Here is a 60705-nt window from a genome sequence, read left to right as displayed (position 1 = left end):
AGAAAATACAACAGGTCCGTGAGTAGAAATTTGCATAGCTCTGGAATATTAAAAATAGGTCATAAAAGAGTGATTTTGCATACGGCCCTCTCACTGCCTGGGACCAAATCACTGTGAAGCACTTTATGGAAAAATTGTCAGGGGATTGCACGTCAAAATGCCAGTGAAGTCATACAAAGTAGTCCTGGAAGAGGCCTGGGTGGGTTATGGAGTATATCCTGCTGCCCAAGATAGGACCAAGCAACTTAAACTCAGCTGAGGCATCTCCAGTTTCTTCTCACAGTCAGTAAACTCCAGAAGCAGCTCCTTCTAACAGTAGGAAGATTTTTCCTAGTATCCAGATTAAACATTCCCCCATCCAGTTTGCCCTATTACTTTTAGTCCTGTCCAATAAAGACAAAAGAAATTAAGTTATTCCCTTTGTCTTTATAGCAAATTTTGTATGTAACAAGATGAGCTGCCTCATTTTTTTCTGTAGGCTGTTCATCCATAGTTCACTCAATTTTTCTTCACATTATCCTTTTCCTAAGCCTCCAATTGTTTTTGCTGCTGTCCTGCTGACTTTTTCAGCCTGTGAAAAATCAAAGAAGGAAATGTTTCACACAGCCTAGATAGGAATTTTGACCTTTTTGAAATTGAATTATTATTGACTTATTTTCAGTTTGTAACCTCTTATCTGTAGTGCCTCTATGATCCTTTCAAATGCCAATTTTATCTCATTCTTCAGAAGACATTCTGAAAATTTTCTTCTTTGTTTTGAAAGGGGTTGCAATAGATACACTAATTAAATTTCAGCCACATAATTTGCTTCTAACACACTAATCCATCTTCTTTAATATAGGAGATGGAAACCACAAAAAAATCTGATATTTTGCAGGAGGCTCAGCTTGGGCAGGGTTCTGTCATAGGCCACAGCTTTTGTACCTACATGTACAAATATATATATAAACAGCTAATTATCTTAAAGTTTGATAAATTGAAGCCCTCCAGGGTTAGATAAGGGAACTTTATATCTTTTGAAAGAGGGAATTTCCCAGCATCGCAGTGAAACACACAATTGTTGCTTCTAGCCATGTGAGAGCCCAAAATAAAACTAATTAAACACGAAGACCAGTGTAAGTAAAATTCTTCTAAAAAATATCCCAAAATAGCCTAGTCTGGAAGATCTGTGCTATTTTATTCTGCTTTTGGGTTTCACATGTATTTACAATAGACAGGATAATATATGCTCAAAACAGAAGGAAAAAAGATACCTCAAATCTTTCTGAAAATTAATTTTTGTAATTTGTGCACATTTACAATTATTTTTGATTACTCAGCTGAGTTTCTCTCCACATTTACTATTGCTTATTCTCGCTGATCCAACCTTAGATTTACCCATGTACTTGATCACCACATACATGCAAATATTTTACATATTCATACACACAATTGATGCACGGGGAATTGATGTGCTATGGGTGAACATTTCTAAAGTGTTTACCATGAAATTTTGAGTGTTTTGAAAACATAATCCAATAATTTTCAACGTGTTCAAACTCAAGTAGCATTTCTCTGTGATTCTTCTGGAAGAACAACAACTAAATGTCTCAGCTTTTTAACCTGTCTCGTGCCAGATTAGGTATGAAGTGTTTCCTGTTTTTGTGACATGCCGTCTTCACAACTGCCTTTAGTGTGGGCTGGGTCACTTCTGCATGGGTGCTTCTTATTCATCCAGGTCCAAAAGTAATTAACAATTAACAATGAAGCATTCCTGTTTCATGCTGATCTGATATTTTCCTCTGTGACATTTTAGGTCTTTACTTTCTGCCTCTCTTTCCTCCCGAGGTAACATTAACAATTTATGCAGTAGAACTAACAATTTCCAGAGGCACTGAATTAGTTTGAGATACTAAATTATACTGAAAAGCTCTTTAAACAGCAAAGGATTTGTTTAGAACAGTGCATGTCCAGCTTTTCGAAGCACAGACTAAATCAAAGTATCTGTGTAGTAACTTCTCTAAGGTCTGAGTTCTCCACTTCCTCAGTCTGAGCAGCAGCACTAAAGTCTTTCTCTTCAGTACACTCTTACAAAGATGAGAAAAACCCTTAGTCTGGCTCTTTTCTTTTGGGATTACTTTCAGAGAAAGGTGAAAATAGAAAGACACAAACAACTATGAGGGTAATTTATCTGAACCTTGTTGGATACCAGAGATGCAAATCAGCTCTTTTGTCTTTAACAGTGTTTTAAAACACTGCTACTGAATGAGTTCTGTAACAGTTTGCTCTTTCCAGTAAAAAGGACACTTAGGGTCAGTAAAAGAAAGAATTCATTGCAGTATATCAAGTGTAACCAACAGTGTCTCAAAGGCATCTCCAGAAACCTCTCAGATGGAAAGAAATGTGCTACCTTACTTCTGTCTATCCTGGCACACAATGAGTTTGAGATTTACCTTCAATTACTCCCAGAGAAGTGACCTGACCTCAGAAGATTATTTAAAAGGTGAGAGAAATGGGAACTGATGAAATTTACTTGCACAGAGACCTGTCACACATGTTATGACTCCAAGTTTAAACCCTTACAGAGAGATACTTGCTTAGAAAGCAAGTAGTGTAGGAAACATCTAATATGTCCTGAATAGCAACCAACTTTCCTCCTTTCTTCTCTCCTTTGCTTCATTTCTTCTTCCAGGTTTCAACAGGATAGGGCTAGGAGCTGCTCCAATATGTTTCAAGAACTGCTTTGCTCAGCAACTCTAACTTTCACACGGAGACTGCAAGGTTCTGGAGCAGATCCCTGCTTTGCCTACTTCGGATCAATCCCTTGAGCCTGCATCATTTGTCTCTGGTAGGAGCCATGTGGGCCAAGGCTTCCCATTCTTTCAGTCCCTTTTTCTATTATTCTTTCAGTTTCTGAGAATTTGTTCCTGGTTCTTATTTCTTCACAACCAATGTCGTTCTGCAGAAAGATTCACTTGAGCTGCTCAGCCTTATCCACAAAAAATGAAATAACTGATGTCAGGTAATTCTCCACTAGCTCTGTGTTTCTCCTGATATCTCTTTTTGGAGAAAAGATACTATCCCTGTGACTCCTGGGAGGGAAGATTTGTGTTTAGTTCATACAATTAGTTGGAACATGGGAGCAGAATTTGGCCCGAGCAGCTGAGTGAAAAGGAAGTCTGCAGTGAAGTACTTGCTTCTCTCGAATAATATGAACCACAGCTTAGAATAAACAGTGTCTCCATTAACCAACAGCCACGCTTGTTCCTTCTCCTCAACCTTAAACAATGCCACAAGGAAACATCCCTTCTTTTCTTCTTCCTGCAAATGCTGTGCAGAAAGGGGAAGTAGCAACAAATGATGAACATACAGGTGAAGAAAAGTGGGTTTGTTTGGGTTTTTTTGATGGACAAGCTGGCAAGAGGCAGTGACAGTGTCAGAGGAAGAAGAATAGAAGGAAATCTGGGAAGGACACCAAATCCTTGGGATTATATTCATCCAGTTCCGAGCAGGATTTACCTAATAGTACCGGAAATGTATTACCATTTCTTACACGTACCCAAATTGACGTTGAGTCAGTTATGAGATTTCCCATACCACTGTCCTGTACTCACTCAGAACAGCAATGACTTCAGCCATTTCTTGAGAAATAGCCATCATGATGTTTTAAACACTGGCAAGAGGTTCTTGAAAACTACTCTCACTGTGGCAAATTTAAAGGGAAACAGGATTACCTCAAAACTTGCTACGCCTTCAGCCTGTATGGCAACCACTTGAGCACTGGACAAACTGGAAAATAAAACCTGTTTCCAAGCCTTAATTTTTCAAATAAAATCCCTCATGCTTGGCCACAGTTTTAGTTGTGTTTTCCTGGTTATCAGTTCCTAGGAAATGTCCATACACTGGTTTCTCAGTTCTGTATCTCAGTTATTTTTCTTGCTAATTCCTGTACTACAGGGGGACAAGAAAAAAGAGGTGCTCTAAGTTTTTTGGTTTCTGCAGTTGGTTTCTCCCTGATACTGCACAGAGTTGTTCTTAATGAAACATTGTGTGAAGCGTAGGTTCATGTCCTTTTATTCATTCAAGGAAATGGCATCTCCATCTGCCCTGACTGAGATGAAGTGAAACAGTGAGAGCAAACCCATATTGCAAGTCTATATTTTATATGGAGGGAAATAGAACACATAAAATACAAAAAGGATAATAAACCTGCGATAAACCAGGACAGTAATGAACTCTGCCTCTTATAAATATCCATTAATCCTTTTTTTTATTATTCCTTGCAGTCTTTTGAACTCAGCATGTATCAGCTTGATGAAGTCTGAATGCTTATTATTACTTTTAAAAAGGGGAAAAATAAAAAAATATAGGGGCCATGAAACAGAAATAAGTTTTCTACTTTGTACCACACAGTACAGTCAGGATACTTCTTTTGTTTTAAGTAATTAAAAGATTAAGCAATGTATTTAATGTGTAAGGAAATAACTTATTTGGTTGAGCTCCCTTGAAATATGATAGATGGCAATTAGGTGAATTTTAGCCTACAGGATGATACAATTTATTCATTCACTACCAAACAAACTCAAGAGTTGAAAAGATCTGAAAGAATACATTTCGCAAAGCCAGCACAATCCTATGTGAAGCTAATCTCTGCTAACAACCTGACAATGTTATCCAAATTGCCTAAGGTGAAGAATGAATATAAAGGGAGAATGCACATTATGTTTCACTAAAGAGAATAGATGTTAATTTAATTAAATAAAAAGGCTTCACAGTTCTTTCAGAGCAACCACAAACGTAAACACATTTAATCCCTGGGAAAGTGTCTATTGTAGTAGACAGTTGAGCTCAGCCAGTGAAACTGCAATGGAAGCGTGACTGGAGCCTTCACATGGAAGCAGCACGGACCCAAATCCCTCTTTGCAAAGTAACACTTGTTTTGACACCGACTTCAGGAGTTCAAAAGGACCACGCTCATGTCACTGCCACGACCACAGCTCGCTGCTGTTGGAATGCTTGATAACAGCAGAACTCAGTCGTGAAACAAAAACGACACTTTGAAAGTTATTATTAATTAGCCCTTACGTGTCTGAGATCCAAATCTGGCCATACATCTGTAAAAGTAATGGTTTTCCTATGTCACAGGGACAAACTAATACCCACTGGCTCTAGAAATCTGGTAAATGTCCTTCAAGTTATACTCCAGTTTAGCAAAAACAATCCAAAAATGTTTGGGTCAAATGTGTGCCTGTGCAATGCACCAACACGATGCATCTAAGCTCCATTAAATATTCAAATTCAGCATGAACAGAAAAGATACCTTTACTTAATGAGCCCTCTATATACGGGTTGAAACAGGGATTACTAAGACAAACCACTAGAGGACACATAAATGTGGCTGAGACAAGCAGATGGGGTTTTTGCTCAGGTGTCCCCGTGCCCTTCTTTCTCCAAAACATTTTTAGTGTGATCAGCAAGGATTTCATTATCTTTATTACTGCCATCTCCAATTTGGTTGATCCTATTGGTTCTTTGAGCTGCAGAAAATAAATATTTCACAAGGTCTTCTGTACCACTGTAGGGTGACAAAGGGAACACCATGCCTGCTTATACCCTTCCAGAAATACTTAATAGAGGAGAGAAAAAGTGCACGTGGACTTGCCTACACATAGGTCCTGTACATACATCTGAGGGAATTGTCCTTGTTCCCATTGTCATAGCAGGATATAAGAAAAAGAGTTATTTTTCTGTCACATCTTTAAGTTAAATCAGTGAAGTCACGTGTGTCTGTGGAATCTTATAAAGAAAAACATGGGAGGTGAAGAAAAAAACATTACTTTGGAATGTTTGAGAATTAAATTAATAAAACTGGTTCAGTGACAACTCATAAAGCTCTTTAAGAATGGAAAAATATCCATTAAGAGTTCACTACAGTTACTAGTCACCACCATATTGAAATTTCTAGGGCCTTTTGAAGTAAAAAATTGAAAGGCAGTTGTAGGTGATCTCCAGCACTTTTGCTCACATGCATTTCACTAGTGTCTCTTAATTACCATTAAAAGTAATTTTTTTTAAATGAATGCAAACCTTATCTGGTTGACAGCTCAATGTCATTCCTAATTTCTGCACTGTATCATCCACCACAGGCATGTCGTGCATAAGGATGTTAGAGGGTGGTGGACAGCTCCCTTCGATATCCAACAGGTCCTGGGCCTATCAAATGCTCATCCTTTCTAATATTCTATTAGAATATTCTATTTCTAATGGAATAGAATCATTTGGGTTGGAAAAGACCCTTAAGATCATCAGAGTCCAACCAGGATCCAGATCATGGATGAAGACATTAAACAGAAAGGGCCCTGGGGAACACCCCCAGTTACTGGGCACCAGCTGGATCCAACCCCATTTCCCACCCTCTGGGCCTGACCATCCAGCCAGTTTTTCACCAGTGACCTGTCCACCCATCCCAGCCATGAGCAGCCAGGAGGATTTTGTGGGAGATATTTTCAAAGGCTTTACCAAAGTCCAGGTAAGCAACACCCACAATCTTTCCCTCATCCACTCAGTGGGACCTCTTGTCATAGAATGGGATCAGGACAGTCTTTTATAACCCCAGGCCAGCTGGGGCTGATCCCCTGGTTGTCATGTGTGTGTTGTGTGGTGGCTCTCAGGAGGATCTGCTCCATAATGTGGTGTATTGGACTCTCTGATGAGTTGGGCCACACGTACTTAGGCACTTTTTCAGCACTAGAGACAACTGGTGATGAAAACTGAGAAGTGTCCCTTTTCCAACGCTCAGTTTTGTATCTGAACATGCTCTGAACTAACACAACTGCTCCACCCTTCCCCGGAGGCAGGCAGTTAAATGCTTCCTTTTGCCAAGTTTGCCAATATGTCCATATAAATCAGAGTGGGTGCCATCACCTTAGGAATGTATTCACTGTCCTTTTCCTTTGAATTCTGACATTCTGTGCTCTGCAGTAAATGCAGTACAGCATTATTAGTGGAAGGGGAGACTGGGCACAGTTTCCTAAGGACTTGAGAGACCCAAACTGGTTTGCAGTCATGCTCAATTAAAAAAAAAATATGTGAAAAGGGAAATAAAAAAGTTTTTTTTTAATAAAGGAAAATAATAAGGGCAAGGGAGAATAGTGAGGAAAGGGATGAAGGGGGAGAGAAATGGCAAAAATAGGAGAAAAGGAAAAGGGGAAAAGAAAAGGGAGGGAAGCAAGAAAGAGGGAAAAGGAAGAAAAGTGGAAGTGGAACAGAAAGGGAGAGGTGGGAAAAGGAGGGAGAAAGACTGGGGAAGTGAGTATGCAAACAGAATTCCAGTCGAGACACTGTGAATCTGTACAGTTTCAGGTCTCACCTATTACAGTGTTTATGTTTACCTATTTGGAGATCCTGACTGCTCTTTTATGTAGTGCACCAGTCTCTTCTCCTTTCAAAATGAGTAAATACACTAAGTAAGGCACTGCACTGCATGGGCATCAAAGTGAAACACAAAGTCCTTATCAGTCACCAAGACAAGGGATTCTTCCTGCAGCAAATACAAGATGTCATTCTGAGAGCAGAGCTTCTGCAGTATAACCTCCCAGAGATTTTAGAATCCTTCTAACTAGCCCAGTGCAACTAATTGCAAGGGAGGAAATCTGTCTTCATTTTTATTATACATTTATATTGCTAAATCTCAGGAATTCTACCTTAAGATTTTTTTTGAGCCCTGGGTGTTGCATGAGCCCCACTTTGACTTCCAGCACAAATATGAATTCCTTTCTCAGTGCTAGCAATTCCATTCACTGCAATTCAAATATATTGTTTATAAAATGGTTTCCTTCATATATTTGTCTTCATAGACACAGCCAAATACACATACATTTATAGCTTTAGCAAATGCCAAGCATTAAAGGAAATACTCATTGATTAATTCTTAAGTATGGCCACAAAGCAGAGTTTCAAGAGCAATTAGTTGATGCAAAGATTAAGACTTGGGAAGACAAAAACATAGTTCAGAAGAGGTGCGGCAAAAAATAAATTAATAAAACAATTCTCCCAGACTTTCACGTTGGTGGACCATGGCCAGAGGCACCCCATTTTCACCTCCTCCTCCTCAAAAATCCCAAAACCACAAAACCTCTTCTGAAATAAAAAAAATACCTTAAAAGAAACCAAGACTCAGCATGTATTCATTAGCATGGTTTAACAAGACTGTCAGGTGCTGCTTTTCTTTTCCTGTTAATAAAGTTTGATAGATTTTATTTAAATTGTGTAAATGTTAAAAGAGGTTGTAATTGGCATTTCAAGGGGATTCTTCACAAATTAACCATATAAAGACATAAGATGAGGGGAAGGAGGCAGGGAAGTGAGAACTGTACAACTGAATCCAGGATTTACTTTCTCCAACTCCCACTAATTTTCTTTTTTTCAAAGTGTGGGTACCAATGATCATACCAAAAATAAAGAAAAATAGCAACAGGCATGTACTTGTGTGATGAAATGGCCATGGCAGCATTCACTGGAATCTTTTAATTCCACATTGTATTGAGGAGGTGTAAAATAATAGTGCAGACCTGGCATAATTATGACAATTGCTACTTCAGTCAAGTATTAATTCTGAGGCTTCTTATGAGGCTTTTCTTTTTTTTTTTAGCAGTGAGTAATGTCTCAGAGCATACAACTCTTCTGTCTCCATCACCTCTTTAAATCAAAACTGCTGTTAGGACACAGTTTATATTTAGCAATAATAATGTATATAGTCACAGGAATCCATGAATGAACATGGGCAGACGGAGTTTTCCCTACAATCATGCTTGCCTGGGCAAAGTACCTTAATGCAATAGAGCTACGTGAAATTCTTGTGCTACGTGTTGCTTGAAAGTCTTATTTGTTTTTCAGCATAGGAAAGATGGCATGTGTAGATAGTTATTTTTCAAACATACCCTCATTAAGACACCAAGAGGTAGTTGAAATGGTTTCCCTCCCCTTACTCACCATCTGTTATCTAAGCTTTTCACCTAAACCCCACGAGACTGATGGGTAGTGCTGGAAAACTCGCCTCTGCTTGAAGGGGTAGATTTCACCCTCTGCCAAATAAAATTTTAAAAATAATAATTTTTTAAAAAGCAGCTTCACCCTGTACATCTGGATTGAGGATCTTGGCAGAAACTTCACCAGGATGCAGAGTTCCAGTAGCCTGCTATTACATTCACAGCAGCTGGAATTGCAGACCCTAATTTGGAGTTATAATGTAATACCATAAAGGCAAATGCTTATTTGGGTTTGGTTACAGCCCTTTAGCTTTCACAACATCTGTCCCCACCCACACAGGGCCAGTTTCATCTTACAAAAGTGGAGATAAGCCCTGTTACCTGTATCCTTGTGTCAGGAGACATTTGCAGGACCTACATTTCCAGATTATGTTCTGGCAGTGGCCCTTTTAGATGAATTCCTGTCCCCTTCAAGGCTTAACTGTAACTTCAGCAACTTGCTTGTCAGCTCTCAGACAGTTCCCCTTCTACCCAGCCCTGATCATTGGCATCACTGCTCCTCGGTGGCCTCAAGGTCCTTTGAACACCCCACCCCTCCAGCACTAACTCGGTGCTCAGCAAGAGCAGAGAGCAGAGTCCTGCAGCATGGGGACCATGTTTAATATGGCACAGCAAACCCTTCTGATCTCACCAGCACTTTCTTAACAAGGGGCCCTTTAGCACTCAAAAAGAAAAAAAAAAGCCCAAACATTAAAAGCAAACAAACAAACAACTTCCTTGAAATTTTAATAGCTCACTTAGTAGTGGTGACAGAGGTCAGATTGACACTGCTGGAGAAGACAGCTTTCAGTGGTGCATACATAGGTTCTGCTGGGGCACTGATGGTCCTTTTTGCCTCCTGTGCCACCCCCAGACCTCCCCTCATGAATGCAATGTGGTGCTGAAGCCATCACCTGGAGAGACCACCTTGAAGGACAGTGTAATCCCCATGCCAAATTAATGCTTAGGTTCCTGGTTGACTCTGCCAAGAGAGGTGCCACTCTTGATGGTCTTTTTAATGTAGATACCTGCCACCCACTGAGAGCCAGACTGAGAGACCATCAATTCATAAATTTATTCTATTTATTTTATGACATCACATCAATTAAACTTCTATTCCAAAACCTCGGGTTGTAGCTGAAAATACCTCCAGGCAATACCTTCACATATAAATTAAAAAAATATCTCACTTCATCTGGCTTCTTCTGTTCCTCCTTCCCCCTCATTGTAGCTCAGAAATGACATGCAACAGATGAAGGAGTATGGAAACAAACTGAAAATCACCATTTTAGACATTATCCCAGCAGGTGTGCACGTTTTTCTTGGAATTTATGAGAAGTAGTAAATATTGCTAACTCACCTCTGCCCATCTTGCTGCAAACTGTGGCCAGCTTAGAAACACCATCCCATTGCCACTGGTGGCAGTGGACGTGGCCATCAGAACCCACTGTGGGAGGCTCTAAAGAGCTAACATTTTCTAGTATTGCCTCCCACTAATGCTTGAAAATTGTCATAAAAGGGTTTTTTTTTAATTTTTTCTGTTTGAATTAGCCATCAGCAGAGCAAATCTCATGGTAAAGTAATGGTTTGGACCCCTTTCAGTTCAGATGCAAATTACTTGGCCTAAATAAGCAGCCTGTCACTGCTGAATTTCGTTACTCATTTCCTGTCATTAAATTAGATGAGATTAATAAATAGAAAATGAAAGACAGTTGGCCAAATTCAGGTCTCCAGTGAAACTCATCCCCAAACAAAGCTATGAAGGGAACCCAGTCATTCACTGCATGTGCTGTGGGGTGTTTCTTGTGCCTTGTAGAGATGCTCAAGTAGAGTGGGATTGCTTTTCCTAATCTCTTAACCCCATTTGTCCCAGATAGGCATCCCAGCCAGACAGAAAGCACTGCTAAGACACCAGACAGGTTTTGAAATAAATGAGAAGAGAATCCAGCCCCACAGCAGAAGTGAGACTGATTCATGACATTTCAATGAGGCCCTAATGAGCCAGAGAGGAGAAAACATCCACGAAGAGAAGCCCCGAGCAGCCTACACAGCCTTTGAGACTGTTTTCTCTGCAAGAGGATCCTATTCCCCATGCCCCATTAGTGCCCACCCCTCCAAGGTGCTGACCTGAAGCTGTCCCCCACACCCACACTCTCCTTTGTGAGATTAGAACCATTTGGTTAAGCAAATGGACTGAGCTGGAGAAGCTGAAAGAGAAATCAAAATCAGGCTGCAGTTGACACTTTGCCCCAAATCTGATCCTGTAGTGCCTGGGCATGGTGAGACAGACAAGACTGTTTTTGTAGTGGGAGGTGGCACCAGCCCCTGTATGGAAGTTGCCTAATGCTTTCCATCCTAAGATTCTTTCAATCAATTTTTGGATAATGTTAACACCTCCATTGTTTGTCTTTGAAATCTGGCAGAAGTGGGGATTGCCTGAGGGCCAGTGTCATGCCTTTCGCTGGTACTGTTAATAAATTCAAACTTGGAAAAGTAACAGAGGTGTTGAAAATCATCATTTTTTTCTCCGTATTTTCCAGAACCCCAAGTTATTTTGGCAAGTAGCAAACACCCCCAGAGATTTGATGTGTCTGCCTTTATACTGCACCCTGAACATCTCCATGAATGGCAATGCCTTGGGCTGGTACAGGCAAAACCCCTCTGCCAGTCCACCAAGGGGACTCAGTGTAATAGGCACAGGATTACAGCATCCAGTGTGGGGTCATGAAGTGGTGGCAGGAACAAGGAAGGAAGAACAAGTCATTGGGATGAGGTATCTGGAGTGTGGGAGCTGTTGACAAAGAAAAGAAAATTGAATGAAAGGAAGAGGGAGGGTTACGAGCAAATATGTAATGAAGACATCACTTAAAAGTAAAATTAACTCTAAGAGCTAGAACTCACAGTACATCTTCCTCAAATGTCCAGTTCACACAGGGAATGACTTTTTGCACTGAATTGAATAACCTCTTTCTGTCTGATGACACTCAGTTGAAAATTGCTTGCATTGTCAGGCATAGAGGTCAATTGGTATCGATGGGGAGCAATAACTGACTGTCTAGAGTAGAGCTTTTTTGGTAACATTTATTAATTAACTGCCTGTAACTAGTGTGAAATTGCATACATATCACTAATGAGAAAAGGCTGCTGTTTCAGTTTCCATTTTAAGTCTTCCAAAGCTGGAGAACCAACAAATTCACAATTGCCCTCTGTAAGCCTATATATTGCAGACCCTAATGAGAGGAAAACATTCCTATTTTGTCACAGGAACCCTGTGTCAATCTGGAAGATGAGGCAGCTCCTGGTCCCCCAGAAGATGTGACAACTTGAACGAAATACACCAAAATAACCTAATATGCCAAATGTTGAAAAAGAAAAAGGGGGGGAGAAGAAGGGAAAACCAGCACACCTCCTAAGGTCAGGCACGGTAGTCATAGCTGGCTTCATTGGTTTACATTTTTGTACTTGAAGCAGACCCTCAGAGCAGCAACAGACAGTGATGGGAAGCAAGTGAGCAGCACGAGGTGACCAGAAAGCAGTGAATTGAGAAGTGGCCCCATTGCTGCTGGAAGGTGGAGGCAATGGCAAACCCACAAGGCAGCATGAAAAAGGAAAAGCCTGTGCTTAAGGAAATAGGAAGCAGAGTTGCAATCTGCTCTGCTCTGGATTAGGCAGAACTGCTGAGCATCCCAGCACAGCCCTAGGTATTCACATCCACCTCCAGCCTACGAGCAGTTCTGTATCCTTTGTCTTCCCAGCATCCCAACAAGTGCTGTGGTTGGGCTGGGAGGGCTCCCAGAACTCTGGCATGTAGTGCTTGTCTGCTACTGTCTTCAAAACTCGGCAGCTGCCGGCCTCAGCTGCGTTTCTGCCGGCAGAGTTGATATAACAGAAGTCGCAGTAATGGAGTGCTACCTCCGGCCGGGCCGGGGCTGCTATGTATGGTTACAGCAAGGTTTTGCAGTTGTTCAGCTGAAGCTGAGCACAAAACATTCCAACAAGGCAGAACTAACAGTGGCCTGCTTTGGCAGGCAAAAGGAAAACACAATTCCCATGGTTTCCATGTCATCTGGAGACCCATTTGTATAAAAATTCTCAAACTCCACACGTTAGAGAAGCCGATATTCAAAGGCCATGTTGTGAGGATTTCTGAACTTCCATGATCCATCTGACAAAAGGGAAGAATTCTACAAAGGAAGGGCTGGAAATTAACAATTCCCATTCTGGCTGAGACTATTAGGATTACCTCTGGGATTACTGTTCACTCATGTTGCAGCAATGCTTATGGATTAATTATTTCAAGGCAATGTTCCAAACATTTTTCCCAAGAGGCCCTGTTAATGTAACCTTCCTGAACTACTCTTTTGGTCAGTATATGCCAAAAAAAGGCTACACAAAGACTTGAGGAGGTAGAGGAAAGCTCTTTGATACCTAAAATTCCACAGTTCCTGTAAGTAGACTAGGCAAAGATAATGTTCATGTACCGCTCAAACTTCTCTTGAGGTACTGCATTTTAGTTTTGCTGCAGCTTTTGAAGGATGTTATTTTAGTTTTGCTGCAGCTTTTGAAGGGTGTTATGTTCTCTTCCTGTGTGCATTTTCATGAAATATTATTGAGTACTGACATGCAGTGTTGAAACACTTCTTGATACCATCCCATTTTATTAATGAATATATAGTATCTAGAGGGTATGTAGAGCCATCTTTCCATCCTAAGATTCTTTCAATCAATTTTTGAATAACGTTAACACCTCTATGGAATTCATTCCTTGGGCTTTAAAGCAAACTCATGCTGAGATCTCCAAGTTATGTTTTAAGTCTGTATGGTATTTGGGAAGGCCCTAGAAGGATGGTGTTCCATAAAGAGGAAAAATCATTGTAAGGTGTAGGTGTTCCTACAGGTTCCTACAGGTGTTCCTACAAAATTATTCTTCAAGAATAGAATATATAATATAATTCTTATAGAATTGTGTACAACAAAATTTTTTAAAACCTGCACACACTTCGTTAGAACACCCATTAATCACAGTTGCACAACCTAACAAGACAGTAATTTTTATGATTTAAATTAATAGTTTCCTACTTTCCATTTAGCAGTCAGAGCATAGAGGGAGAACTGAGTCAGTAATGACATGGAAATAATGCTCAAATAAATACATTTAACTTTAAGGAAAAGGCTTGTTCATGTCTGCATTAAAAGGAGAATGATTAATACTTCAGCTATTGTTTGAATACCTAAAGGGCATCAACTACTATTTTCCCATTAAAGCTAGCACTGACTCAGCGTGTGGTTGCATGAGGTGTTTCTTTTTGGATGTGTCAACTGAAAAGGAGCTTGCTGCAACTGCAGCCCAGCTCTGAAGTCAGAGCAAATGGAAAGAGGCACGTAGTCAGGGCCTGATGGTGCTGAGAAAAATATGGTAAAAATAGATTTATTTTCCCATCAGTCTGCTTTGCCATTAAATGCCAGTTTGGTTTTAAGATTTTATTATTTAATCCTACATTACAGTCACACCTGTTAATCTTCTCACTCACCAGTGCTGTGCACTGCTAGGTGTGTGGTACCCTGGGAGAAACCAGGAAAACCTCACAGTGGATGCTTTCTAGGTGCAGACGTGCAGTTTACACAAGTACAGTTTAGCATTTCGGATCATAAAAGTTCATTTCAAGTGAATTGACTGAGAGAAAGGACTTTCAACTCCCTCCAGTACACATTGGTTGCTGTGGTAAATGCTTCCCTACCACAAGATGCAGTCCCAGACATGAGGTTTCATAACCCTTTGCCAGCCCTTTCTCACTACCCAGATCAGTCCTGGGCCCTTTCCTTCTCTACACATTTTTAATCTTTGATTTTCAGTTGCTTAAAACTTTCCCAAACCAATCCACTTCAGGAAGAAACACCCTGTGCTCACTTTCTACCACTAGAGGATTTCCTCCCTAGCTGAGTTTCAATCTGAGCAAATCTCATTTATGTATATCTGCGCTCTCAACTCTTATGCCTCCCATCTATTCCAAGGAAGGTCTTGCACTCACACAGCTAAAAATCACAACCAAAACTGTACCTTTTGCACGTGGACGCATGGAAAGGTTCCTGAGTCTCCTGCTATGTGAATAATGGCATCAAATAATAGCATTGTAGCTGCAGCTATAGCTACAGATTTCAAAGGGCATCTCACAGAGGTGGTGGAACTGATTTTCACCCTATGGAGACAGAAACTGGGAATAAAAGCATAACATAAATTGAGCAATATGTGAAATTCTGTCAGGTTCTCGAAAGTGGAGTGAGCATAAACACCATGCCTTGGTTGTTTACCTCCAAGAGGGCCCTCCTAGATGGAAGGGTTTCCTGTTACTCCCCAGACTTACTATTGTTTGCAAATAGATAGAGCTATATATAAATATATATATAATGTATGTATCAAGAATAAGCATATGTACACATATTCCTATATATATTATACACATGCAAAATACATAATGAACATCTTTTTTTCTATTACATATAAAGCACAGCCCATCTAGACCCATGTATATATGACAAATCACATTTCCTTTGCCTATGTAACAGTCCCATAAATGCAGAGGATTAGGACTCAGCACCCTTAAGCACAGCACCCCATTCCAGGCCCAGATCTCTCTGGGAGAAGTGGGCTTCTCAAGAAAGTTGAGCTTTCCCTCAGCAAAACACAACTTAAAATGCTGAACATGGCTTTTTTTTTTCCTCTAGACAGACCACAAAACCCTTTCTCAAGGAAGAATGACCTCATATCTTATTAACCCCAGCACAAAGCGAATGAGCTCACACACACACACACACACACACACACACACACTAACACACACATATACATGCAACCACACAACCAAGCAAAAGCTGAAAGACAGGCTTTTAAAAACAGGACTTCCAAGGAAAAGTGAGTAAACATAGATTTTGGAATCTAAGTTCCTTTCTGAAGGTAATGCCTGACAGCCGTCCGCCTAGAGCTTTGAAAATTGCATGAGGAATTTGCAGACATTTTACACATTTCCTTTTCCTTCCCTTATTTGGATCTAACAGGCAAAAAAGAAAAAATCCATATTTGTCTTCTCTTTGGATTGCTTGGAGGGCAAAAGCAATTCGAGATTTTATTTATAAATACTGCCATGGGACAGAATATGCAGAAACCATTCAGGACCAGAAGCACTAAAGCTGCACACAAAACCTGCAGAACAGCAGCGAGTAGCTGGACATTGCCACGGAAATTAAATCCTATGAAAGTGTGAGGAAAAGCAAGCTGAGTTCTGTGTATTCTTGCATGGTGTGTTTGCACTCTTTTGAATAATTTCCTAATTCTGATCTTCCTTTGTCAATAATGGCACAGTAGACATGGAAAAGATCCAGGGCATAACTATGCTGAGAAAAACAGCTTAAGTTGAAGAAAGGCTTGCACAGGAAGAGAAAGGAAATGGACTACAACTTCCCTGCTGGAAAAAGAGATGACAGAAGAGAAATATAAGGAAAGTGCCCACAAAATTCTGAATGGCAAAGAGAAGATGAGCAGAAAATTACTATTCCCTTTTTCTCATGACATAAAAAATGAGGGAGAATTCAGTTCCCTCTATATGAAAAACAAACAAAAGGAAGTACTTTTTCGCACTACATAGTAATTAAACTGTGGAAGTCAACCACAGGATGTTGTGGAGGCCAGCACTTTAACCAAGCCTAGAAAAGGTTTGAGTAAACTCAGGAAGAATAAGTTTTATTGGTGGTGCAATGCCTCTACCAGTCCCTCTCTAAATCAGCAATTATTGAAAGACAGAAGAATTTAACTGGGAGATGATTCACTTTATATAAATGTCTGTGTCTGCTGCTGGCCCCTGCCACAGGCAATCCAAAGGGTTAGCTGCCCCTTGATTCTGATTTAATATGGTGATTTTTAGGCTCTTGGAAGCCTTTAGATGTCAAGGCCTGTGTGTAGATGTAGGTCCTACCTACGAAATAATGCACATACACAGAGAACTACCACATGTGCCTTTTATTTTCATGGAAATATAACACTCACCAGTCAGTGCAGAGATGAAGGGAGCATACATGTTAACATGAAACCAGTGCAATACATTTCAGACAGGGTCATTTTTCCCCTTAATCTCTACCCAGTCTCACAGTTCACTTGCTTTTGGGTCGTGCTCCTGTTTTAGCTTGTGAATGCTCATTTTAAAAGGAGTACTGGCAGGCCTAGGCTTGGTGTAGTTCCTAGCATTGATTTCATCACCATAACGTAATCAAAGAGTCGTGTCTTTATAAAATTGAGGAATATATGGCACAGACTGGTGCAGGGATTGTGTGATTTCCATGTTCACTGAAGAAGCTAACACTGGCTGAGGGCAGGCGAGCATCAGAATTTTTCCATGGAGTCCTGCAATGCCTTTCAATCCTTACACATGTCCAGACCTTTTAATATTTTGGCCCCTGCTGTGCCTGGTTCTGAACCAGAACAGCTCAGCAGCCTTTCCTTGCCTTGAGCACATGAGTCTCCCTCTCCTGGCCTATTTGTGCTCCCAATGTGCTTTGTTTTTTTGTGGGTCCCGTGCACAAATCTGGCTTCCAGCACACTTTTTGTTCCTCTTCTCCCCTTTCCTTCAAAGTATGGATTTTGTAGCAGCTGTATCTTTGTTGTTCATTAGGTATCAAGGTGAAGAAACTGAATTAATGTAATCTTACACAGGATGTTAGCCTGAGTCTCGTGAGACGAAACGCCGGTCAGGCCATAACTGAAAGGGCACTGTCCCAAACTCATAGTACATTCCTAACAAATCCTACTGCAGTTTTCTTAGGATTGCCATAGATTTTCAAGGATCAGCATTACTTCCGGGGTGCAGACTACCTAAGCAAGGATTCTATATGAAAACTGGGAGTGATAAGTGCTAATTTTTAAATTGGTTTCCTTTGAATTTCTGGAAGCAGACCTTGTTTATGATCTTCCCATTTACATTGTTGTTTGAAATGTTGGGAAGTTTTCTGCCAGCCTGTAATCTATAGTAGCTGCTCATATTTAAAACATGTCACACTCCTGACATGTTGGGAAGTATCTCAGCCCAGTATAATATTTGGCTTTCAAATTTTTATTTTGCAACAAGAGGACCAACAGTCTCGATCGGCAAAAGCGACTTTGGTTATTAGAGTTCGGACACGAACTTGGCTTGCTAATGCCAGAGAAATACAAGAGCCTCCTTTCATGCTCTTAATGAAATCATTAATTATGTCAGCAGCTCAAACGATACATCTCCAAACACTTTACATTACTTTGCAAAAGGGTAGTCACATAGAAATCGTAGAAAAAATATATTCTTCACTTCTAAATTCATAAATTCTAATAATGAATTGATTTCTGGTTGCAGGCATTTGTACAGTCATTTTCTCTCATCCTCCCTCTTATTCTGTCATACTGTGACTGAGGATTCTGTTATTGCTTGTGGAAAAAAAAAATTAAACGGAACAATATATCCATATACTGTTGCCTTGTTGTAACCTAAATGAACTTCCTGAGCCTGAACATTTGCCATGCTTCTGATTAGCAAAGAAACCAACTCAATAGACTTCTTTCTTTATAGCTAAGAATTTGCTGTACCTTACTGTGACCCTGGCTATATTGCCTATGATTACTAAATAGCTGTTTTGATTAAATAATCAACTTGTTGACAATGTTATAAGTAATAATTAAATTATTTATCTTTCAGGACTTAAGTAGACACAGCTTCATGCTTTAAAACAGCCCCCATTACAGAAATGAGCTTTTATAGATGATAAATAAAACCAGATTTCAACTGCTAAAATAAAAAAAAAGTCTTGGGAAAAACTGTTTCCAATCACAGAGCTATGATAATGCTGTCTGTGCTGTAGCACACTTGGGGAGACAGAGAACTTTAGAAGTAAAGCAGAGACTGAAGTTCAGATTGGTTTTGTTAATCTTCCACATAAAATACATAATTTAATTTTTTATTCCAGTAAGGCCAACTCCACTGTTACTGCTCATTTCAGTAAACAGTCATTCATTGTCTTTCTCACATCATGGAAAATAGAGCTTATCTGTTCTGTGGTGGTATAAATAGAACAAAAAACCTAGTAGCATGGAAAATAGAGCAAAATTAACAAGAAAACATAAATACATCAAAATTGTGGGTTTTTTATGACCAAGCACACATGTGTTCACATGACTTGATGGAAGATCATGAAACCTATAGTGAAACTTCTGTGACAGAGGCTGGGGAAAAATCCCAGTATTCCTTCACAGAGCACTGATTTCACGGAACTTTGTACACGGAAATTTTTGGTCTTAAAGGTGTGATTACATTATTTATAATGTGCTTCCAGCAAGGCCCTGGAAGCAATGATAGAAATGCAGAAAAACTTCATCTATGTCCCCATGCCAATATTCTTAGGGAACCTTCCTGTACTGAGGGTGGGTTAAGCAATCACCTTTAACTGGGATTTGAGGGAATGGTTTCAGGTCAGTGAACTGGCTGACGTGGTTTGGTTCTTTGGAGAAACTTGAAAGACTTGGTACCTTCTGTGTGAGTTACTTAAGCAGGTTATGTAAAACTTGAGATGTTTCTAAAATAGCTCTGATAACAGAGAGGTGTGATTGAACTGTACACAAAAATAAAAGAGCCAGCGCAGAAAATCTCGGGAATCAGGGTATAAACCAAGTGTGGGAGGTAAACTTACTACAAAAGAGAGACATCCAAAAAGGGCAATGACAGACTTGAGAGATTAAAAAAAAAAAGAGAAAATACCTATTTTTCATACTAAGGTGAAAGTTCATGAACAGGAAGACTCAAATATGCTGTGTTGTAACCCAGCTGAAGTTACTGAGGTTCATATAAGAGTTACGGTTCCAGCAGAATGACTTACCTGTGAACTCTGCACTTGGCAAAATATTTCTGTCCTACACCAATGGGATGAAATAAGACAGAGAAAGTCACAACGTTGTTTTAAACATGTTGTAGTTCTTCCTGTCTTTGAGCAACCCACATTTGACAACATTCCCATTCTCTTTCCCCCCTCAAAGAAGGTTGTGTGATTTTTGCAACACCAAAGGAAAAAAAAACCAAGCCTTAGAATTCTTCTCACTAATATTATTCACAGCTGTCTCTGGTTTGACTTCTAGCCTCTTCTTTTGGCTAATGCAGCTCTCAGATAAGTTTCCAACCTCTTTCTCTTGGCTAAGTCCCAAATCTCCTCCTCCATCCACATCCTCATAAAGTGCTCATTTCTTCTATTCAGCAACACCCTGTTTAAATTTCACTTTGCACTGGGCACAGAGTTTCATTACATTCCTATACTTGACCATTTAGAACCATATCCAGATGATCTTTCCTCCTTTCCCCCTTTCCTTTCTTTGGGCTTTACACTGTGCTGTCGTTAACCCTTCCTTTGTGATTGTTGTGTGTTTGCATTGTGATAAGAGATAAAACTTCACAGTGGACTGAGACCCACAGTACAAGGCACAGAACACAGAACCTTAATTCACTCTCAAACTGCCCTTAGAATGATGATACATGAAACTGCCTCCATCCAGTTCCATCCTTCATTCCATCTCTCACTTGTATGGTATTGAACTTTAGCTTAACATGGTTAAGATCTCAGCTGAGCTCCAAATCCACACACTATTTTTATTCTTTCTCCCTGTTGATAAGAGTCTTATCAAACATGCAGTCTCTTGGGTCATGGTTCTGGACTTTCATTTTGATGGTGGGGAAAGGCAGGGTTGAAACATTTTTTTTCTTCCAGCACTTTTTCTGCACTCAAGTATTTTCGTCTTTCAACATCTTCAGAAGATTTCTTGAATACAAAAGCTTTCACCAGGGTGCTTCACATATGAATCTTAATCCTCAGCCACTGCAAATTATTTATCACGTGGTCTGTTAAAGGAATTGTCCAAATCATCCTCTTTCCTTGTAGTTTCAGTCCTGCAACTTATATCATTCACAGCCTTCTGCTTCCTCCCCCTTCTTTCCTAAAATGGCAAACAAACAAATAAACCACCCCCAAACAAACAACAAATAAACAAACCCAAATAAAAAACAAACTACCTTTTATCCCTCTTTTTAGGTCCTTTCACAACTGAACTTGTCCTTTCCTGGCTGTTCAGCTCTTTCTATATTCCCGTGTTCACACTAGTAGTACTTCCCACTTTCCCTGTCTGGTCATCCACATCAATCCTTGTATCCCTTATACTAGTAAACCATTTCCTTGCACACCTTTAAATTTCACCTGAAGCTTTACCTGCCTTGACTTACAAGCAGCAGGCTGGGCTGATACAAAGCTAACTGAAATGGATTTGGGATTATTGTTACCCCTTTTTGCTTGTTTTGTTGCCCTGTTGCAACTTGTCCTTAAAGTGGGTTGTTAAGGTTGTTAAGGTATTTTTGTAGCACAGGAATCCACACAGCACCGAGTGCAGCAGAGTCCTTTGGCTCACTGGCAGCCTGGAGATGTTTTCTATTGTGCAAAACTCCATGGAATATACAGGGGATCTCAGAGGCTTGGCAAAACTTAACAAGACTGTTTTAGTTCAGCTTTTGTGTGTTTATGGGAAAAGGCCCTAAAATTTAACAAAGGTTTTGTGCATTCTTACCCGCACTTTTTTTCTTTTTTGTCAGTAAATGTATTTTGAGGCATAACAAGTAAACAGCTTACACAAGCCTGAGCCTGAAGCTGAGCACCTGCAGCTCAAATAAGATCATCATTGTTTGAGTAAGGTTTAAATAATTTAGTACAAATTGGCTTTCCTATAGGTGTTGACAAGCACATCATCACTAGTTACTAATGAGTACAGGATTCCAGAGGTCTGCAAAGATACCACCCTCCTCCTCAGACTGCGCATGTGTCCCTCGAAACAAAGCATTTCACAAACAAGCACCTGGAGACCTTGATTAAAAACCACCTGCTCTGAAGCTCTTGGGAAGACAGATTGTACAGCATGCAGGTGGCCTTCACAGCGTGGCTTGCTGATATTTCTGACTGGAGTCACTGAAATAAAGCTTGCTTCCCTTCCTCCCACACACAGACCCAGCCCTTTATTCTGGTTGGCTTCATGAAAGGAGTTTATGAGTGTGCCCTCAAAGAGCCTGACTGCAATGACAGAAGTGATGAGTCTAACAAACCCTGCCTTTGTGACAGGACAGGCCTTTCTTATCACTGATTACCTTTCAGCCTGGTACTGCAAAAATAGTGATATTTGATGAAAAGAGGACAAAGGCATCCCAGGGATAGTCAGTGATAAACAACCATTTGAGAAGCTTCACCACCTGTGGCACAATTTTTCCCTATTCATTCCTGTGACTCCACGGATGGTTAATGAAAAACCATACAGATGTAATGAGATCTGGCATCCTTCTCCCTGAGTCCTGCAAGCTCTTTACACAAACGGGATCCCTCAAATTTAATGTCATTTTTTTCTGGTCCACTGCTCTTGGCACAAGGTTCACGTAGGAGTTTCAGTGCTGTGCTTTCAAAGATAGAACGCAAGAAAGTGAGAGGGAGCTCTGCTGGGTCTGAGCACATGTGAGGAATTTCTGCAATTAAGATTCTCTGAAAAGGACTGGAATAAGCACACACCCTGAATGAATTAACTCTTTGTGGAAAGAAGAGCCTTTTCTGTCTGTGTGTACACACCATTTCAAAACTGATACATCCCTCAGAGCTGAAGCAAGGAGCTCATCACATTTCCATGCCCAGCTACAGCCCTTTGCCAAAAGCATCGTGAAGCAGAGACCTCTCATTCCTTTAGGCCTCCTTGCTCTGCTGCAGAGACAGGGCTTATTCAGGAGAGCAATCCAAGTTAGTCAGACAGCAAGTGCAACACTTCCACAGGACAAAGATGGGAAAACCACTTGAAGATGGGGTTTCTAACCTGGTAGCCTACAAAGCAATTGAGAAACCCAAATATTTCCAATACAATAGAAGCCAAGCCCTTGCTGTTACCCTGATCCGCAGGTTGGAGCGATGACTACGGCCTGCTTATGTCAAGGTGCGTATTACAACCTTGGATCTCAGTTCCTGCCAGCACAGCCACCTCCAGCTCCCTGCTGAAGCTGTCCTCGGGCTGCACTAAGTATAGCTTGCTTTGTTCCCACATGTGTTGAGTGGAGCCCTGAGTCATCCGGGCTGCTCTCGGAAAACTCCCAGGTGTCACTCCCTCACCTGCCAGCTCCAGAACTCGGGGTAGACTCAAGGTACCTCAAGGGCTTGGAAAATCAATAAGAGCAGCACAACCCAGGAAGTCTACCTGTAAATGTCCAGTCCTGCCCAGAGCCAAAACTCTTTTGGGCACCTTTACACTTCCATCTCCTGCAGCCACTGAAATTGCTTCAAGCATCTGGCAAAAATAAAGTAGTCTAAATTCCTAACAAACAGAAAACAGATTTTAGAGAGGACCATTTCTAGGTCAGACCAAACACACAGAGTAATATTTCTGGTTATAAGTGAGATGAAATCTGGAGGTGAAGGAGCAATTAACTTAATCTCAGTGTAAGGCAAGTTGTTATAAGAAACATTTTCCCTACTTTGGGATAAAGAAATAATAGCAAATAACTTTTATAGTTTATCCTTATTTATTTCTTCAGGTTAATTGCATTTCAAATTTGATAATCTAGTAAATTTAGAACCCTAACCTTCAAGGGGTAATTGAAACTCCTAAAAAATGTGCTTGCTCACATCTCCTGCTGTCCAAGTTGATTATGTATTGTGTCACGGGCAACTCTCCAGGCTACATTTCACTATGCAAGGCCTGATTAAAGCAAGTGAGGTGGTCATTCCACTTTGCTTATTGCAGCCTAGGGTTCACAACCTATGGGACATCATGTCTGGAAAAGAAACCACACGGCGAGATTCAAGGACATTCCATATTTAGAGAAGGGGTGACCATATAAGATGCTGACCACCATCCAAATGAAGTGAACGAAGAGAAGCAGTCTGGCTTCAGTGAGAGCTGGACCGGATCCCACCTCTTCTGGGAAGAGTTTAAAGATGCAGTTTGTTCACTGGGAGTTGGGAATGTGAAAGTGGATAATTAATGTGGTATGAAAGAAGAGAATACAGGATCATTTTACTCACATAGGAATAAAGGAAGGAACAAAGCACATCTGAGTCAAAGCAGAGGATGCACGTAACAGTTCCAGTCATCCCTACTTTTTAAAACAAACAGCAAGAAGCAGCAAAGTTCCTGGAAGGCAGACTGGAGATTACCAAAAATAATTAGATTAACAAAATCAAAATGCATAAAACAAAGATATGTACTTCAGGAATGTTGGCTAATAAAGGCTATGCTCAAGGTAGAGCTTGTTACGGTGCCTTTGTGCTCAAAATCACAGGCTTCAGGCTTCACACGAACTTGTTCTTTCCATCAGTGTGGAAAGGCATCCTGTCTTCTTAGATGGGAAGTCAAATGAGACTGGATGATCCAAACTACAACATTCTCTTGTGTTCCATAAGCTAAAGGAATAGAAGAGATCAAGCAAAACCATATCCAAGGAAAGCACACCCCAAGTGTACTAGCCCTGTGTGGCTATGGGGAAGGACAGAGTCTTTTTGTCCAAATAATTTGCAAAGATGAAGATAAAGAAAGTATCTTCACCACACCAGCCCTGTGTGCCACCAGAGAAGGAGACTTGTTCCTTTTTCCTAGCTCACCCCTTCTTTTCTCAGCTTTCAATTCCCTTCCATTGTTGCATGAAGCAAAAATACAGCATGTTGCCTGGACTTCTTGTTTAACCAAAAAATCCCAGAACAACTGCTCAGAATAACTGTTAGATGGGATTTTTTCCTTTACTAAACATTTGGTTTTCACCCATTGAAAAATATCAATTCATCACAAATGTAATCGGAAAGGTTTTAAGGTCTGGGATGGGAGGGAACTGAAAGGAACTGAGAGTCCAGGGACTGGGACTCTGAATCAGAGAAGGAAAGGACTTGACCTCTGGTGTCCCACATCCCAGATGAGTACATCAACCACTAAGCTATTTCAAGGCAGGAGGTGAGTCTGTCTCATCTCAGAAAAGTGTCTAAAGGGATGGATTTTGTTCCAACATAGCACAAAAACAAATTGCAAATCTTCCTCCCCCCTTCTTTAAATTGAATTCTTGTTCTCCAGCCAGCCCGGCTTGGTATTAGTTTTGTGTAAGTTAAATAGACCAGACATGTTTCTTCCTGTTGGTATTTGATAGATATTCGGTAAAAGAAAAAAAAAGGAGAAAAAAAAAGTTCAATCTATGCTAAGAGCTATTTCAAACTGAACGTAGTTATTATTTGTAGTTATTTCTACAGACGTAGACAGAGAGGCAACATAAGAGCTCAAGGTTTCAGAGCACTAAACGAAATACACGTGCCATCGAAAGCGTGGTGGCTGCCAGCATTTCCAGTGCCATGAGCACTTGGAGGGGGTCTGTCTGCGAGCGTCCCTTCAGCGGGGGCTAAACCAGCTGCCTGCTCCCTTCGAGTTTCTCCCCTACAGGCTGGGAGTCAGGCGGCGGCTCGGTGTCAGAGCGGCCCAGGGGGGCTGGCTCGCTGCGCCGGTGGCGAGCGCAGGGGCAGGGAGCCCGTGCCGGTGCCGGTGCCGGGTCGGGTGTCCGGCGGCAGCGGAGCGGCGGCGCTCGGCCGGGGCCGCACCACCATGGACAGCGCCCTGGGGCTGGAGCCCGGCCACGCTCCGCCGGCCGCGGCAGCGGCACCGCCGGGCGCAGCCCCGGGGATTCATCACCGGCTCCTCGCCCTCAAATCTGAAAATTACTCCGTTCGCTGTCTGCTGGATTCTAGGAACCAGACAGAAGATTTGGCAAAGCTCTCCGCAGCTCCGCGCAGCTTTCTGTATTTTTGCTTCACCCCCTCCCCGCCCCGCCCGCCCATTCTCGAGTGCATTAAATTAAATGCATATTGTCTAAATAAACGGCGCGTTGTGTCAATAGCTGAGCTGGGGGAACTCCGGCCGCCCCTCGGGTGCGAGAGGCGGCTCAGCTACTCTATCACTGTTTTAATAAAGGAGATTAGTGTGCTCGCATGGAGCGCCACGGAACGTCTGGGGCTTGCTGATGGGGAGGGGAAGAGCGGGTTTATCTTTCTCCCCGAGCAATCTTTTCACTCAATGAGAAGATGACACCGCGTCAGACGTGGAAGAAGGAGTTTCTCATCCCCGACGGCGCCCGGGGAGTCAGAGGAGAGGAAAGCACCCTTCATGAGAACTGGGCACTGCAGAGCACAGCAGGGCCAGGTAGCGGGCAAGAATGAGTGCGAGCTAGAAAGTCTGCCTCAATGTGCGAGCAGTCGTGTCTTCTACCAACTCCACAGCAGCCTTGTCCTCAAGCCCACCCTGGGAGCCTTGGAAAAATATTCTGGGGCTTCGCACCTCGCCTGCAGAGAGCTGCCCTCTCTGGCTTTTAACCTTGCTGGATCAGAGAGGTTGAGCTAGTCAGGGGATTTCTGGTCCTCGCAGGAGGAGTCCAGCAATCACTGTTGTGCCGCTCCCTTCCCTTCCCCGCCAGACTCTCCCGCAGTCAGCACGCCTGTGTTTTTTTGCTGAACACCATTTTTTCCACCCTGGGAAGACTGGGGAGGTTAAACTCCCCGTCTGAACCGAAGCCCTGGACGAGTGCAACTGAGGTTATAGAAATCCGGGAGGGGAAATGACGAAAATGCTTTATTGTGAATAAAACAAGAGGGAGGAGGGAGAGGCGGAACCTCACAGAGGTGAAGGATGGGAAGTTTGCGGAGCTGAGGACTTAGCCCGTCGCCGAGCACCGGGCGGGGGTTTAGTCATTATTTCCCTCTGCCTCCCTGAGGCTGCAAGGGCATCTCCTCCCCAAAGAGCTGAACCTGTCCCACTTGCTGGCTTTTGTTTCGCTCCTGAGCGGCTTCTGGGGGGAGCCCGGTCACACACCCGCCCGCAGCCCCTGGCCCTATTCCCCGCTCGGGAATTACGTGCCAAACCTGGAACAGGGACTTATCTCTCTAGCCAAGCTCCCAGGTCAACTTCCTCGTAGGAAAGCTGATTTATGCGTGTTTATACGTATGGAAAAAGGAGGCAGAAGCCAAGCGCGGCATCCCTCCAAAATCTCATTGTCTTTGAGGCGGGAAGACGGGAGAAAGTGGAGTCAGAAAACCTAAAATGATAAGGTTTGCCTTGTCGCGGCAGAGAGGGCTTGGCCAGAAAGGCAAACACGGGGTTTTGCCTCACCTCTCCGCAGCTGAAGCCTTTCCCAGGTCCGACAAAAGGACCGGTTCCCTCCGTGCATCCCGGCTCGAGAAACAACCGGCGGCAGAGCTGCTCGCCTTGGCGGGGAGCCCTGCCGTAACCGAGGCCCCGGCAGGTAAAAGCCCCGCAAAAGTGTAGAGTTTTCCTCTCTCCCAGACACCGGGCCAGCCGTGCCCGTGGGCGCTCCGTGAGCGGAGCGATGTTTGGCGCAGGTGTAGGGATTGGAATCGCGCCTAAAGCTCCGCCGGTCCATCCTCTAGTCCAGCCTCATCCCTTCTCACCCGTCCGAGGCCAGGGGACACCGGGAGCTGCCAGTGTGGAGCAGCCGGGCCGTGGCTGGTGGGGGGAAATGCTGCAGGTGGCGGCGGGTGCCTCCCGGGAGAGCATCTCCCGCGGCATCCTGCAGGGCAGGGAAGGTTTAAACCCCAAACGAGGGCACTTTTTTCCCCCTCCTGCCACGGAGCTCAGGCTTACGGTGAGGCTGGGGACCAGGAGTTTGCTCACGGCTACGTGAGTTCGCTCATTTGTGTACGTGGCAGGTGACAAAGCGCTGCGCCGGTCCTTGCAGATGAGAGCCCTCGGGGGGGCGGGGGACAGGGGGGGCATGGGAGCACGGGGTGATAGTGAGTCTCCTAAACGCCTTCGGCACTGCTCAGTTCCTGCCGTATTAGCACAGCCATAGTTGGGTTGTTTTATTTTTTTTCTTCCCTCTCTTTTTTTTTTTTTTTTTTCTCCCAAGCCCACTGAGGCAGAGAAGAGGCAAACTCAGCCATAGGAAGGTGGTTAGTGATGTCACAAGTTTGGTCTTTTCAATAAAAGCAATGGAGAAGGGTCTCCCCCACTATATATATTAGGGGAAGCTTCTGTTCTTCATAATAAAAAGAGCAGCAAGGGAGAAAACCACCTGCTTTTAACACCCTTTATTTCGCCCTAATCTGTTACAGGCAGAATCAAAGCTCTGTAGGCTGGATTTTTGAAAGTATTGCCTTTTTAAAAAATTCATTTAACTTCTTCTTCTTCTTCTTTTTTTTTTTTTTTTCCTTTTCTTCTTAAGCATAGAACAAAGTTTTGGAAGCGATTGCTGAGAAGAGCAACCACTGTTGGCCAGGGTGATCTCTGAGAAGCACAGACAGCTGTAACTCAAGGAAAAGGTGAAGTAATAAATTGTGAAGGAACCTCAGGATTCTGAGTTTATAGAAGCTATTTATTTTTCCTGAGTCTGTAAGGGATGGTGTGTGTTGGTTTTTCGTGTATTTTTTTTAAAAAAATTAATTTCTGGAGGAGAGGAAATTCTAAAAATATTTGATGGACGTTTCACTTTTAACATGAGCAATGCACCTATGAGTGTGTGGGGGCTATTTTCAGGGGATCTCACAATTATTTTTAATTAGTCGAAAGGGCAGTGTAAATCAAAGACGCCTATTAGCTATACATTTTAATTTATAGCCTACCAGGTCTTCAGGGAATTTATTTAGAGCATAAACGGTTTAATGTTTTCAGCATGATTTCTATTTCAGCTCTTATGTTGTCGGTTTTATTTGCCTGTGTGGTGTGGAATCTGGCTGAGGAGCTGGGCTTTTAAGTTGTGGCAGCAAGCGTCGTTTAACTTAAAATAACCTGCACCTAGAAAAACGCTTTGCTTTGCACCCAAACCTTCTCCAGACAGCCTCCTTTAATTCGGGGGCAGGATGAGAAGGAGCAACCAGCCGGCACGCCTCAGTGTTTTGTTGCGGCTTGTGAGGGTGTTGGGAAAGCATTCCCTGTAAATCAGGCTGTCAGCGGCACAACCAGCGCCCCCAGTGCCCCGGGGGCAGCGAGGTGCCCGCCGCGGTCTCTGGCGGGGTTCGGGGGAGCCCCGCGGAGGGGCGAGGGCTCCCGGGATGCTGCCGGGACGGAGCCATCCTCCCTAGGTGTGCGCTGGCACGGCCCGGCCTGCGCCGTCGAACATGAGGAGATCGGAGTGCAGGGCATTCCCTCTGGGAGAGCCGCCGGGGGTGGGGGCAAGGGGGGCAAGGGCTCCCCGGCTGTGTCCCTGTGTCCCCTTGCAGCAGCCGGGGCAGCTCCTTGCGCGAACAGCCTGACAGACGGGCGGGCTGGGTTACCGTCGGGTTTTACAGAAGTGTTATCCCGGCGTGGAAAAGTTCGGTGCCTCCGTCGCGGGGTGCGGGGCTGCCGGCCCTCGGTGCCCGGCGGGCTGCGGGGGTGACCGGCGGTGACCGGGGGTGATCGGGGGTGACCGGCCGCCTCCGGCTGCTCCGGCCACCGCTGTCCCCGCAGCCCCGCGGCGCTGTCCGCCTCGCACGGGAGCGCAACCTGACGCCGCGGTTTGCAGCGCCCTGGCCAGGCTGAAGGAGGGCGAAGTGGAAGGCGAAAAAGGGAGAGGAGGAGAAAACTTTCCACTAGTTTACTTTTTTGGCCAGGAGCGCCAGCGTTCATAGACCGCGAGTCCTCCCCCCAGCCCTCCCCCTTAGCTCCCCCCCTCCCTTCACTAGCGTACAATTAGCATCATTAGGATCCGACCCTCCGGCTAATAGGGGAACGGCGACCAACAACGGTAGGTGCGTGCAAGGAAAGGCGGCAGCAGTCCCGGGCAGGGCTTTGGGGCTTGAGCTAAAAGGTGCCCCCACCGATGGGAGGAATTCCCGCGGCAGGGGAGGCGCGGACCCGGGGGTAAACACAAAAAGGGAGAGCTGGAAGGTGAGCGAGAGAGGAGTCCGGCTGCAGAAGATGCGGAGAGCTTGGCCGGAATCCTTGGGGTCCGCTGAGTGCATGTGCTGCGGGGTGTTTCCCTTTCTTCGCTCCTTTTTGATTGCGGGCCCGGGAAGCGCCGATTCCCAGTCTCCGTTTTGGCTGTGGGTATCCCGCCCGGGCTCTCGCTCTCTCCGCACATGTTCCTAGGGCGCCATCTCTTTGCAAAACCCTCCGTCCTCCCGCAGGTCTCCCAAAGGCTGCTCCGGAGCGCGTGAACATCGCAGGCTGCAGACCAGTCCAACCTGCCGAGCCAAGCATGCTTCCCAGCCCCTGAGCCTCCCGGGGTTACCGCTCCTCCCAGACCTCTCGGGCTCCCCAGACAGGCAGCGACCTTTGCTTGTCTCTCCTTGTCACTGCTTCTCTCTCTCCTTGTCAATGTTGGGGACCAAAACTTTCCGGCAGCTGGAGAAGTGAACCTGACCCTTTTTTTTGCGGAGGTATACTGAAAGACAGATGTGGAGATGCGTCCCCCCTCCCGCCTCAGTCTGTGTGTGTGTTTGTGTGTCCGCGCGTGTGTTTACAGAGAAGTGAGCAGCTGAGCTGACTTTTGGGAATCTTTCCGTATCTGCAGAGAGGCTTCTGCTGTAACATAAAGCCCTGAGACAGTGGCTTAGCGGACTGGAACTGAACAGGGCTCAGGGAACTCCCTGGACCCCGCTCTAACCCCGTTCAAATGAGAGCTGGATGCTTTTTGAACTAATATCGAGAGAGAACTTGCCTGCGGGCAGCGAGAGACAGAGAGAGGGAGGGAGGGAAAGAGGGAGGGAGGGAGAGGCAGACAGCAAGGAAGGGAGAGAGACAGAGCGAAGTTTGGAAGGAGTGAGCCGAGAGCTCAGAAAGTTTGTTTTTCCTTCAGAGCCTCGGAGCTGCTAGAGCCGCAGCGGGGACTCCTTGAGAACGGCGCTGGCGCATCTGTCCCTCGGGACTGACCTCCCTTTCCTTGCAGGTTTTAAGCCCCGGAGGATACAATGTTCGCTAAACTCTTCCAGCAGTGGAGTTTCGCAGTGTTCCTGCTGAGTTATTCCGTGCCTTCCTACGGGAGATCAGTAGAAGGGATCAGCCGCCGACTGTGAGTTTCTCTTTTTCTTTTTTTCTTTCCCTTTATTGTCCCTCGCTGCGGCGGCGGGGCGGGTGGGGAGGGAGGCAGCCCGGGACGCTCCGGCTCTGCGCGGGGCCGCTCCGGGTTACCTGCCCCAGGTGCTCACCGGCGGTGCCTGAGAGCCGGGAAGAGGCATTTGGGACAGGGAAAGGGCGCTTTGCAGCTGTCTGACCTTAAAAAGTTTTGGGGGAGGAGATGAGAAACATGAGGGGCTTCTCTTCCGACGCAGCTGGGTGATTGTTGTGCTGCTGCCCGGGACCCCCGTAGGGAGCATCCTGGTTTGTCCGAATGCTGTGTGTTACATTAAATAGCATACACTTCCTCGGCTCTGGCGTGGAGCCAATATTGATAAGGGTAGGGGAAACATGCAGAAGCGAGGGCCATCATGACACTGAAGTACTGAACAATTTCTTTGGATTTCTACCACTTCAAGGAAAAAAAATCCAAAGGGAGTCCAGTATATTACTTAGAGGCAGAGGCATATTTTTTGATAAATGATAGTGTAACTTAAGACAGTCTGTTCAGGAAATGACCTTTTTGCTCCTTCCAAAATAATCAGCCTGGTTTATACTAATACCCGTACGCAAAGTGCAGGAGAAGCCTCTGAGCTGATGCAGGAGCAGCTGCCTCACACATCTAACTTGTTGGCTTTCTCTGGACTTGCATCAGATTTTCTAAGGAAGAAACACCTCAGTCATACTGGGGAGGGCTGTATTGTTATTCAGTTCCAAAGGAAGTTGGAGAAAAAGTGCTGGAAAATCCGATCACGACTTACAGGGAAACATGACACAGCAAACAATTTCAGATGGGTTTCCTTGTAAATGTTTTATTACATGCATAAGGACAAGATCTCCAAATAGCACTTCCTCTGCCATTTAAGCAACACACAGAATAATAACAGTAACAATAATAAGAATAAGAATAAGAATAATAAGAAGAAGAATAAAAAACCCCAAACACCCAAAAGAAAAAAAACCATACCCCAGGTAAAGTGACTTCAGACACACCTGAAGTTTGGCACCAGGCAGAGAGCTATTACAAATCTCCTACAGCAAATTGTGTAGAACATGTTATTGCTGATAATGTTACAGTGTATTCTTCTCAGTCCATTAACGTTTAACTGTTTTGTACTCCTGCAAGCTGTTCTTGGGCTATTTCTTTCTTTTGGGACCATTTTATACAGAGGAATCAAACTTCAGTTTCAAAAATAAATTAAAAAAGAAAATAATTGTAGTGCAGTTAAATGCTGTTATTTTCTTGGCTAGGAAACTCTGAACTGGATCTAAGCCAAATTTGGTTGTTAAAAAAAAAAATTAGATTTGCAAAGAAATACTCTTTCTCTTTTTGAAGCCAGTGTAGTTCTAACACTTGTTTTTAAAGGTCAGGATTAGAGGTCTTCCCAACATCCCCATTCTGCCCCGACAGGGGGGAAGAAGAGTGTGAGCTACCCAGTGAAAGCTCATTTCTCAGCTCCCTCTTTGCTCTGGCATGTAAAACACACACAAGAAAGCAGTCAGCTGTCAGTTAGTGGCATTTTCGTAGTTTTGTTTGTGGGCACAGCACAAACACAGACACCACACTCAAACATGTGTCGTGTTTTAATATCACCACAAACCATTCCTAGAGTTAATGGTTAATAACTCACTTAGGCTTCGAGTTGATTTTTTTTTTTTTTCCAGTCAAAAGCTTAAACCAGTAATGGATGAAACTACTGAAGCACATTATCATAGACATGCAAAAGTAATCAAAATTGCATAGGCCTGGTTCTACAGACTTTGCTGAAGCAAATCTCCCATGGAAAGCAATAGCAAATTGTCCCAAGAAAAGATTTCCAGACATGTTATTTTTTATAGGAGTGCTTTAGCTGCTAAAGAACTTCTGAGAAACTCAGTAATGCCTCAAAATGAAGTTACATATTTTTATCATCATCTCCAGACATCAGAGCATCATGTCCCTAGATCTGTTCAAAATATTTTTCCTAACCCTGTGATAGGTTGAGCAGATTTCCCTCCCTTTGGAGTCAGTGGCAAGGGCACTCAGACTTGCAAAATCCAGAGAGCTGACTGAATCCTCCTCAGTTATTTTGCTGAATTTAGGATCAGACCCAACATGAACAGTCAAGGATAATAACAGCTAAATAGGAGCAGCTCTCTGAGATAGAAAGTGGTAGCTTGAAGAATGTTGCCTTTTAGAAACGCTAGATATCTCAAGAAAAAAAAAAAAAGGAAGAATGTGCCTGAAAAGAGCAGCTTATCTGGAAGTATGTGAAGTCAGGATAGTCGCAAGTCAGGGATTTCTGGTGCTTTCCCCATGATGAGACACCCAGTCTCATGTGTACACAGTGTACTTGGATCCAGTAATTAGTTTGCATACTCTGGTCAAGTACAAACCATCAACATCCCACTCTCACAGTGCCCACCACAGGTAAGCTTAGCATTTACTGCTCTTGGTTTGAGTACAGACTCCTTTCCCTTGATGAGAGGTGCATTTTATAGAAGGGTGGAAGGGACCTCTAGTGGGTCATCTTAACCCTAACAGCCTAGTACTTTTTTGCATATCATAGCCAATATGTGAATGCAATCATTCCAGCCTCCATTGCCTTCCTACTCTGAGTGTGTGGGTGAGATGTTGTTGATATCTCCATTATGAAGCACTTCTTACATCAGTCTTCTTGGGCAAGTCTTTCTCCATGATTTACAAACATAGGAGTTGTTTGAATAACTGAAGCAGAAGGAGGCAGAAGGTCAAAGAGATATGTATCTACCACATCTTTGTTTCAAGGAGATTTTTGATCTAGAGCATACAAAGGAAGCTAGTAGGCAAAATATAATCCTTAAGTCTGGCTGAGTAATAAAAGTCATGTGAAATGTAACACTACGTAATGTTATACAATCTGGAATAGCAGAATGTTATTTGGAGCCAGACTTGATGCTAAATATCATACAGACATTTAAAGAGAAACCCACCCTCTTTGGCACACCAAGCCCTCACACGTCAATGCCTGCATTATTTTGGAAATGCATACTCACTCAAGATGTAGATCTTGTAATGCTCTCTGACTGCCTTGTGTGTACTGGAACGAAATGTTTAGGTTTCAGCTCTGTAAAATGGAATAGGTTTTCAGTCAAGAGGACTTTAATAATAGGCTTTGGAGAGTCAAGATTTTGTCACAGTGGGGAAATTGACCAAATACACATTAGAGGATTAAGGCTGCTTTAGGTTGTCTGTTGCAGAAGGAATTCTCTTTGGTAGCTCACAGGAGGCAGTAGGAAAGCTTTGCTCATCACATGAGATACTGGTTTAGACTCCCTAAAGCACGGAGATTTCATACACTTTCTATGAACTAGAAGAGTGAAAGCAGAACTGAATTTCCCATGAAAATTCCTGAGAAAATAGACTACTGAAGCTCAGAATGTAACCTGAGTCACACTGGACAGCCTGACAGGCAGCACAGAGGCAGTCACCCAGAGCAGCCCAGGGTGTTGGTTTTATAGGCCTATTTGTCAATCAGACTGACCCTAATGAGAAGGGTGTTGGAGATGGCTCTTGGTCCAAAAAATTCTTCTGGGGGAGATCATGAGCTTGTGTTAATGGTCACAGCTGCGCTGAAGAGAAAGACACGATATGGGATCAGCTTAGGATTATCACATTGCATTTTTGCTTAGGCACATTTAGTAGAGGGGCATAAAATATTTGCCCTAAAGACTGAAGTCATGCAAAACTGATTTTGGGACATTTAAAACACAGACAATATTTGATTACATGTGTTCTCACAAACCTCAGTATATGTAGAGCTGATTTTGAGCAAGATTTTGAAAGTCATCTTCCAGTCTCATTGTGAAACGAGGGAAAGCTGCTGTTTGAATTTTGCACTGAGTAATAGACATGTAGTATCACTTAAATCCATCACTTGAACCCAATACTCAAAAAGTACAGCCCTACAAAGACAAAAAGTGAAGGGGATGCTCTTAAGCCAATTCTACTTGAAGTTGCCAATTTCCAATAGCTCCAATAGTTGATCAAGTCATAAATCTAAAGGGTTTGGCTGAAGGGACCGAGAAACTGCAGAACACTCCCAAACATTTTGCATTTTGAAACCTGGTAACATAGCAGGGGAATGAGGGATGGGATGGAAGGAAGGAATATTCACTCACAGTGATGTGTCTTCTTCCAGTTCACCCACATGCAGAAACCACTTCTTACCCAGCTAATTGACCAAATGATTATCGGACAGGCAAGGCAGTGAATGGAATTTCTTTGGCCAGTAAGAATCCAGTCACATGCCATACCCTGATGCAAGAGGAGAGATTCCATAGCCAAACTCTGCCTGCTGGAGTAGAGCAATTGGAAGGATAAACTGTATTAGTGCATTCATGGGAACATAGCTAAAATCCCAGCCTGCGCTCTGTCTGTGCTTCACAGCACAGCTGTGCATCTACTCCACTTCAAGGAAAAGGCATGTATTTTCTCACAGTTATTTATGATCCAGGTGCCATTTGTATCTTCTTTCCTCAGACGTTTAATACATTCCTTGCCAATACAACATCTCTGAAAGACAGATAGCTACTCATCTCCCAGTTCCTCGAAAACAAGACAGAGCTCAGTGTACCAAAAGGTCAGGATGAACCCTGGAAAAACCACTCCAACAAACCAGGATGCTCTTGAAGAAGATCCAGTGAAGAGGGTTAGCACAAAACTCAAACAGCACAGCAGACAAGAAATTTGGCCCCAAAAGTTCACACTTAAAGCAATACTAGGAAAGCATCTAAAACCGTAATTACACACAAGTGACCAAGCAGTAAATCCACAGGAGTGGCTGAGGCTCATCTCTGCTGATGCTCAGGCTGCCTCCATGGGTAGCTCATTATGAACTGAAGTGCCTGTGTTTTAGGCACCCAAATTCAAAATTTTTTCCCTTATGCTCCTGCAATTGCACTTATTTAAATGTAGGAATAAAAGGCACTTTTATGTGCTTGTTTATGTTTTTGAAGTACATGACTGATATCACTAGAAAGTCACTAGAATGATGCTGTATAAACACTGCTTCCAGCTCCAGCAGAAGTACTGGGTTTTCCTCTCTTGCTGCATTATCTGACCCTTGAGTTTTCCTATCTCTGACAACTGCCTTCCTGCTCTTACTGCCTCAAGTGTGATATATTAAGAGTCTTAATGCTTTCCTAGAGCAGAGCAGTGACTAATCCAGCTCCAGGTCCAGTGGTGTGTGATCAGTCAGCTGAGAATTATCACCTGCTTAGGTCTTTCCCTTCTCTGCTGGGAGCAGCTACTCTGAGGAAGAAGCAGGACTTGCTCCAGCAGTCTGACTTCACTGGATATCTCCAAGACTGGTACACAGTCACTGTGGCCACCGCAACCAGAGAAGAGAGGAGCTCTGTCAAGCACTGGGCAATAACCAAATCCTAAACATTTTTTCTCTCTCCTCTCTTCTTTTCCTTTAGCAAACGGGCTGTATCAGAGCACCAGCTATTGCATGACAAGGGCAAGTCAATCCAAGACTTACGAAGAAGAATATTCCTTCAAAATTTGATCGAAGGTGTCAACACTGCAGAGATCCGTGCAACGTCAGAGGTGTCACCTAACCCTAAACCTGCTACCAACACGAAGAACTACCCTGTCCGGTTTGGCAGTGAAGATGAGGGCAGATACTTAACTCAGGAGACAAACAAATCACAGACCTACAAGGAGCAGCCCCTGAAGGTGTCAGGGAAGAAAAAGAAAGCAAAGCCTGGAAAACGTAAGGAACAAGAGAAGAAAAAGAGGCGAACCCGCTCAGCTTGGCTAAATTCCGGCATGTATGGAGACATCGTGACCGAGAGCCCACTCCTGGACATCTCTGTTACTACACATAATCACACTTTAAGGTAATTCTGCTATGTTCTTTTGGGGAGCATGCCACGTAGTTACTGAAATTGTTATCCCTCGGTGTGAGAGGCCAAGGCCTCACCCAAACTGGGAGTAAAAGCAGATCTTTGTACTCATGACTGGACCGTGGCTTTTCAAGCACAGTCTCAAGGTGCTCTCTGCAGGTAAGCGCCCCTTCCACTTTGCACTGGGGACAAAGCCTTTCTTTCCTAAGAGACACAATTCACGTAAACAACTTATGGCCAAAATCTGCTTCCTGAAGCTGAGTAGTAAGTGAAGGTATTTCTGCAAAAAGGAAACACATCACAGCCACTAAAATTTCCTTCCCTGCTTTAACCATAGTGTATCTCACATCACATCTTGGTCCCATGCTTGGGCCTCAGCAGATTGAAAGCTTTGACTTTTATTTAAGGCTTTGCATCTATAAAATGGCGAAGTTTTCTTTCCTTCCTCTCAACACCTCCCCTTTTTGGCAACTTTCCTACCCTTACTTTACAGTTTTTCATTTTACTGTTTAACCTTAGGGGAGAACACGGAAAAATTCTCTCTCAGTAATATCTGCAAACAAGGCAGACCAACCTTTCACCGTAAAACTTTCCCTGCCATTAGAACTTTTAATACAGCTCCATCCTTTTGCCAGCTCATGAAACAATTATGTTGCTGCTTAAAAATGTTTAGCATTGGCCTTGGAGAGGGATATGCCTCCCTCATGCATGACAGTGAAGGGTTTTTAGGGCAGTAGCCTGGAGACATCAGCTTAGGAGTCCCAAGTGACTCATCCCCTTGCAGTCAGCTTTCATGGAAATCTGAACACTTGCAGACAAAGCCAAGGACTCCACTTCTCAGTTCTCCTTGAATGTTTGCATTTTACCAGCAAAACCCGCACCCTTTTCTCTCCTCCTCCCCTTTATCTTGGCAGAACAGACATAGGACAAGTGCCACTTGCTCACAGTAAATCCCTTGGAAAGAGACACCAGCTGTGGGATTTACTAAAATGCAGCCTGAGGTTAGGCTCTACAGGCCACAGTTTGCAATGTGCTCCATCGCCTCAGCTTGTGCTGGCATCTACAGGAGTTACCAACACCTGGGGCTGGGCACTCAGACCATAAACCAGGGTGTCCCAGACCATAAACCAGTTCATCCCAGACCAAAACCATCTGGAATGGCTGTAGTAGGTAGGAGGGAAGTAAGAGACACTGGTTTGTCTTAGCACCTTAGCAAAGGCAGCCTTCAGGATTCTGCTCAGGAGGTGCCTATGTTTCAACAGATGTCAAGGGACTGCATTGGCCAGTAAGTAACACCTGTCTTGAGCACAAAGAAATCTAGAATGTGAGGAAAAAACATCCTAGGGCATTTCAACTGTTATTTCTTTTTCTTGCTATGCTGTCTTTGGTGTCTATCTAATGGGATATATAAAAGAGCTGCAGGTACAACCCTGCTGATTTTCGCAGTTCAGCCTTTCTGTTTGAAGTGTGGCTGGATGGCTGAAGGCTCTCAGCTTTACTGAGGAGTCCGACATCCAAGTGCAGCATTTCTCACAGATTCCTAAAGAGAACTTGTATTTTAGATCCTCAACTGGAGATGATTTAACAAAGACAATCCATTAAAAAAGGAAAATGGAATTCCTCCTTCACAAGTACAGAGAACATGTTTGTTTAGCCCTAACAAACTTCTAGTACATGAGTTTTTAGTTATCCCAGTTGGCTGGCAAAAGATGTAAACTTTAAGCATGATTTTCACTGTATCCCTGTGCTTCTTTTCTGCTCAACATGCCAGATTAAAATCTTCATGCCAATTCTCTCTGATCAATTGTGAAAACAAAATTTTCGGTTTAGGTCAGAAAAAAATAGGCAAAAATAATGTCAGCTTTAGATGTTTTGACTTGCTACAAGGAGTATCTCATGAAACGAGACAAACTTTCAAAACCTGGGACCAAATCACTGAACACAGCTTGCGAATTATCATTAGTACAGAGCCCATTGTCCAGATGTGGCTTAGCTTAAACTTTAGAACAAAGCCTAAAATCCAGACCAAATTGAAAATATTAGAAACAGGCCTGAGTAGTGCAGACACACACACATGCACAGCCATGCTGTATGAATTATGTGCCTGTTGGAATATATCCTGAAATGGACCCTAATATTGTTGTTAATTATTAAGGAGCTTCATGCTAGCATTTCCATTCCAGGCACTTTAAAAGTTATTTCTCATGGACATTCCAGCTATATTCCCACTTTAATTAAGTTGCTCTTACCTAATTTCCTAAAAGACCTTTCAAATGAGTAAACTCGCTAATGAATGGAGCCTCCCTTTCAATGTGCACGTTAAGAAAACCCTCTTAAACTCGCCAGGACCTGAGTTTTGTTGTGCCTCACACCCACACACTTTTGCCATGTGGAATACTACCCCCAGCTCTGGTGATCAGTCCAGCAGCAGAGAGAATCCCACTCCATCCTATAGCTCCACATTCCACCCTTAGGTGATTCCCAAGGAACTGCTAAATAAATGTGCTGTTCACCGGGACAGAAGGGGAAAAAGCCCAACCCTTCAGCATTTCCTGCAGCACCTCTGAGCAACTTCATATTGCAGGATAAGGAATACACTGACAGGTGGGAGCAGGCTCTGCTTTGTTCTCATGGGGAGAGAACTCCCTTAGAAACCTCCCAGATCTCAGGACTGGGTGCAGCTGATTGCTTCAGCCTGGGCTGAATGCAGCAGGAGCTGGAGGATAACAGGACAGGATGGTTGCTTTCTTTCAGGACCAAGCTCTCTGGCTCCCAAAGGGAAAGTTTCAGGATTCGAGCCTTTTCACTCAGTCAAACACTCAGGGAGATGCTACCAAGGGTCTGCTCACTCCAAGACCTGAGCAGCCTTTAGGCACAGATGCCACAGAAATATATAGCCCCTTGTCTAAGGGGTGGTCTATCAGCTGGAAAAAGAGACCAAATAAGCCCTGTGGCACTGTTTTAACCAGAACATGGCATCACACCCCAGCAGCGAACACACCATCACCATTGCATTAACAAGGGCTTCCTTTTCCATGCCTTCAAAACTAATTCAGCTTTTCTCCAACTGTGTTTTTCTCTTTGGTAGCACTCGACATTTTTATCATAGCATGATGCAATTCTTCTGCCTGTAGCACTCAGGAATTTTCTTGCATAAGGCTCTAAATAAAACTAAAGTCCCTTTCCATTCCTCTGAGAGTAGAGTACAGTGCAATGGATGGCCTCAGTGTGTGACAAACTGATGGTCATCACACTGCTGGAGGAGTTGCATTGAGAAAAACGTAACAGAGGTCTTGAATAGATATCTAAAACTGTGACATGGTCAAACAGCCCCTGTTATTGCAAATGGTTACTAGCAAGGCACACCTGTTACAGTCTGTGGCACACTTGCTATTGATTTTATGTTCACACATTTGAAGCAAAAATTAATTAATTTTTCTGTTCTGTCGTTTCGTTTTCTTTGCAGGAGGCGCTGACATTTTCAGCAAGAGATTTTTGGAAGACATATTGCAGTATTCTGTAATAGTGAACATATGGGAAGTATTAAAATATTTATTACCTGTAAATATTGTAAATGCTCAGAATAAAACCTTTTTCCCCCATTGCTCTCTGAAACTGCACATTTTGTTATTGTGAATTTTCCTTTTTTTTTTTTTTTGGCTAAGGCTAAGACAATTATTATTGTCACATTTACCATAATTTATTTTGTTGACTGGTGTATTTATTTTGTGAACGTATCTTGGTGCTGCTGACTTTCTATATTTTTTGTAACATAATGCACTTTAGATATACATATTGAGTACATTGGTAACTGACATAAAATGTTCCTGGTTTGTGGTTGATTTCAGTGAATGCCTACATACAATTGTTCAAACTGATTTTCCTTTGTGCATGTATAATAGCAGTATTTTAAAATTTGTAAAGAATGTCTAATAAAATATAATCTAATTAAATCATGACTCAGAAGGAAAAATGTGTTCTTTAGGAATTTCAAGAGCAGAAACACTATTTTTTTTATTTACTACATTTGAAAAGCGTTTTAAATTTTATGTGTTTACATTGGTCTAAACTCCCACATTTTCACATTAGCTTTTACTTAAAAATCACTCAGAACATATTTTGTTCCAGTGCTGTATTTCAAGTCACTCAGTTGCTGAACAACCGAGGGGTAAAAAAAGTCACCGAGCTCAGACCCCACTGCAGGGGAAGCAGATGCCCAACCTCCCCAGGCCCCACTCCTGCAGGGGCTGAACCACTGCACTCTCCAAATTGGAGTGTGAAAAGCAGCCCCAGGGGATGCACCACGTCCTCCGCTCTTGGAAGGTGCTCGCAGGTCACACCCACAGCCCTGCTCAAGCCCAGACAGATAGTCGGTGTCCTGGGCTCCTGACACCTCTGCTCCGAGATGCAAATGGCCACAACACGAGTAGAGCCTCATTTCTTCATGCTTTTGTGTGTGGGGGGGCAAAGCCTGTTTCCTGGGGGAATATACAAAGGGAAGAAAAACTGCAAACTGCACCGGGGGACACATCACGAGGTGCTCTTGCATTGCTGGAATAACTTTTCCCCTCTCCTAGCATAAAGATGCTTCACACGTCTCTGTTTCCAAAACCATCTGCATTAATCCTGCTTCTGCCTCATCTGTAGATGAGACCAGCTAAGAGAGAGACCCCCTTCAAAACTTCATGCCCAGTGGCTGAAGAAAATATGAGAAAAAAATTATGATCTATCACTTTTTCTTTCTTCTTATCCCATTCACGTGCAAATCACAGCAGCTGCTGTGGGGGTAACCAGAATAAAGGGGATTGTTTCACAGAGATATCTGAACTTCGCAAAATCCAACTGAATTTCCTCTGCCCCACTCCTTTAACACCAGCAACATCAGAAAAATGCAAGCATGGAAAAATAAATTACAAATCCTGGGAATTTTAAGATAGTTCTTGTAATTGTTGCTCTGTTCTGTAGTTGCCAAACTTTTCTTTTTTATTCTTCTTTCCTTTTTTTTAAGTGCCATCTTTTTCCATTGCCAAAGTACAGCCATCACGTAATATAAACCAGATGTATTTCTGCTCCCTACCCAATCTAGCAGAAAACTACCTCCAAGAAAGTACTAAAAACAGGAAAACTTGAGAAAAAATTACCCATCCTTCCCAACCTACTTCTCTGAAGTGTGAAATTCAACGCTTCATTATGTCCAGTTAATTGCAACAGCCACAAAGCACGTGCATGCTGTTTCCTTTTCAGATGAAAAATATTATACATGATGAAGCATAGCACTAAGGAAAAAAGGCATGGTTTCTGCACATTTTCGACTTGGCCTCCTTGCACATCCTGCCTATTTATAGTATCCAGCTAATGCTCGGATTTATACAACTGAAGTTAACTGCAATATATTCAGAAGACAATTTTGTATCTCAGGATTACCAACATATCCCAGCTGGAACTCAAACTGAAAGCTCTGGTGGGCAGAGGCAATTTATCTTCATCAGAAAGGATGAGCCTTGGCAGACAGGGGCCCAAAGAGCATAAACCAAACCAAACACCCAAATGCTTAACCTTGGCTCCACAGAACTGGCCTCCTTAAGAGGAAAACTGATTTTGAAGTGTCTCTGGTCTCCCCTGTATCCTTCACTGTCTGTTAAGGACTTGTAATTTTTTTCCTAGTTTTCTATAGGTAAAATCTGCAATTGTAGAGAGTTTAAGCAAAAGTCCTGTTTTTCTGAAAGACCTTTGCACAGGCCTTACAAAAGCTCTCTGTGGATCCTGTGCTTCACAGACTCTGGTTTGAAAGTTGCTGCTGCAGACTCCACAAGCTGAATGCAAGCTTTTTTGAGCTCTCAGCTTTGCAGGAAAATAAATCCTGAAGATCTTTATATCTGAGATAAACTGGAGCAGCTTTACCTTTCTTGTGGTGGTGGGTAAAATCTCCCAGAGAGTTCGGTTTCCCAGACAGTTCAACCCTAAAGGTTTAACTAGTCTCAAAGACCCCTGCAGGGGTCAGGACTTAGGAATCAGGACTTATCCTGGTATTTTCTGATGTCCATGACACCAAATGTTGGAGGAGAAAAGAAATGGTGCTTGAACTTCAATATTTCACGTTTCACTGAAATATGACCTCTAGGAAGGCCGCACTTTTGCATTCATGTCCTTTTAGCTCTGTTTCTCTTGGTCTCCCTATTCCCAGCTAATCCCAGACCTCACCTCACCCACAGCATCTTCCTTCACCAGTCTCTTGTTTCAGCAAGTCCTTTCTCCACATCCTGCCTCACAGCCACTGATCTTGTGTTTCTCCAAGCCCTTCATCCCAGCTTTGCTGCTGGTGGGTGGTGCTCTCCCCTCAGCATCCCCACCAGCTTCCTCCTGCTCTCTGCCCACCTCCTGGCAGGAAAAGCAGCCAGAACAGAGTGGGACAGCTTCCTCCTCACTTTGCTTTACACCACCCTATCCCAGTGCCTTTTCCCAAGCTCCTGGATAAGCAGGAGCTGTGAGGAAAGTCATCCTTTGCCTTCATCATCTCCGAGCATGAGCCTGCTCAGACGGCAGGGTCTGCACTCCTGGAGGGTGGTGAGATGTGCACAGAAAGTCCACTCATGCACAGGAGCTGAACCATAATGAAGGCTTTTCCTGATAAAGGAGATTTCTTTAAATAACTGTGATTTTTCAGAGGGTTAAAACACGCCCAGATGTTCTTCAAGATGATAAAAGAGCATTAACAATGCAGAGGATGCACTTCCAAATCTCCATTTTTTCCTCTGTGAGCCATAGAGGTGCTAGGGCTTCTCAGAAGAAATTCCAGAAGATTTTTACTATGGGCAATACAATTGGTTTTCCTTGGTTTACATTTAAAAATGCTATGACTACTTTGGCTGAAATCTTCTGAAAGGCAGCTCACAAAGTTTCAGCTTGAGAGGTCAAACACAAGTCAGAATCAAAGAAATGAGGCCAGAGTGTCACACCAGGAGACACTGGCCACCCTCAGAAGTGTCCTGAACAGCAGTCCTGCCTCCCAGATCCAATCAGCACAGTCAGAAACGTTGCTCCTGCCCAAGACCTCCGAGGGGAACACAGATTTGGCACCCCACTGCTGTTCTGGTTTTACAGCAGTCACCGTGTTTACTACAGGACTTAAAAGTGGTTAAGAGACATCAAATGATGACAGCTCTTCCCAGCAGCTCCCCTGTGCTGGACCTCCATCACAGACCTTTCCAGGCTCCGTGCACTTGGCACGGGGAGCTCACCCAACAGTAGAGCTCCACTCACAGTTTGTTTCGTGGTCCTTTGTAAATACAGACATTCATCTGGCCTTCAAGACACACAAAAAACAACCAGCACAGTTTATGCCTCTCCTCTGGAATGGCTCTGTGCTCTCAAGGAAGGCATTTCAGGCACAGGAACTGCTTGGCTTGGTTTGAAGCATTCCCCACCCCAACCTGTGGACGGCACTATCCCAACACAATGCAGCCACAGTGCAGCTATCATGCGTGTTCACTTACGAGTAAGTGTCCTTGATCTGCTGAGCCACCACAGAGAACTTGGCTTTCTTGCAGTAATTCAGAAAGGAGGGGAATGCTGGCTGGATTTAGTTACAGCCTTTGAGAGTTTGAAACATTTTGTTGTTCGGTCATAATTTACTGCAGAGAAAAAGGGCTATGATAGTTTCTGTGGAGTCTGAGGGGCTTTATTTATTTACAAAATAGATCCTACCAGAGGAAGCACAAGCTACCTTTTAGGCACCACAACATGATACCTGCCAAAATAAAATGGGAACCATCAGCATGAGGAGTTCGGTCATGTGAGCAACAAAATCATTAAAAAGTACATTTTGTCCTCTACTGAAACCACCACTGGTTTCTGCTAATAGATTCAAGAACAAAGCAGGGAAAGAGGCACATGCATTCATCCCCAATTTTAATGGGGAGAGCACTAGGTCTCCTTGGTAAAGTCATTGCATTGCTTTATCCCAGTTATTATTCAAAATGGAGTCAGATTTGCCCACTTTTCTGCAGGTTTGTGAGCTGTGTGGAAAGCTTGGGGCAGAAATGTAAAGAAATGTTGATGTGCAGCCTGCCTTCCTTCCCCTCACTGGATTGGTTGGTTGGGTGGTTGGTTGGTTGATTTTGGTGGTGGTAGTTTTGGTTGGGTTTGGTTTGGTTTGGCTTTTTTCCCATGGTTGCTTATCCCAGTTTTTTAACCAGGCTATGAATACAGTCATCAGGTAATAAGTGATAGGTTTCATATTCACCCAGATAAAGGTGACCATGCTCAAAGACATTTTCTCATGGCCCATCCATCCCCCAGGATGCCCCTCTGGACACTGACTTCAGTGGAAGCTATGCATACAACTTCCCACACAGTTCTCTGAATATATACCCCCTCGAGTCCACTTTTTTAGTTGGTTTCCTGGACCGTTCTCCTCACAAATAATTTTTTCCTGCAGTTAATGTTAACTAATTTGCTGTGGAAAATGTCTATGATCTAACCCTCTCCATGCCTTTCTTTCCAGATGTGTGAGTGATCCAACAGAGTGGTTTGCACTGCATATGCCATGCACCATCCTTTTCCAACAGCTGGATTCTGCTCTCTGACAGGGCAGGTGAGCATCCTCTGCACATTCATGGGTTCACTGCTATGCTAAAGTACAGGCTTGGACTTCAGAGAGCATGTTTAAGGCCACTCTGCATATTGTGGACTAAGCTCCCTTAAGAAAAACTTCTGAAAATTTGAAGGGACTTTTTTTCTCCAGTGGAACTTCCAGGAAAGCCCTACATATTCACTAAGGAAAATCCTTCCTTATATATTGGAACCACCTTTCTTGCTGTGGCCATGCATGTTAGAGGCAGGAGGGATTTGTGTGGATTACTGCTGTTAGAAATATGTTTTACAAGATCTGGGTCAAGCAGAAAACCAGGGCACAGCAAAAGGCAGAAGAATCCCACCTTGTCACCTGAGTGTTCTGGTGTGTATCCATTTTTCCCATTTTGTCACTGCACTGGAGGAGTGAAGACCTACTCTGATTCAGCTCAAGTTTTCACACTGTTAGACACTTCACCTGTATTCATAAACTTGTTGTTGCCCTCTCTCATCCTCCAGTAGCTGAAAGGCTGTGGAAACACACAAGCACTGGGTGCAGCTGAACTCTGATCCAAACAAGATCAAACCTTTTCCCAGTAAGAAGAGAAGTGTCCATGTAAAATTCTGTCAGTAGTTCAGGTCTGCAATCAGATCAACTCCCAGTGTGAAATGAGAACTGCCCCATGGCTGCTCTCATCCAGGCCAAGGATCACAGGATCACGTGAGAACTGGGGCTTTGGTAGCCAATTCCTCAGTCAGGCTTTTAAGCCAGTCTCCTTTTGGAATTCTGAGACAAAACAGGGAAGATTTAGGGCTTTGCTGTACCCACTTTAAAATGTCTACAGTTTCCAATGCCAGCAGGCAAGTGTCTGTAAATAGATTCTTTTCCTTTCTACCTTTTGCATCTCTCCAGTTTCTGTTCCAATAACAACCAGGAGAGATTTACCAGGAAAGCACATAGGCTTAATACATTTTTTCGTAAGACAAAATGGGCTTATCATGCTTTTGGGGATAATGATGAGTCTTCTTCTTGTGTAGTGATGACATTCCACTTGCACACATGAAATCACCAGAGATGAAGGACAAGTCCCCTTGTAACTCCCCAAATATCCTGAGAAATGCACCTTGGGTTGGCAGGCTTGCTGCACAGCCTCGAGCATTTGAGTCTAATATATCAGCATGAATCCCTCATCATTCCTTACCCATAAATAAGCAAGGATTGCATGATCTCCTGGACCACTGAAGGGTTTATCTCATGCACAAGTGCTCAGTCTTGAAAGCCCTGATCACAGGGAGGCTCTGGTGCTTGTTGGGTAGAGAACCTGCCAGTCACTCACAGAGGAACCACGACAATGCACAGACTCTGCAGAGAAGGGGGGAAGAAGGAGGGAAGAGCAGGGGCAGAGCCACCAGCAGAGGCTGGGAGGATGGGAGGATGTGTGGGCTCATCTCCTGGGACAACCAGGCAGCACAGGACAGAGTTACTGACAGCCACATGAAGGATTCACAGTTCCAAGTGATTGCTGGGAGGAACTGGCATCGGTATAAAAACTTGACAGAAGTTTGGGATTTTTGAGTGTGAAAGATACAGAGGAACTGTTCTTTAAAAGGCCTCTTCTCAAGCAGCCTAGATGTTGTGCAATGGCTACAGGAACATTCCTGGCTACAGGAATGTTGTGGAATGGCTACAGGGCAGAGTAGATTTGTTTATATCTGAAACACCAGATCATGAAATAAGATACAGAAAATGATATCCACATTAATGAAATGCAGCTGACAGCCACTGATTTTGAATTTTATTTTTGCATTGTACTTACTCTTACATCAGGACTCCATAGGGCTAAGCAGATCCAGAACTCTCAGCTTTTCTTGGTTTTAGAGGCTCATTATTGGCACAAGAATGAAAACTTTAAATAAATATATCACAATCACTATGACTGCATTTGAGTTGCTCAGATAATGATAAGATGACATGGGGTAAGTACTTGGAGTTTAGAGCAGCTCTATGACAGATGATTCGTCACTTATATTTAATCCATTTAAGAGACGTTTTTATCAGACAAAGATCAACCCACTGGGACCATTAATAGCTACACTTATAAAAAAAGCCAACAGCCAGAGACCAACAGAGACAGACATAGCAGTCCTACGGTTGAAAATCACCAGTAAATTTAGAACACACTCACATGAACATTTTGCTGTGCGTGTTATTATTTAAGCAGCATTGTAGTAAGAGCATATGCATGCATAATGAAAACCATGCCCAAGGATCTAATGAAAATACTGGGAACAAAAGACCTCAGGAGAATGTGTGGCTCTTCCTAGGTGATTTTAGCAGATGAAGAGGAGAGGGAGCACAATGGCAAGTTGCCTGAAAGAGCAATGGTCTGATTTGTCAGAGCCTAGGTGGGATTATATGGAGCAATCCTCAGTGGAATATACAGTGTCTGTTAGGTACCAAGAAAGGAATGCTGCTCTGGGTGCACTATAAACACCCTGCAGAGCTTTTGTTGATGTTAGCAGGAGCTATCCCCAGGCCCAGCACACGGCCCTGGGCTCTGCAGGATGTGCTTACCAGAACATCAGCTGCTTCGAGAGCAGGGGGAGGCTCACAGAATCACAGAACCACAGAAGCACAGGATCACAGAACCACAGAATCACTGTCACAGAATCACAGAACCACAGAACCACAGAGTCACAGAATCACAAATTCATGGAATCACAGAACCACAGAACCACAGAATCACTGTCACAGAATCACAGAACCACAGAACCACAGAGTCACAGAATCACAAATTCATGGAATCACAGAACCAGAGAATCACTGAGTCACCAAAGAATCACAGAAACACAGTCACAGAGGCACAGAACCACAAAATCACAGAACCACAGAACCACAGGCTCACAGAACCACAGGATCACAGCACCACAGATTCATGGAACCCCAGAATCCCAGAATTACAGAATCCCAGTATCATCACAGAATCACAGAACCACAGAATCACTGAGTCTCAGAACCACAGAATCCCAGAATCATCAGGGAATCCCAGAATCACAGAACCTCAGAATCACAGAATGACAGAATATCCTGAGCTGGAAGGGTGGAGCCATAAGGATCACCAAGTCCAACTCCTGGCCCTGCAGAGCACCATCCACAAGGGTCACATCCTGTGCCTGAGGGCATTGTCCAAATGCTCCTTGAGCTCTATCGGGCTTGGTGTTTTAACCATTTTCCTGGGGAAGCTCGTCTCAGGGCAGGCTCTTCATCCAGCTCGAAAAAGTATCAGTAGTTAGCCCAGAAACCAGAGGCTGATCTCTCACTGGATTCTTGGGACTCATCCCTCATTTCACCAATATTTACCTACTGCCACTAGACAGGGCTATCAAGAATAAGGAAGGTCACAGCAGATGAGACACATACGCTATGTCCAAGCAAAAGTGAACACTGCAGGCATTTCCAAGCTGGGAAATTTAAATGTGAATTTCCCCCAATAGAGTAGACTATAAATTCATTTGTGAGGATTTTCCTTAAACACCCAGACTTCTGGTTTTTTATGCCATTGTGGGGCATGGACAGGCAGGGCAAGGGAGGCTCTAGGGCAGTATTCAAGGGCCCTTAGTCATGCAAACCTTCTCTTGGGGTCACTGGTAGTTTTGCTTCCACGAAAAATACCCCCAAGGACCCCTCCGAGTCTGACAGCATTTGACTCATTTTCAACACAATTTCTCTTCCAGCGTGTGGTGATCTGTCTTTTCTTTGCCTACAGAGGTGTCTCAGTCTTAGCCTCTGATGCCCTCCCCTTTCATCCCCGTCCTCCAGGACTGTCCCATCAGCCCTCTGTAGAGTACAGATTTATAAGCTGCACATATAAGGTGAGCAGGCTTATAACTTCAGAGCTTCTGGCACAAGGTACAAAGTAAGAGCAACAAAAACACTGACATATGCAGCTGTTTCTTTAAATAAGGGAAGGCCAAGCAAGGTGACTGCTGCCAGCCAAGTCTGAATGTATAAAGAGAACCACTTCCAGAAAGAGGGCTCACAAAGTTCTTGAAAGTGGGACCACCTCAGAGATGAAGTTAGTCCCTTCCCCTCCCCCAGTCTCCCCTGACCTGCTTCAAACTTCAGCAAATCAGTTTTTCCAAGCCTCTCACCCTGTCCCTCCCCTTGAGCAGTCTGATTTTTTGTATGTGAACATTTTGGCAGATCTGAGAACAGTTTTACTCATTCATTTAATAGTCACAAATAATGGTTCTGTTTTCGCCAGTTAATTATTTCACCAGTCTCACAGATGCATGCCTTTCCTTCATGTTCAGTGGGGAGGAATCCAGTGCCCACACAAGCAACAATAACAATCTGATTAAAAGACTGATGCACTCTGATTTCTTCCCTTCAACACGTTTTGCTCTGTGGATGTTTTTAAAAAATAGAAAAGAAAAAAGGGAAAATATTAGCTCAGTTTTTTAGAGGGACACAGCATGAAGGACATAAATGAAGAGAACCACTGGAGGTCACTGTGACAGAAAAGGAGAATGAGTCAGATGAAAGCAGGACCTCCAATGCACCAGCCAGTTTGAGGTGGTGGTGGTGGCAGCGGGGCTGAAAGGGTGAGAGAAAAGACTGTATCTCCAGTGTGACTTTACTGGAATTTGGAGCCACCGGCTGCAGAAGCAAGGCAAGGAGATGAGGCTTGTGTCCACATCAAAAGCTTGACTTCTGACCAGGTTTCCCTCCAAAGAACATCAAACTTTTATGTCCTGTGTGTGTTTACCATCTTCAGTCTGACTGTGAAGTGTCCTGCCTGCTCAGGGTCTCCCAGCTCCGTGCCCGGCTGGATAGGAACTTTTGCAAAAGACAAAGTCACATTATATCTTACATATATAATACCAATGTGCTTTCACAAATACTGTTTTTCCCAGCACTGAGGGAACTTTCAGCTAAGACTTTGCCTCTTCCCCAGCTGGCAGAGAGGTCCCAGCACTGTACACAGCACATGGGACTCGTTCCTAAAAGGAGAATCACACATTGGTTACAGTGCCGTCGGCTCTCCAGCCTATTTCCAAGAACTGCATAGCTTGAAATCCTCGTTTGCTTTATTAATGTGTGTGTAGGAGGGAGGAAAGGAAGCGCTGTGGGGGCAAGGGGGACAAGCAAGAAACATCACACCTTTCAAATGTAGGGGGTCATTTTCTGCTTTTTCCACCCTTCCCCCGGCCAGCTGTTAAATCCCACGTTTCTCCAGCCATGCCTGCTGCCTCTGCGACAGAGGAATGTGCAGCAATCATCACTTGCAATGGCTGAAATCACTTGGCAGGACCCACAGGAGAAGAGGTTTGCAAGTTCATTTGGAATAAGAGCCCAAAAACCTATACAAGTTGCTTTATTCTTTCCTTTAGAAGTCCCCCCTCTTTACCCTGCAGCTTCCTTCCCATCCCATAGATTCTCAGGTTTGAAGTGCCCTTAATCCACCCTGTTGCCCTCCACAAGTTTCTGGTGACTTCTTACGCAGCTCAGAATACCTTACAAAAGAAGAAGAAAAGTGAAAGATCTGCTGTCAAATAAAAGAACAAAAATGAAGCTGCAAATGCTGCATCTTGTGAGCGATGTCCCTTCAAGGGCAGCTTTCCTTTCTGCCTTGTTTTTGGGGTCTGACTGCATGTATTTTTGACTAATAACTATGCATACATGCACATGCACGTATGAGTGCGTGTGGGAGTGAGAGCCAGGGAGCACATAAAGGGTATTTGGGGATTCTTTGGTTTTGGACTCTCACACACAGTTGGGGAAGGCAAGTTATAAACATATAGGTAGATCCAAGAATGAATACTTTAATATTTGCAGATCCTGATGGCTGCCAAGTGCTAGCATTTCAGGGATGCATATTCACATGCAGCTGGCAACACACGTTGGAAGGTGCCCAACATTTTGCCAGTCGCGTTCCAGACTTGAACTATCTCAGCAGACCCACATGTGGATGTTAACACAAAGCAGGGAATGTTTCCCCTTATTCTCCGTACTCATTAACTAATCAGCAAGCAAAACAGTTAGCTGAGGATAGGAGGATGGAAATCAGTCCTTTACTAGAAATCTTTCCCAGGGCCTCCAAGTCAACCTGCTACCTCCCCAACCTGGAGAAAGACACCAAAGCTTATTAAACTCAATAAAAACCAACCCACAGTCATCCCCCTTTGGGACGCCTCACCTTCAGGATACTTTCTAGGCATTTGTGCTGAATGGTTCTCTGCAGCTGGACTTTTTATTTTATTTCAGTTTCTTAGGGCCATCTCCCCGCTCCAACATTCCCCAGCTTGTTTACGGCTAGTCTCACCAGTGAGCTGGGTGCCAGCTTCATTTAATTTGTTTTTCCAGTGGCAGCAACAATCTGTGTGGAAAGCATAAACAGAGGGAAAGAATCTGGAATCAGCAAATGGTGTGCACAGCTGCACACCATAATTTCTGCTAGTGAAAGTTTTAATTCCGTTCATCAGAAGAAGAGCAGAAGAGTTGGAGGCAAAGAAGAGGTGGAGTAGTGGAAGAAATACAGCAAGAGGAAATAGTAAAATCCAAGACAGCTGGAGAATCTTGGAGTCATTATAATTAAGGCCCAACAGGTTACAATTTCTCCAAAAGAAGTCAAAGCCAGAAAGCAGCCAACAGGTCTTCAGGAGGAATTGCTCAAAGATGTGATTCTAAAATATATAGTAGTAGAAACAGGAAAATTTGTTCATTTCTGTTGCAGATAAGAACATTTCACCAAGACACAAAATGAAGGGAAAAGAAGTCATAAGAGAAAGAAAACCACGTAATTTTTTTTTTAAAGTAATTAAATAAATTCTTAAAATTAAGAAGCATTACTATTGGAGGTGAAGCAACCCAAATATCATTTCAAACACCTTAATAAGAATATACCAAGAAAATGGCAAAGTTGGAAACCATAGCAAAAAGCAAGTGTAAATATAGAAATGACAAGAAAACTTACCCAGTACGTGTTCCTGAAAGGCACCACACTCTTATTGTTAGAGAAGCAAGGGAACAGGCTGAATTGCTAATGTCTATATTTTGAAGTAATTAGGAGGAGGAAGGAGGGAAGGAGGGAAGGAAGGAGGGAAGGAAGGAGGGAAGGAAGGAGGGAAGGAAGGAAGGAGGGAAGGAAGGAAGGAGGGAAGGAAGGAAGGAAGGAAGGAAGGAGGGAAGGAAGGAAGGAAGGAATTCGGAAGGAAGGAATTCAGAAGGAAGGAAGGAATTCGGAAGGAATTCGGAAGGAATTAGGAAGGAAGGAATTCGGAAGGAAGGAATTCGGAAGGAAGGAATTCGGAAGGAAGGAATTCGGAAGGAAGGAAGGAAGGAATTCGGAAGGAATTCGGAAGGAAGGAAGGAATTCGGAAGGAAGGAAGGAAGGAAGGAAGGAAGGAAGGAATTACAATTTCAGCCTGTAATTAGAACAAAACTGCAAATACTCAGAAATGCACCTTCAGCATTTCGAGGCTGGCAGGTGAGCCCAGAGTAAGAAGTGTGGCTCCCTGTTTCTGGCTCAGTATCTTCTGATGCCGAGTATTCCCCTTTAAAGGGAAAGCAGTTTTTGCACTTTCTAGGCCATCACATTTGAGCCATCCCATTCACCCAGACAGAACTGTCCCTGGCCTTGCTGAAAGCCTGTTGCAGCCCATGTTCCTGCCTCCACAGTGGCAACTCTGCCCCTGCTCATGAGATAGCACTGACTGGCCCGTGTTCAGGGGCAGGGGATGATCACCACTATTGTTATTAAGACTGAGCTCCACAGAGTAATTTAATCCTCCATGTCCTTGGATGATTCCTCCCCCCTACAGCAGATCTATTTCACAGGAGCATATAGGCTTCTGTTTGACCTCCCATTTCTTAGTTTTTTAATAAGTGTTTGTGTGAACTTAGAGAGGCTTCTACAGTGCCTTGGGCTGCATTGGAATGCCCAGCACATCCAGCTGCTGTTTCTGGGTAAGGTCTCGTCCTGTCACTGCTTCCACAGGAGGAGTTCAAAACAACAGCTGTTAGACCAACCTGGGCGTGACACAGGTGGAAAGATCAGGAGCTGTCACCAGGAGCTGTGTGTCATCCTTCCTTTGGGAGAGACTGTGTTTGGTTCAAAGACCCAATAGAAGCAGCAGTCCTGCTCTTCTCCTGCTGGATCCTGAGCCAGCATGGGGGGCTGAATGGGCCTCCTCTTCCTCACAGTGCTTGCTTTCCTGTGGCTGAGAAACCTGCCAAGACATCACCAGTTCTTTATTTACGAAGAGAAGAGAAGAGAAGAGAAGAGAAGAGAAGAGAAGAGAAGAGAAGAGAAGAGAAGAGAAGAGAAGAGAAGAGAAGAGAAAAGAGGAGAAGAGAGGTCACAGGTCACACCTCCCAGAACAGCATGTACTGGGACACCTTCCCTATGTGCCCTCACCCCCTTCTCAGATAAGAGCTGCAATGGGCCTTGTCAGGCTCAGATTATTGCCCAGATAATGCTTCTTGGCAGCCATTTAAGTTCTTAAATGGCTGCAGATATCAGCATTTGGTGGTGGCATTAGCACAGAGAGAAGTGATCTCTGTGTGAGATCTCAAAACCTGTGATGGTTGAATTCGTTCATGAACTGACATCTACGTTGACAGCCCTCACAATTTTCTTTTTGATCTACCATCACACACGATTGAAGACACACAACTGGTTGAAGACTACCCTTTTAGCAGTGGCTGATATTCATATCAGTTTACATAAAAGAAAGAGTGATAATATATATAAGTACAAATTCCTGTGTACCAGACATGCAAAAAGAACTCTTAAAAACTAAATAAATGAAATAAATATGAAAATAAAGACTTTTCAAGCAAACAATATATTTTTGTTATTATTATGCTGTAGTTCAAAAGAGCTATAGATGAAGTGAACACAGACAAAACTGTATCTGACTTTTAGCAAAGATTTCAAGGTATTGCTATTAAACTTTATTCATTTATTTGAAAATTGACTTGAACTTCTAGACTGGAAATTGGCTGGAAGACCATAAACAAAAAGGCAATAAGAAGAACTGCATTTTTGTCACAGCTGTCATGTGAGTCATGGATTTTCATGTGCTTTCAAAGTATCCGTGACTTTTGATATTTAGGGATTTTGCATGTGGGCTGGTAAACGTGATGGTTAAAGAGCTGAACCAATTTCTCTGAAAACCTTGAGTTCTGCCAAGTCAAACCCTAGACTGCACGGGAGGCTAATAGAGAGCAGGAGCTCAGCAACAACACTGTGGTTACACAAAGGATCAGAGCAGTGAATTCTCACTGAGAGCTTTAATTCCTCCAGGGATAGAGAGATTTCTCTTTCCCCACATTTACAGTTAGGTTGGATTTGTAAAGGCAGAACAATGACTGAAGCTAAATGGCTTCACACAGCAAAACACAGCAAATTAATTACTTGGGGGAGGGAGGCAGGGAGAAAAAGAAAGAAGGAAATAAAAGGAAAAAAGAGATGTGTTATTTATAACAAAAAAAAAGTGCTCTTTTTCACCTGTATCCCTGCATCTGTCACAACTCTCTCATGACACCTCTGTAAAACTGCAACAGCAGTGAGTCAGACCAAAGATCCGTCTGGCTCAGGACCCTGTCTCCAACTCTGGCCAAAAGCAGATGCCCAGGGAAAATTATAAGCAAAAGATACAGTGATACTTCCTTGGAACACTCTTCCAACTTCCAGAAATTTGCAGTTTAGGGACTTTCTGGTTTTGTATTTAATAGCCTTAGTAGATGTTTCTGCCATGAATTTGCCCACACACTTTTTGAAGCTGTGTAATTTTTTCTTGGAGTTACTGTCACTGAAGATTAATCGGAGAATTCAGTACTAAACAATGATACTAAATAAATATTCAGAAAGGACAGGCAAATGTGCCAAAGGAATTGCCCTTGGTCCTGTGGTGAACATTCCTTATTAAAAAAACAAAAATGATGGGGAGAAGAAAACATTTCTATTGCTTCATCAATTGCCTGGTCACACAAACGAGGATGAAAAAGTGGCCAAGTGTCTCAGGATACACTGGAGTTAATTATACACCAGAACTTCTATATATACAAAATATACGAATGAGAAATAAAGATAGGAAAATAGTGTTTACAGTAAGAAGGGCTGTTAATAGCTATGACAGCATGGAGAGGCATTTCAGACAGACAGATGATGGTTTCCTGAAAAAGCAATGATCGGGCTATTCATCCTTTTCCAACTGCACTTGTTCAAACAGAAGATGAGTTTTGCAAAGGATTGCTGAGTTTTCTTCAGCCGGGGCACCCAAGGCTAAATCGATCCAGCCAAAAGTCCTGCTGTTGCTGCTTTACCCTCTGTGCTCTAAACAGAATAGAAGGAGCTGGAGACTTTTGAAAACTCCCACTCTGAAAAGTCTTACCACAATAGTGCATGAATTTGTCATCAGAGTGGTTAAAGAGGCCTTGTATCTTCCTTGTCAAGCTCTCCCTTTCTGTCAGAAGTGGAACCCTGTGCACATGCATCTGTACATGAATGTGTGTGTTTGCTCTGACAAGCCAAATTCCTTGTGGTAGAGATTATGTTCTCCACTACCAAAGAGATCAATCCTGGTGTCAAACCAGTTAGAAACACAATAAAATTGCTCTTTTTATTTTTCTTTTAAGCTGACATCATCTTTTCATAAACACAGGTAATAAGAAGCAGCAATCAAAAAAACCCACATCAACAAGCTGCAGGAAAGACTTGTACCAAGATTGCAGGGAAATCTCTTGCATAAGATTTTAAACCAGACTGTTTGAATTGAGCAAATTAAAGTTCTGCATTGTAACTCAGTTCTTGAAAATGTCAGGGCAACTCCATGTCCTTGATTTGCAAGTACAGTCACAGATAGCATTCATGCACAGAAAGGAGTATTTGTAAGGGGAAATATTGCAGTGACACAGCAATATAAGGCATTTTAAGGGCATTGGGTGTCGTGAAAAAGCCAACTTAACACAAGTTCCTTATTCCCTTTATCTACAGTCACTGTGGACAATACAACTCAGAAAAAATTATGTGCATTGAGCCAGACCATGGAGAAGAGAACAATTGAAGTTATTCAATTCAATGTTCAAAGTCCTCTACAAATGGGGCCTTACAGCCCCAGGTAATGCTGCCAGCTCTGTCTTACCTGTCCAAGCTGCACTTTTCATACTAGGCTTTGGAAAGTCCTACTGCCTTGCAAATGATGTTTCCTTGGGCTCCAGAACTCCATGAGCCCGAGGCTGCAGCTGTGGTCCAGTTGGAAACCCATCATGGAGTGGTTTTACCCAGCTTTGCCTGCCTCTGCCAGCCAAAAATCATCAGTCAAGGGAAAGAAAGGTTGGGATGGGGTTTTTAATGCTGCTTCCTGAATATATTATTTATCTTTTGGTATCAACTTTAGTTTTCTGTTCCATATATAAATAGTTAAGACTTATATACAACCTTTAGTGCTGATGTGATAAATAAAAACCTGCTTGTTAATCTTTAAGGCTATTTCCCATTAATGTTTTCTGGGTTTGTATGGTTGTGTGGAATTTTATTAAAAGTGCATATTTTCTATCTTATTTTCTACCGATTCTTTTTAGGTTAATTTTTAGTTCTAATATCCTTGATATCCTTGGAGAGGAAGAGTTTTCCATTATTCCTGCGCCAGCCCAAGAACACAGTGACCCATGGGAATTCTGCAGTGCCATCTACTGCAAGGTACCAGAACAACTGAGAGTGCAGCAAGGTTTTTCCACTGGATCTTACCTTCCTCACTAGTTCCAAGGCCTCTTTTGCCTCTGCGCAGAACCCAGCACAGTTTGTTCCCATGCCAGTTTCTTTGGCTCTCTTTTGTGCTGTGCTTGTGGTAACAGCACTGTGCTCCTTATTTCCAACCCTAATTTTACCATCTGTGTTATTATTTTTTTTGTGGGTGTGGTAAAGCCATGCTGGTTTCTGAGGCATGACTCTCTCTCCTTGCCAGATCTCTGGCATCATCTTTCCTTCAAGAAGACCTCGAGAAAATTCCCTTGGGAGCCTGCCCATGCTGAGAGATCGTTTGCCATAGGGTGAGGTGAGACTTTCAAACCAAGCAAAGCACTGACATCCTTCCGGAGGGAGCTGAATGTGCTGCCTCTGCAGCATCTGCTGGCCTTGGAAGCAGGAGATGGGGAGAGAGGAATCCACCACTGCTCAGTCTGAGAGAAAAAGAGCAGTGCCTGTGTTCACTGAGCAGTTGAGCACAGCCCATTGTACATCAAGGAAGGATCAAAGCAACAAAGGTTCACGGGAGCGATGCTTTTTCTTTGACACCCTGAGTTGTTCCATTGAGGTAAAATTTGGAAGCCCAGTGCTTGAGTGGCAGGTAAGGGGGCTGTTGGGTTTACACTCTGTGGTTTTCAGCCCTGATTTTCAGGCTTTCTTCTTGTTTTAGTGGCACTTCAGGGCACAGTGAGACACAGTGAGAAATATCCATCAGTTGCACCATCACCAGCTGACAATGTAAACCAGTGTTTTGGACAAAAGCTTCTTCCATGTCTCAACAGATTATCAGCTTTAATATCTTAAAGAATGAAAACTATCTTTTAAAAATGAATATTTGATATAATGAGATTCCACTAAGGCAACCATTCTATCCTGCATATTCCTGATGGGTAAGCAGAAGGGAACTTCATCTTTGGCCGTGGAGTATGTAGCCAAAGAGTCACAATATAGTGCTTGCCTGGAATCTGACTAAACTGAATTAAACTGAACACTTTTCACTGCAGCTGCCAGCAAGCAGAGTCTACAAATCCCCATAGAATAACAAAAAGGAAAAGCAATGGAATGGAATGGGGAAAATATTAGGCTGCAAATCACAATATTCCTCCTAGGCAAAGTAAGGCATGTTTATTCCCCAGACCAGTTCCCACTTCAGATTTGATTGATTACTGTTGTGTTCTGACCAGATTTGAGAGATAATAATGAATTATGGATAATATGCAAACACAGAAAAGAGAATAAAGTATGGTTATCTGTCTATATGGTTCTTTAAATGATAGGCTTTTTTGTACACTGGTCATTTACAAATATTTGAACATCAGTGCATGTTCGACAATTCCAAGCAGGAAGATTACCTTCACTGCTAAAAATAGATCTGCAGCCTGTTAAGCACTAGCACAGTCATTAAGGAGTTATGTGTATTGTCTGATGAGAAAATAGTTCTACCTTGCCATGCCAAAACGACATCGATATTTCTAAAATTAGCCAGGGGAGGTCAGTAATCTTTTAATAGCACTGGTAAAAATTGGCAACCTAATTAAGTTATGAATTACAAAAGGCTTGTCAAGTCAGAACTACTTGCTCAAGGACCAGATAGATATATAAGGAGAGGTTCCTCACCAAGTCTCAATTCCTTTCTGTGTAAGTAATGCCCAGGAATCCTGAGTAAGGGCTGATCCCAGCTACGTAAGTGTCCTGGGAGCTGGTTAGCTGGTTAATAGGTGATCTAAGGAAAGGGTAATTGTAAGTGTGGTTTTATTTTATTCTGGTGTGTCTGTTTTGTCAATCTTGGAGGAAGAAGAAATTCAGTCATTACTCTCACTCAGTTTGGTGATTGATCTTTTTTTTGTTCTGTGGAAAGGGCAGCTGGCAAACCACTGAGGAATTTCAGCAGGATGAGAGTATTCCTCAGTGGGGAACTGGACCATGGCTGTAATGACCAATGTTTCCAAGGAATACTCGAGGTCATCCAGCTGGTTCCTTGCTGGGCAGCATGGAGGCCAGTCTGGAGGCCAGTGTTGCCTTCAGGAATTGCTGTGGAAGTGGGGCATCACCAGCTCGTCCTCACAGCAGGACAGTGGTTTCAGCACCTGAGCCTTGCTGGTCATTCAGTTTCCAGCACACACAAAGGAAAATGGACAATGCGACCCTGTTTACCACAGCCCTAAAATGGGCTGTAAGGCATTTTTTAAAACATTAATTACAGCTTCGTACCCCAAAACAAAGGATCCCTTGGAGGTTTGCCCCTGCAATTCACTCTAAATTACCAGAAAGGCCACACAAGATCCATCCTCTGCAGAGCAGTGCAACTCTTCCTTGGGTGGGGGGCTATTTTCCCACGCAGAAATGACCCCTTGGGCATTATAGCATATTCTCAGTTCATGTTTACCTGATCTATTAGAGGCAAAAGCAGTTCTGACAAGAGAAGTAATTACAAGAATGTAATGTTCATTTCTACAGAAGGCACGGTGTCTGCATGCCTGGGAAGGGCCCAAGATGCTTACAGCATTTCTATTTTCCATGCTGTGGTGAATTTGGAACCTCTACACAGCTTAAGACAGAATAAATTTCACTCCAGCACAAATCTCTTGATCATTTCTCCTTCAAATGTGGGAAAACAACACTGAGAATGTGGAAAGTGTAGAGCACATCATAAATCCATGGACACAGGAACTCAGAAAGCTGCATAAGGCACATAAGGTCTGCTATAAAGGAAGCACTGTGCTTTCATATTATTTTCTGTTTAAAATCTACATGTGTGGTTTGGGACAAAGGTCTTTTAGTGTGGAAGAAAGAAGGTTCAGTGTTTTTCTTCTTCTTTTTTTTTTCTCTGAAGAGAAGTACGTCTCTGGAGAGACAGTGGAGAGATGTGCTCCAATCTCCAGCACACACTGCTATAGGAAAGATGAAATTTTTGAAACCACAGAAAGAATTCTGGAGAGAACTCAGCACCCAGGATATAGTTCATGTGTGAATAACCAACAGGTGTTGAAGCAAAGACACAGGTTTGCATGCTGGCTGTCATTTGCTGAGTTTCCCTACAGATTTCTGATGCTGGAATTGGGATGTCGTGAGGAAGTCTTCCTCTACCTCCTGATCCTATCAGAAAGCATACCTGATGTTTCTCTTCCCAGGAAGGCAGAGTGTAGCTGCTTTTCCTGGCACCTGTCTATTTCTACTGCTGCTTGAAGAAGCAGATCCCTGAAACCAAAGAGGAGTTTCTGTATCGCCAGATTTCTTGGGGCATCTGATACTGTGTTTCACAGAGCCTGGGAAATCTGCAGGTTCCTATATTCATATTTTCCACATGCCCACCCTTTTCCTTGTCCCAGAGGAAATGCAGAATTAAAATTCCCAAAGGACTTTAGGTAGAAATAATCTAGACAATCTAAAAACAAATTGCAGATTAGTCATCTATTTA

At 43.3% G+C, this 60705-nt stretch overlaps 1 protein-coding gene across 5 annotated transcripts; it reads left to right on the top strand.

Moving 5' to 3' along the window:
- Positions 1–28092: 28092 nt before the first annotated feature.
- Positions 28093–40922, top strand: PTHLH (parathyroid hormone like hormone). 5 transcript variants are annotated; one of them, XM_032107378.1, is made up of 4 exons: positions 28093–28379; positions 30926–31048; positions 36535–36957; positions 40430–40922. In XM_032107378.1, the coding sequence occupies exons 2-4, from the start codon at positions 30948–30950 to the stop codon at positions 40437–40439; spliced, it is 534 nt and encodes a 177-aa protein (XP_031963269.1). In that variant the 5' UTR covers positions 28093–28379; positions 30926–30947; the 3' UTR covers positions 40440–40922. The 5 variants fall into 5 exon arrangements, with proteins under 5 accessions (XP_031963269.1, XP_031963275.1, XP_031963271.1 ...); XM_032107384.1 differs by lacking the exon at positions 28093–28379 and adding an exon at positions 28405–29138; XM_032107380.1 differs by lacking the exon at positions 28093–28379 and adding an exon at positions 29696–29782.
- The last annotated feature ends 19783 nt before the right edge of the window (positions 40923–60705 follow it).

The sequence above is a fragment of the Corvus moneduloides genome, chromosome 4 (assembly GCF_009650955.1).
Source record: "Corvus moneduloides isolate bCorMon1 chromosome 4, bCorMon1.pri, whole genome shotgun sequence".
In the NCBI taxonomy this organism is placed as follows: Eukaryota; Metazoa; Chordata; class Aves; order Passeriformes; family Corvidae; genus Corvus; species Corvus moneduloides.
This window is presented reverse-complemented; position numbering and strand designations above follow the sequence as displayed.

What these genes read in the sequence shown, in the direction of transcription:
- PTHLH (XM_032107378.1), top strand. Translation starts at nt 30,948, where the DNA reads ATGTTCGCTAAACTCTTCCAGCAGTGGAGTTTCGCAGTGTTCCTGCTG. An exon ending in GAAGGGATCAGCCGCCGACT is followed by an intron (nt 31,049 to 36,534) that starts GTGAGTTTCTCT and finishes CTTTTCCTTTAG; the next exon opens with CAAACGGGCTGTATCAGAGC.